At 33.7% G+C, this 72,089-nt stretch overlaps 1 protein-coding gene across 1 annotated transcript; it reads left to right on the top strand.

The window, feature by feature from the left end:
- The first annotated feature begins 18,727 nt into the window (after positions 1-18,727).
- On the top strand, positions 18,728-38,106 carry LOC129220565 (glutamate receptor ionotropic, NMDA 2B-like). Its single transcript, XM_054854996.1, has 4 exons — positions 18,728-18,871; positions 23,252-23,508; positions 36,632-36,799; positions 38,096-38,106. Exons 1-4 carry the CDS (start codon positions 18,750-18,752, stop codon positions 38,104-38,106), a joined length of 558 nt encoding a protein of 185 aa, XP_054710971.1. The 5' UTR covers positions 18,728-18,749.
- The last annotated feature ends 33,983 nt before the right edge of the window (positions 38,107-72,089 follow it).

Below are 72,089 nucleotides of genomic sequence, written 5' to 3'. Positions count from 1 at the left end.
TTCTATTTCAGAGAGGGTGCTATTTAAGTTGTGGTTTTAACAGAGTAGGGGAAGTAGTGTCCATGGATAGAAGTTTATGTGCAAAAAACAGAAGTAGCAATGGCATGGCGCGGTGAACATCGTCCTGTAATGTAGAGGAACACATCTGAATGATGTTTTTTCGCTTTTTACTTGGCAGGAATTGTGCTTTCGGCTCCAGTTTGATAGACACGATCCTGTTTCAGATAGAAACAAAAAAAATCATCACTCATTAGAGCCACATGTACTGCACTGAAAACAAAATTACCTGTACGATCTCAGAACCGTTACAGCGCGGAAAAAATGCTATGCATCATGTGAGATTGTCAATTCAAGAATCTCCAATTTGTTTAGCACATAAAAATGCAGCTGGTATAAACATGCAGCTGGTATAGAAATACAGCTGGCATAAACTTGCTTCTACCTAGTGGATTTCAAATAAAATTTGAGGAAAAATCCTGCACAGCGATCTTTACAACGTAAAGGTATTTTTCTAGCCAAAAATCATATCAACAAGTTGGAAATGAAAGCAGAAGTCTTACTGAATAGCAAAAACAAATAAACAAATAAATAAATATACACTTTCTCAACACATGGCGAATCTCACCGCACTATGTTGTTGCTGCTATAAATAGCACGCATAATTACATCCTTCGATAGCACTCCCATTACCATATCCCTACCACAACTCAAACGGAGCCCTCGTCAAATATGGGAGGTTGATAAGCCGTAATTTGTAATGCAAATTTATATGTGAGACCATTCAAAGCACAATCATTTAAATAGTTCTAAATAGAGTTGTTTGAAATAATTATTCAACAAACAACATCCCTATTAATCAACTACTACTTGTAATCACCAATTTGCGAAAATATCTATTCGACTTTTCACCTTTTATAGTCAAAATTAAGGGTTATTCTTTTAATAACCATACTTCTTGAAATATTATCCTTCATGATGAATCTGAGAAACATGTTTCAAGTATTTTCATGACACAGATTATTCTTGTAAAATAAACCTAAACCTTCCGGTCCATATGCAAATTTATATTACGATTCAGGAAATAAACATTTTCTTAGTTCAGCTTCCACTTAATCGCTTAAATTAATTTTCCCTTGAGCTTTAAAACTATTCGGCGATTGTCTCGTTTAATTGCCAAATATCACTCATACTATTTGATGTTTCTAAACTTATGTTTGAAATTAGTTAAGGACAATAATTCATACAATCTTTAATAAGAAAGTGCTTGAAAAAATGGTTTTATTATTATTAAATGACTGTCTTGTTTGAATGAAAATTTGCATTTACTCTATTCGACATTTCACCTTTTTGCATTCAAAACTATCGGTTATTACCTGGAACAGTACACTCTCTGAAAGACTATCAGTTTTTATAAATTTGAAAAAAAAAGTCAAATCTTTTCATGTCACAGAGAACTTCCTGCAGTTAATGAATTCAGGATTAAGTTCGTTATACACATTTATAGGAAGACTTAGTGATTACTCATTTACTCACATTAACTCTCTATCTATTCGCTGAAACTAATTCTCCATTGAACTCCAACACTATTCAATAGCTGTCTCATTTAATTGCTAAATACTAATTGATCTTTCCAAATTTGCATTCAAATACATCATTTAAATAGCTTAACAAGCATACCTCATGTAAACGTTTCGCTTGCAGTAAAGTTGTGAAGAAAAAAAAATATTTTATTACTTAGCTACTTCTCAAGTCACTCTATTGATTTTTCCGAAAGTAATGTCAATAAATAAATTCACCTTTCCTTGTTGCTCTGGAAGTAATAAATAAATCACTCCTTTGCAAAGCAAAAATATCCCCAAAGAAATAAAACTTTACCTAGAAAATAGGAACGCGCTTCCTTGAAAAAGTTATTTGACTGAGGATGAAAGAGTGTCTTGAAAGCATCGTCTTGAAATATTTATGTCTTTCATCTCAGACTAATTCATTCACTTTGATATTAGTAAAGGATTTTGTGCCTGAAATGTAAATAAATTTGTAATGCGTATTTTTTTTACTATATGAAGAGTTTTGTAAAGATAGGTACACATCGGAAATTAAGTAATGCACTTCTAAAGGCTGTCTTCTGTGCATGAAATGTTACTTTCTATATTTTTCTTGTGATATTCTCAGAAAATTAACAGAACCAATTTATAATTAACGCTTCAATACACGCATCATGTTCGCGAAAGACACGGAGTCTTTCAAACTCTTTTTTTTTTTAATATTTTCATATTTCACTATCATATTGCTTGTTTCATAGAAATGTTAAGTAACAGTCGGTGTACTTTCTTGTCTGCAAAACTTGCAATATTTTTAAACTAATTTATCATCAATTTACAAAATATCAGTCAAAATCTGAGGACGGGGGAATCGTAGAATTGTATAACTTATAATTGATAAATTTATAATAAATAATAACTATGTCGTCTTTTTGTTACTAGTGTGGAAAACGGACAGAATTATTGTATAATTCATGTTTTCATGCCCCATCCATATTTGCGGAATGCATACACACAAAACTTCTTAAAACTTTTCTGGAAATTTCAAGCTTCACTTCGAAATTGCTTCTTCACTAAACTTTTAATTGTCTTGGATTACTACTAAAGAGGAGTTTTGTCTACTTTTTAGCCGTAAAACATACCAATTATTTACGTAAAATTAGTTACCGTAAAATGGGTAAAACCGAAAAAATTTTCAGCTTTGACTATAAAAATCAGTAATAAAAGATTTTTTAGAGTTGGGTTTGAATTTTGATAGGTTAACACGTTTTGAGGCGTGCTGATTTCTTTTCAACAAAAGTCTGTCTGTCTGTATGTGCGTGACCTTTTTTTTCTTTTGAGGTTGCTCTAGAGCGAAATGTACAGCATGAAATCGAACGAAATTCGATTCACAGATGCACCCCTAAGCAAATGTTTGCCCAAAAACATCTTTAAGTGCCCTAAAGCAATTAATTTGTAGCACCAATTCCTCTTACAGGGGAAGGGGGTGAAGCAATCGAACGTTTTCTTTGTTATCAGGGAAGTAACGATTTTTTTTTAATCCTTACTTCTGACTACTATATCTCAAGACATAAAATAAGGATTCAGACCAAAGATTGGCCCCCTAAGTAAACCTCAGAAGGTAACAAAGTTGTTTGCATTTAGCGCCAACAAGAGTGTGCCATCGAACGTTCTTTTACGTCAATGGGACTTCTATGAATCCATGAGTAACGCTACGATTCGTATGAAATTTGGAATAAAAGTGAACCTGTGCAGAAACAGGTGTTGATTCAACAACTGTTTGTTTTTGTCACCGTTTGCGCGAGTAAAAAAAAGGTCAATGCAGCAATGTAAAAGGTAAATCACATTTAAATGTTTTCAAATACATTTACCTGAATAAGAGTTTAGAGCTAGAAATGTAACAAAATGGCAAAAAAATAAAAATAAAAAAATCACGAATTTCGTTAATTCCAGTTTTAACTACGTAGGGCCTTACTTACAGGAGAGATTAATTAATAGCCGAATCAGCATTATTTCGCGATTTTAAGGGTAAAAACGTACAAAAAAAATTATAAAGGCTAATAATAAAGGTATCAATTGAAAGAATATATATATTTTTTTTTTTGCTCGTGGCGTATTTAGTTTGGTACTTTCAAGTTATATAGAACTCGTGCTATGACATTTCTTAACATTTTTTTTTTTAATTCTAAGCCTTTCTATCAGTTTAATTATTTTAGACGATCGGAGAAATTCGAGAAATCTCAATGATTTAAAATGTTATCTTCTGTTGTTAACAGATAAGATATTAAAATTTAGTGCATAAGAATGGATTTCGGGTAAGGATTTTCATTTTTCCTCAGAATTTGCTATTGCGTCCAAATAATTATTATATGCAGGGACCGGAGAAACGTCTATGATTTAAAAAAATATTTCCGTTGCCATTCTTTTTGGAAAAAAATGTATGCTTGTCATTAAGTTACGCAAGGTTTTTAAAATTGTTTTCAAGTTCTTAGTTCATCTTTCGCCAACAGCAAAACTTAGTAATTAGCGAATTTTTAAGAGAGTCATGAATTCATAAAAAAATATGCTGAAGAAAGTTTTGTAATGGCCAAAATGTAATAGTTTTTCTTGTAAGGTGTTAAATGCTGCGCCTGTTCACACCTTTTTTTGTCCACAAATTTATCATTTATTCAGAGAAAAATCATTCATATAAAGAAACGTTTTGTACCAATCTATTCGAACACTTTATTAAAACTCATGAAACAAAAGATGTGAATAATCCCCGCAATCCTTCCATTCAAAAATGGTGCGTATTCTGCTTTTTCAAAGAAACAAAGAACATTCTGGAACACCTTCTCTTCGAAATCTAAAACATTCATTTACTCAAAGCATTTATTCTTACTACATATTTTCCGTCCATTTCACTTGATGAATCATCACAACCATTTCTTTTATAGTTCTTTTTCTGCCCTAACGGTCCCATTTCTCACATCTTAGCTTTCAGAAGCCGTTCCTTTCTAAAAGTGCTAACAACCTTGATTCCAGCGCCATCTATTCTCCATGACATTCTTGTCCTATCCTATTGAATTCCTTCTCTCGATGGTTTGCTATAGAACATTTCTCACTTATTGGCTTAGCCCTATTCATTGGAATTGGAATTCTTGAAATGAATCTATGCATTGCAAATGCAAACGTTTTTTGTATGATACCGATTTGTCTTGACGGAAACCCTATTTTAGTTTGCTAAAATTAAACATTAAATATTGAATTAAGTATGTATCGTCACATATTTCCTCTCCCCATTCTCCCGAATTGTGCGCAATGAGACGAAATTCTGAAATAATTTCTTCAAAAATAATTTTATGCATAGTTTTTATACAGCTAAAAAAATCATTTGCCATTTTAATAAAATAGAGATTTATCGTGCTGATTTATTTTTACTTTATTTTGTAACCCTTTCAATACACGCATATTTTTTTAATCGATATTTGGGAGAAATAACTGTGATTTTTATCGGTTATTATTGCATTATCAGGGGCTTATTTTATTAAAGGGAAAAGGGGAACATTTAGAAATAATCCTAAAATTAAGTTTTTACGCAAGTTCCTTTTTCTTTCCATCAAATGAAGGAATTAAAAGGGAAAACGTGTGTTGTAAATACATTCCATGAAAATATTTATCACTGTCAACAAATATAATGAACATATTACTTAAGCTACTTCTAACTTGTTACTCTGCATATACCTTTAGGCGAAATTTGGAAACGAAAAACTACTGTGGTCATTAAAAGTTACCTTGACTGCTGATGATTGTGATTTTTTTATTAGTATAACGAGAAGAAAATTATTCCCAAAAACAATTCGAAATGTTCGAAAGCTTCCATTTTTCAACATCATGTGCGTTGTTAAACCCTGCTTTACCTGGAAAATCATTACTATTTTCTCACATTTTATTAACAGTTTGCCTTATTAAGGAAATGTTTGTTTAGATTAAATTTCGAATAGTTCAGACATGAGATTCAACCTCAAATTCCATCCAGAGGGAAAGTTTTAAAACAACCCATTAAGGGAAAAATAACCATATTAAACGTAACATCTTTACGAAAAATATGCGACGGTACTTCAGTCTCCTTTTAACACAAGACACTATGGAATTGAAACCTTCATTACACCGGGGATAAGTTTGGGATAAGACTTTTTCAGTGACATATAACTCTGCTACCTAGCAATGGGGCAGGCGTGCGACGGTTGTCCACCCGCATTCTGCATATTCCACAAAACATCTCAAGCATAAGTTTTACTGTAAGCTGTTTGATCACCTGCTCCTATTATTTACTCCCGTTATTGTCCCCATCGGCTTCCACATGTTCTTGCCCCGCATACGAATACTCCTAAAGACTTTCCTCGCCTTTATCACAGTCCAGACAACTGTGATAAATTGACTTCATTTTCTTCTATTATAATGGACTAAAAACACTTATAGTATGACAAGTGTCGCAATTACGGAGGCTCTTCTGCAGTGAAGTAGCTGAAATACTGCAGTCACTTTTGCAATTAAACTTGTCTCTAAATAACTTTTGTTTCATTTTTATGAGCAGGAAATTTGTATCATACATTTGTTTGAAAATATTTAGTTTTAATATAACTCAGTGGTATATAAGCAAAAATAGTAATCTAACGCATTTTTTTCTTATTTTTTTTTCTCTTTTTAGGTTTTATTGTTATGCATTTCGACTCACGAAAATGAACTCAAAGGAAGAATTTTCTGACATCGGCAAAGCATAGATATTTTCTGACGATGGCTTGGCCCTTGAAAAGTGTACTTCTGGTGGCAATTGTTATGAGGCATGTCGGCATACTTAGTGGGAAAGGAAGCGTTTTCAGAGCCAATGAACAATACAGCTCAAATGAATATGAGGGTAAAAAAGTGGTACGGTTCGGAGCCATCCTGCCCAAAACATCTCTCATCACAGTTTCGAGGCAGTATAACAAGAAAATTACCGACTCTGTGGATGCATTAACAAAAGGTAACCTCAAAACACGGAAAAGGGGTTGGGGTGAAATCCCTGTTTTATATATTTATTTTTTTTATAACACTGTAATAACATATTTACCTAACTTAACAACTGAAAGTGGAAATAGCTATTGCAGAAAAAATTTGGTTGTCAATTTCCATAGCTATATTCAGTATACTCTAAAAACAATAATTTTAAAAGTGATGAAAAAGTACCGTATTACCCCGCATTAGCTGGCATGCCGCTAAATTCGGGGTTCACCAGGTTTTATTAACACTTTCCTGGTCCTTTCTGGAATGCTGGAAAAATTGAGGTTAGGAAAAAAAGTAATATTATAAAAAATATATGTTCAGCTCAGTTGGGAAATTGGCGATCTTCATCTGCTGATGTCTTTTTTTTTCTTTTTGTTTCCAATATGACAGCGCTAAAAATGTTTTTAATTTTCATACGTAAAAAACGAGTAGGGAAATAGATATTTGCATAGGAATATCACAAAGCAACATGGTATCCAAAATAAAATTATTCAAGCCAAGAATTTGACGACTACGCAATTTTTCAATTATCGAACTATCCTCATTCAAACTATTCATCCATTTATTTTTGAGAATAACATACAAAAAGCAAAATTGGAATAAATTATTACTGTTTGGAATCGTAAGTGCATGAAAAATCGTATGTTCCCAGATGTGCTGTAAACGAATGAATAAGAGTAGAGATAAAAATGTTGGAAATAGGGAAATATATAAAGTTTTCTCAAATATTCAGTTATGAATATGGTCGGGATTCGACCACTGGGCGAAAACTAGTCATACAATGAATAAAAAAAAAGTACCACACGAAACTTTTGATTAACTTCCTCGCATTTTTCAAGCATAAGAAGATGAGAAAATTATGTGAGTACAGTAACTTACCATGTAATAACATAATATAATTTTTCAAAATCAAATAAACTAAATAAACTATCACAGCAATAAACTAAAAAAATGATCTTATAGTAAAAAAGCATACACTTGCAGTAGCAAAGTATTTTGCTCGTTAAATTCTTAGAGCAGGAATTAGTAAATGGAGGGAGCTAGTTCAATCATTGGCTTAGCAAAAGTTTGGGCAAAGGTCTCAAGTCACGTGATTTAACAACGACGAATGGTAGACTCGTTTTGCGTGAAACTAGCGAAGGAAAGATGGTTTCTTACAATGCTTTTCTTTAAAATCTATCACGTGTGACTTGGGGTCTTTCCTTCCACCAATGAAGTCTTCTATCCCTCCATTTTATCTCTTCTCAATGGTGAAATTGGACACCATAATTTTTTTTAGCCGTTCATTATAACATATTGTTGACCTTTGGAGGAATATTCCACTTTTGGTTGTTTTGTGTTTTGCTGTAAAATATATAAAGAAAAGCATAATATTCTATTACATACATGAACAAGATGTCTCCAATTAATATTCTATTAGATATTAAAAGAAATAAGCTGTAGTAAGCTACTTTTAAAAAGAAATTAAAGGGAAGAAAGCTATTTTTTGTGTTATTTTGAAACTAAAGGATTTCTATAACAAACATCGCGTTGCAAAGTTTACCACTTCCGAAGTCGCTTTTTTGAAGATTCTTCTTGATGTATGGGATTATATATGTGCATTGGAGTATGAAAAATATACCATATGAAAAATACATGGAGTAGAAAAAATATTTTCGAATCACTGTTAGTTCGGAATGATTTCGTTTGGTAAAGACTTTAAAAAAAAATTTTTTAAGTCAAATTAGATTATAGGTCGCACAACGAATCTGAAAATTTTAAAAAGAAATGACCAAAGTTTTTTTTTTTTTTTTTTTTTTTTTTAAACCAGTAGAACAAATGAACAAATAATGAGGTACAATGAGTACAACTACACAAGAAAAGTAACTATAGCATTAGTTACTTTTCTTTTAATCCTCCACCCCCCACCCCCAGAGTGATAACACTCCCTTTAATTGTTGTAAAGCATCTCCTTCAATACGATTATAACTCCTATAAAAATTTCAGTCTGCGCAGCGTAGTCTGTGCCAAAAAGACTACGCTACGAACTGACAACTGCTGAAACATTACTAGCTGAAACATCATTTCAGTAACGTAGTATATGCCGTAAATCCTCTTTGTAGGCATACCTGATATAGCAAGAATTCTGAAGACTATTTTTATGTTTAAGAAATAGTGAAAAAAAATCCACTTTGTTTTAACCCTTAACTTTTAATACTTAGTTTGGTACATGAGAAGGTAACATTTTTGAGTCTCTATAGAGAAGAAAAGTTGCGATTACTGATTACTAAATTGATAAAAAAAAATAAATAAAATTATATAAGGCCTTCAGATGACGTAACGTACTTGAACATTTTCAGAAAATGTACAACTCCAACTTTTTCTGATTTTTTTAACCCCAAGTTTTTGCTGAAGTGGGTTTTTTTTCTTCCCTTTTTTATAATGCTGCACACAAAACTTTGCAAGCTACGTAAGGAAAAGAATATATTACAGGATTTAGTTCGGAGCAATATTGAGAGCTTAACTAGCAGTTACGCAAAACTTTCATTCTTTAATAATCAAGAGCCTCGTTCAGACGATTTTCGCTTGAAAGTAAGACATTAGTTTTTCAATGCATCATGGTTTTTATGGTTAATACGTATGTTAAACAAGTTCGGAATCATCAAGGGCCTCTTAACCAAGTTCTTCTGCAAAATTATAATTCATACTAATGACACATTCGATACTGTTATTGTTTATAACAGTTGATAAAATGTTGGTTAAAATTTAAGAAACTTTGTTTAAAACACATTTTTTGTTAATATTTAGGCGTTTGCGGAATTAAAAGGTTATTTTTAAAAAGATGAATTAAGTATTTTCCTTGTAAAGAAGAATCCGTTGCAACAATTTTGTCCTGTTGCATTTAAAGAAGAGAAACAAACACCTACTACGAATGGTAGCAAGGGTGTTGTGATCCTTTCGGGCAAACCTTGTAAATCACGTGGCGTGGGAGATGAAAGTACAATCGATGTAATCTTCTTTACAAATAATAAAGCTGAAAGTCTGGATCTCTGTCTGTATATTTGGATGTGTATGACGCGCATAGCGCCTAGACCGTTCGACCTATTTTTATGAAATTTGGCACACAATAATTCATTTTATAGGGCTGTGCACCTAAAAGCGATTTTTCGAAAATTCGATTTTGTTATTTTTTCTATTCCAATTTTAAGAACATTTTACAGAGCAAATTATCATAAAGTGGAATGTGGGCGAGCAAATTAATTGGACAAAAATTCCTCATCCATTATTTGTAAATATACAAGTTAACCAAATGATCTTTTAATTTTTTATTGCGGGGAAAACCGTGCGGGTACCGTTTTTTCTAACAAAAAAATATAAAAGAATCTTTAAAATGAATTTTAAAATGTTTTTTTTTCTGTTTTCTTTTTTCTTCTTCAACTTTTCAAAAAGTAAAGCTGTTCCTTCTCACACCCATATCTTCAAATTTAATGTCATAAAGCATCACTACGATGAGATGTTATTTTCCTCTCCTGCAGGTAGGAACGCAAGATTCAATTTCTCAAAGTACGGGATGAGTCTGAAGCCTTTGATCGTTCCACTGCCACTGGATCCCAGCCCAACTGTCGTGCTCAATGCCCTCTGCAATGAAATGCTCCCTGAAGACGTTATTGCCATTTTATACCTGACGAATGCCGAAGTTTATGGAAGCAACGCCGCATCCGCTCAATATCTTCTGCAATTGACTGGGTACTTGGGAATACCGGTTATAGCCTGGAATGCAGACAATATTGGCCTTGAAAAGGTGAGTTTAGTTGTTTTTTACCTGTCTTTGGCAGCCCTTGCTTATCATATTTAATATCAATAAGTTGTGGCGACGCTTCACTTCATGAGTTTATACAATTGGAGAATATACTTGCATGTTCTGTTCTTGTTTTTTGGAATTTTCAAGCAAGTTAAATAAACAATTTTGAGCTTTATTTAAAACTTTTCTTGTGATATTTCTTTATTTTTTGTACAGTATGTTTCCTAGTTTTACTCCAAGATAAGGGACACACCTGGGAAAATTTTGCAATCGTCAGAGTTCAATAGTGATATTTTTCATAAGTAGTCATTTTTTTTTCGATTGACAGCCTTTAAAAAAAAAAAAAAAAAAAAAAAAAAAAAAAAAAAAAAAAAAAAAAAAAAAAACTCTCAAAATGCAAAACAAGTTGTTTTGTTGACTAGTTAAGTTTCTGTTGTGCTAAATACGTTAATTAATGATGAGTAACACATTTATTTTTTAATGAACTTGATCATAAAATCTGCCTCTTGAATAACGTAGAAAAATACCAACCACGTAACGTCTTTTGAACACTTTAAAGTCACTATTTTGGTTTCTGAGGGCAAACTGACAGATGAATTTTCAATCCCCTTTTTTTCTTTAATTTAGTCCCCGCTTTATAGTGGCGACCGTGAATTATGCCCTTTACTACCATAATATTATCAATTTTGGTTTTCTACGTGTAAACACATACTTTGTTTACTCTTTGTGTTCTAAAAAGCGAGGAATATTCAAGCGAAGGCAAAAGACAACCACAAAGTAAAATTAATGAATCTCGTAATAAAAAAATGCTCCGATTCCGTTATACACTGCTACATATACTTTTAATTTTATGTATAAATATTCCTAGCAAAACGTTACCAAATGTTTACCAAAAAAAAAAAAAAAAGTGAACATATTTTGGTTCTTATTCAAAATTAGAAAATTTTACCGCACGCTTAATGAGAGGGAGGAGGGAAACGAGGTAAGGTATAAGAAATTTGTCACGAAGTTAGAAATGTTGTGTTGGTGTCGGTTTTAATGAGTTTAAAAGAAAAAATGTATTTTAAGCAATTTTAAGCAAGTATGCTGGTAAAAGTATATTTCAGTATCATTTTTCAAACCTTGCAAGACCTTTGCAAACCTTTTTGCAAACCTTTTTTCATGCGTCTTTCTGTGTATTTTCTTTCTATGGCATATAATTTTGGTTTATATTTTTCTTTTTCGCAGCATTGTATTATGTCGTTAAATATTCAGTAACGTTATCTATGATTCATTATTTATTCTAAAAATTTAAACCACCTTTACGATCGAGAAATCACTTTTTTCTTTTATTCACGTGAATATTCTTATTTTAGCATCAAACGTAACTGCTAACGATTTCAAAATAATAAAATCATACTTAGTAAAAAGCTAGTTAACTTAATAAAGTAGTTAAAACAGTTGTTTCCGTCAACGTTAGTAAAAACTGTTAACCATAGGTTTTACAAAATAGCTTTTTTTATTTTGCTTTAATCCTATAACTATAATCAAAACTTCATATTAGTCATATTTCAGTATAGCATGTTGAATTTCTATATAGATAAGTAAAAATAAACTTACTGGAGCTCTTTGATTAATTATTTACTTGTTACTACTTTCATCAAAGATTTTGAATGCGTGTTTTATAGTTGCCATGTAAAGTTGTGGAAAACATGTTTTGTGGTTTAAAATTGTCATTTCGAATTTATATTAAAAAAATATATTGTAAATATTACTGTATTTTTTTACCCAAATAAAATAAATTTGGCATTTTGGTTACCCACAATTTTTCGTTGGCAATATTTCAGTTCCAGTAGTAACAAAATAGCGAAATTCTCAACAGGAAACAAAAAACACGCATTTGCATACAGGCAAGACGGTTTACTAGAATATCTGTTAAAAGAATGTTAGTTAATACAAATAACCGATCCGATTCTTTTTTTTTTTTTCATTTTACATAGAACGCTGATAAAATATATTCTGATAACATTCTGATCGCGCTGCATAAACCTTCTTCATTATTTAAATTATACATATTTTACTATATCTATACTGTTAATGTTAAATGCCATAATAGTGCTGTAGTGTACATACTGTAAATACCATACTGCTTTATTTTAAGTTTCTCTCCCCCATTAATCATTGATTTTGTGCTAAATTACAAAATTTTATGTCAAATAATAACGCTTTTCTACAATACAGATAAAGTCGGTTCTTTATAAAAGATACTGCAATATATAGTTAATAAATGGTTTGAAACAATGTGAGAGGTGTTTACAAACGTCTGAAACAATTGGGTATGTTTATGAAAAATTATTAAACATACCTTGTTCCAAAACGCGAAATTCTGACTTACGCGAGGTGTCTTGGAACGCATCTCTCGCGTAAGTCGGAACTCGACTGTATACCGCTTATTGGAATGATTTTTCGCGGAAAATTGGCTGTTCTATTAAGCGGACTCGACTGTTTTTGTGTTCTTAACACTACCCCATAATTTACTATTCAACCCGAAGGTACTCAATTCACCGCTTCAGTTACAGTATGAGATGATTTTTTTTTTAAATCTTACGTGAGCACTATGCCATTTGTCAATGGTGAAGTGCAAACTACATGAAACGAAAGCAATTGTACGATAGTTTTACAGAGTGAAGAAAACAAACCGAAGGAAAGAAAAAAAAAAAACGAAACGAAACAATGGCAGAAAAACTTAAACATGCTTTGTGAACAGCTAAATATTGTTATAAATGCTCGACATAAGTTAATAACATCTCAAAAATTGCATTTCCGTATGGTTAAGCGCTTTGAAACAAGTTTCAAAGATGTTTTTTTTATTTTAATTCTCTGTTTTTTTTTTTTTTTCTTTTTTTATAGAACTTTGGTTTGCTAACCAAATCAGTTTAAATCCGGGCACTGCAAAAACAATAAATATCATAGAAGTAGTAGTAATGCATTTCTAGCCTAAGTATTTACTTATAAAGAAAAAAATGATTTATTTCCTTAAAAGTGAAATTGCTTTTAGCATTATTATATGAATAATTTTTATAAACTTCTTAAAGAAATATTTATAAACACAACACATGAATATTAATCTAGCAGTTCACGACCCCAAATCTTTAAAAAAGAAGACAGTGATACAAAACACTTGTTTTCTAAAATTTCGCATCTTATAAGTACTCCACTCAAAAGGAAATTTCAATTAGAGGTCAAAGCATTTTTTGTACAATTCTGGTATGGAATTTAAAACAAGGTCCAGTTGACAATAAAAATCTGGTTTAACATTTAAACCTCTTGGAACAATCAATGCAGAGCGATTAATGAATTTCTCATGTCAATCACTAGCAACACTCCATTTCCGAAAGATATACCACATGCTCCCACCTCATAGATTTAATAATATTAGATGAGCTGTCGTATTCCCATCACAGTGTCTGTGTTAATTTAATTGGTTTTCCAACCGGGGATCGATTTTGGGAAAATTATTTTAATTAATAAATGTTCCGAGGTGTATAAATTAGATTTCCTGTTTATACAGTTTGCAGAGTGATTTCATTAATTACAGAAACTATGCTGAACTCACTTGTATTACCATGTTTTGCATATTTTATTATAATAGTAGTGTTTTCAGATAAAAAGTAATAATTTTCAAATTTGTTTTATAAGTGAAAAAGAAACATGAAGAGAGAAAGTGTATATGAATCCCTGGTAGGCAAATAACAGTGGCTGCAGCTTTTGTTTTTAATATTCTTCCCCCCCCCCCGTGCATTTTTATCATCTATTTTACTTCAGTTGTTTTTACAAACATGCTTAGCTGGCTTCGTTTCTGTTTTTTCAGTGACCTAACTTTAAATTTTGATACTTGCTTAATGTTTGTAGGAAACTAAAAACCCGTTTGTTGAAATTTCTGTAAAACTCATCTTACTTTCTCACTGCAGTATAATGATCTCAATTTAAAATTTTTTTTAGCATTATAATGCTCTAATTTAAGTTTATCTAGAATTATCTTGCATATATTGGGGGGGGGGGGGGGTAATCTAAATAAACTTGGATATCCTTTCAATCGTAGGAGAAATCAAGACGTATACTTGAGTTCGGACGTATCCTAAGGTACACATCTTTTTCTTAGGAATACAGGATTTTCTCCGTTCCATATTTTTTGGAGCGATCCTACATTTTCATTTTTTTATTAGAAAAGGAGCAAATAATGTTCACTGATGCAATTCGATGAGTACGGTGCACGTCTGTTAGTGTCACAATACGTGATTTAACGCTTCGTTTTGCAAAGCAATTTCAAAAGTATACGACATGAGATTACGTTGATATTTTCTAAGAAAGTAATATATCTATGTAATAGTAAGAGAAATGGGAATTTGAGACCACGAGCTTTTAAATCCGTAGCCACTCAGAGCGCCAAAAACCGGACCAACTTTTGACGCAGTATAAACAGACAAAAATGTAATTCATATGGTACAAAATTGCACAATTTTCAGAGAAACACATGCATCGTCAAAATGTGTACCTATATATTTTTTGCTTCGTATACTTCCTTCATCGCCAAAAAACAATCATTAAAAATTAATCTATTGCTATCCGTTAATGTCTTAGTTACGAAGATTTGAGAGATTTGATATCGCAGTAAAAGACAATGAATAATATTTAAGCAAATTAAATAATAGATTTTTATTTTGAAAGTGTATTAAAAAAATGAGTCAGAGATTTTCTCAAAATTCATTACCAAAGATATTTTTTTAAAGAAAGTTGTCTTGATTTTTGAATAAAAATATTTACAACAGATTGAATCGTGCAACAAACCATGCAAATTGCCTGTTAGAGATACCAACAAGCAATTTAGATTACATAGATTCTGATCGAGGATAGTCTTCAATATTCAGATAAAAATACAATAGTCCAATCAAGTTTATTAAATTTGACAATATCGCACGAATAAATACGGATTTATCTGTACAATAATGGGAAACATAGTTTATTACTGCTTAGTGCTTTGAAAGTATCTTCTTTCTAATTTTTATGTCCAGCTATGAAAACAATTGCAGCACTGAAAGAAAATATTATTTTCTAATTTCACTTTTCTGTTTATTCGTTACATTACATTACATAAAGAGTAAACTATAACAAATTTTAGACCCCATATACTACCCTTTTTTAAAACAGAAAGCCAAATGATGTGAAATAATTTATCAAATTTGCTGCTCATTGTGTTAAAAATATTATAATCCGTGGATATTACAATATATTTATGATTCAGTGTTTGTTTAAAGATTTTACTTGACGAATAAAAGCATGTATTTTTTTCATTACATGCTTACCGTTGCTGTATTTGCAGAATCAGGTATAGTATTTTTCACGTATTCAATGATCAGCAATTATGTTCATAAAGTAAAATAATATTTTTTTAACGTCATTTTCCGTGAAAGAACTATTGACAAATATTATACAAATTGTGTTTTTCAATAAATTTACTATAAACAATTTGTAAAAATTGAGTATGATATGTAGTGAAATTACTGAATTTCCAATTGAACACATTTTTTTTTTCGTGAGATAATGTGATATAAAAGTGATATAAGAGCCAATTACTGGAGAAAATGTTTCGGATTTTCGAGGGTTCACGAAATGATTTTTAAAATTATATGTAACTAAAATGCAAGCAATAGTAAATAATGTTTACAAATTACACTTTTAATATTATTATATCTTATAACATTGCATTAAGAGCCTTTAACAAAGTTCCATAACTTAAATCACACTAAGTTTCTTAAGTTGTCTTGAGCGTAATTTTCTACCTTATTTCTTATTTACCCAACATTTTAACTTCAGCCACATGGACAACACGCGACCAATCAAAAGCTCTTTTCTTTATGATAAAAAAAAAATACTTACTTAAAAATAAACGCTTTAAGTTACGTCAAGATTTTCTTCTAATTATCAATCTAGCTTGTTGATTAGTCATAATATGTAACTAATAATGAATTTTAACGAAATAAATACTAAATTATAATAAAAAATATTTTATCATTGAGCCTCTTTAAGGCACCAAATGCAGATTTTTTTAAAGTCAACGATATATAGTAGACATAAAAGAATTCCAATGCAGGGGATAATACAAGTTATATTATTGAAAAAAAAATTACGTAATAGATGTAACTAAAAAATCAATAGCATCATTCGATGCATACGACTTCGCTTAAATTGATGCAGAAATTTTCCTTATTCTTCTTGCATGGAAGATACTTATTTACGTATATTTTTGCACAATATTTTCTCGGAGTTTTAATCGATAGCTTTTAATTGTTACATATTCGAATATACGGAATCATTATGTATAATAATATGAAGTATCAATGTTATATAAAATTGTTTGTATGTCAAAAATACGGGTGTGACCCAGCAGTGTAAATCTGCAGGCACATTTTGAGCATGTTTTGATTTTTTTTGAACGCGGACACGTGTCCCTTTTATAGAACAATTATGAAGCACACTTTTTGGAACATAGCTCAAAATACTTCTGTGACCTTTTCTCAGAACACTTACTTGGTTCCAGGCACTTTTAAAACCTTTTTGGAAGGCATTTTAAAACAATTTTCGAACAGTGATATATGTCCCTATGAACACGTTTCCGCACTTATGTAATACTCCTTTGATTCTACCAGTAGTTATTGCTGGTAGTTTTACAGAAATTTCGCTGTGTAACCGAAGGTGATCAAGGAAGGCCATCCTTTTTGGAAGCATTCGAGGGACCACCTAACAGCTATTCATTGCAATACGATTTCTAGTAAAACGATATTGAGAGATTCTATTGACTGGTAGCTAAAGGAAGAAGTTATGTTAGAATTATATTTGTACAATGATGTTACAAACTTACTCAATTTTGTTACCAATTTGTTTTCAAATATACCCGCAATCTGTTCTCAAAAGTTATCTCAAGCATAAATTCAAAAAAAAAAAAAAAAAACTTCAGTTCGGGGCACATTCAGAACAGTATCGAAGGATATTTCAGTACACTTTCGTTTTCACGAAATGCATTTGGAACACATTTAAGGGTACATTCAGGCAACCGGAACACTTTTTCTAAGTTAAAGTGTTCCAAAAGTATTCCCAATGCGTGTTGGGAATTTGAGGGTACTTTCACACCCACAAAATCTTACAAATCAGTATTTTTAAAACACAAGATAACTTTTTTAAAAAAGTTGATACATCATATTATGATAAATAAGGGTGTCTTATATTCAAAAATATTAAAATTCAGAACCAAAAACGGGCGGTTATCAGGAAGTGTACTGCTAGAAAAGTGAAGGAATCGACGAGCATCCTTTAAGTGAGAGTCGGGCATTAGACACATGCGCTTGCCATTTTCCTTCTGTTGAATTGAATCAACTTTTTAATTGATTCAACTCATTGGGACAATTGCAAGCGCTTGCTCTACACACGAGTAAACTAGTTAAATTGAGTTGGTTTAGTTGTGACAACGTTTTAAAGCAGCTGCTGAAATAAAATCGTCTTATTAGAAGAAAAGTTGATTGAACTATACGTTGCTTCTAGTGCAGACAACGGAAAAAGTCATTCAACTAGTTTTCAGGCAACTTTTTCGAAAATTAATTCAACTAAGTTGTATCGTGTGCAGTATTTCTATCAAACTTTTACGGCATTTCAATGAAGAAAGCAAAAAAAAAAGGAGTTTCTTGAATTTGATGATCAGTATATTCTGACTCGTCTTCTACAGCAAGAGCGTAAATTCATAACTCATTTGATTGATAACTGAGCGGTGGCATACAGCATTACTTTGCCCAAACTGATATACTCGTACGTGACAATACAAATACAGATATGACCATTGCATATCAGATGGTCATTTTACTCTATGAAACGGGGCGATTGCCACAGGTTCAAAGCTTGTAGACTTCCACTGGAAAACGAATCTACATTTTTCTTTCTCTTTTTTAATACAATCATTTCAGATGTTCAACCCTTACGTTGTTGTCAAGCTTCAGAAATAATTCAAACTAAAATTCAAAAAGTGGAAAAATCTCCGTATATGGCTAAGTCACCCCCGTATAGGGTAATATAGTTTGTAAATATTTTTGTATAGTAATATTATCGTACCTTCACCATTTCTTAAAGATTTAACTAATTCTTATATGAATAAATTTCGAAGTTTTTGATTAAAAAATAATTCATTTACAGGTCATGTAAATATGATACAATATTTCTAGCTTTAAAATACTTACTTATTCTGTGGATAACCTACGTTTTTGAGACTTAACAATGAAAACAACTTTGCTTTAAAATACTAAAGTTATTTCATATTCTAGAGGCTTCCTGAGTCTCAGGTCCTTCAGTTGGCGCCGTCCGTAGAACATCAGTCCTCCGCAATGCTTAGCATACTCAGACGATATTCCTGGCATAAGTTCGCTATTGTCACTAGTCAGATCGGTGGCCACGATGACTTTGTACGTGCTGTGAGAGATCAAGTGCTTGCTATTATTGACTTTAAGTGAGTATTAAATGCTTTTTATGTGTTTTACTACGACAACAATTTTCAGAGATTAAGTCAGTGACACTGATGCAAGTAACTACCGAACAACAAGGTTACTGGTAACAGAGACTATAACTTGTAATTTGTTCAATGATGCCCATTAGTCTGGAAGAGCCATGGAAGAGCTGCGTGTAATTAACAACTTATAGAATCTGAGTATATCTTCACACTGTCGTCTAAAAATATTTTAACTCACCAGCACGACGTCAGGGCTGATGAGCCTAAAAATACGTAAAACTGCAGTCTCTGAATGCTATATTTGAGCAGTTTAGCAGTACCTTGAAACTCTGTCTTAGGTTTAAAAAATGTTACGTTACTGACTTAAATGTTTTTTTAAAAAAAATACGAGTGTGATTATTTTTTAAACAATTACCTTTAGACGGAACTAGGAACAGAAATTTTAAATATTTTACATTTTTAAGTTAGTGAAATACCAAAATATTTACAGAGTAAAGTAGTTGCTATTATTTACCGCTTTCCCACTCTTATTGAAACTAATAGTGCACAATAATCCAAGTCAAAAGCCCGGTAGTAAAATTTGTTTCAGCAACTTGCAATGCTGTTGAAAAATCAAAAAAAAAATAAATAAAATAAAATAAAATAAATAAATAAATAAATAAATAAAAATAAAAATAATAATAATAATAATAATAATAATAATAATAATCTGCAAGACAGAACGACATTATATTAAACTTAAAACTTATATCGGCACTAAAAATTGCTTTAAAATAAAGTGCCAATGTGATCGGTCGCAGAAATTAGCGCAACGTGCAGCACAGATTCTATAGAAAATCCGCAGAATCTTAGTAAGGGTTAAAAAAAACCCTTATATATATATATATATATATATATATATATATATATATATATATATATATATATATATATATATATATATATATATATATATATATATATATATATATATATATATATATATATATATATATATATATATATATATATAATTCATAAATGGCATGCGCTTATGTTAGTATCTTATGTTACAGCATTTTTCGGTGGCGATGAAAGTTTTACGATAAATTTAATGTCGGTTTATTTCGCAGACTATTTTTGATTTTCAATCAGCTTCGCTGACTGCTGAAAACAAATTCTACTAAAGGTAATGTAGGTACCACGCTGCCAGTTGATTATTTTTCATCAGAAATTACGGTACAAATCTTCATGAGCATAAATTTAAAGCAGTCTGCAGAGTTTCTCAAAAATCTGTTTCTCAATTCTTAGTTATGCGCACGTTCTGCTACGGGGCCGAAGGTTTAAATGCAAAAATGCAGAAAAGTAATCTACCTTTTCTTCCTTCAGCTTCATTATTTTCATTGTAAATGAGTTTACTTATAACTCTGATACGCGAGTCTGTGTGTCTAGTTCATTCAACTATCATTATAGTACAGTAAAATTAGGCCAAAAAATGACCAAACCCAAACATCCAAAAAAAAAAGTGAAACCTGTTGCAAATTACTTCTTACCCTTCCAGCAAGAAGGGGTAAAAAGTCCCAGCACTTTGCGCGTCGGGTTTTGGGGGGAAGGGGGGGGGGAGATGAAATAATCCTCTATTTAAATAAAAATAATTTCTATTACTTAAAAAAAAATCTGAAACCTCGCAGAAATCACTCTATAATAATAAAACAATAAACTCTCACATAAAAAAAAATCTAATTAACAGGGGTGCCCAGGCGGGGGGGGGGGGGAATGGGGGGTGTCCATGGAGCAGCTTTGCGTCACTGGAATTTTTAAGGCGGTTTTTTCATGGGGTATTTCTTTCTTTATTGAGGACTTTTATTCTGGATGGGTACTCCGTCACACTTAAGGGGTGCGCCATCGCTTTGAGGGGGGAGGGAGGGACTCTGAATTTACATTTTAAAATCAACTATTGCAGTGAAGTTCACGAAAAAATTTTCCTGACTTAAACTTTTCCGAAGAACAAAATGCCTCACAATGATATGGTAATGTCAGAATGATAATTCTAAAAGATCTAAGCGAGCTCAGTAACCAAATTATTTGTGACTGGAGTTATTAAACTGTTTAGAGCGCTGGAAAACAAAATTCCTGTGCAGCATAAAAAAAGTCCAAATTGACCAAAGTTTCCCTACTTCTTCTTGATTAACTTACTTCAACTTTTCTACAATCTTTTGCCATCACCGTAAATGTGGGACAAACCGGAATTGCCAATAGTGAGACGGGCAATGCTGCAATTCTGCACCCTCTAAGTCGGTGGGGGTTCTCATTTGCAAACACCAAGCTACCTCTCTTTTACGCAGCTATTTATGTGAATTATGCTAAATATGCGGACATATACTTGCAACACTATCTGAAACTTTTGAGTACATTATGCGATAAAAAAATTTGATCTCATCAAACATCAGATAAAACATCAGCTATCCATCGATCTAACGCAGTGACAAATTCAGGTGGTCTAAAACCTGTAGTGATTCAACGATAGAACAAGTCTTGATGAGAGCAATGAGCAATACAACAATAGAATGCTAAATATTTTCACCTTTTTGTCTCTCAGTTTGGAAATCACAATCCGTTTCTAAAGCCCCAGAAGTTTCTTCCCTCTCAAGTTGGTATGGGTATTGCTCGCTGATGATAAGGTGAGTTGCGATGAGACCTTTAACGTTCGGGTAGTAACATCAAATCATATTGAAGGCAAACAATTTTGTAGCATTTCTTTGTAAAGGAGGTAAGCAGTTATGTCTTTAGCTTCTGTTACGAGAGTAGTTACTATCTGTAAAGATGTGTAAGCCCAAACCATCTTTTACACCGAATGGTATGAATAGTAAAGATGGAATAACAAATTGCTAAAAACTTCTGGTACGAGTTATGCGCTGATCCTCCATCAGTATTCGATGAATCTGGTTTCAGAAGGAAAGAAATCCTGTATCGTTAAAGTACTATTATCTGAAGCAAAAGGTTCATCCAAAATCACAGAACGAACAGCTGGTGTCATATATGAGGCAGTGAGAAGCAAAGGGATGTAAGTGGACATTTTCAAGTTTTGAATAAAACGCGTTTAAAGATAAGATCCTAGGTAGGCTTTCGTTGATTTTCTTTTCTAAATCATGCTGTATAGAAGCAACTACCAGGTCTACTAGTACCATTTCTTGCCCCAAGATAGAGGAGAGGTTCACCAACCATTTGTACTGGTTATCTCCAAATTTTTAATTTTGCCCTTTGCTTCTCACAGCCTCATGTGTAATAGATGGAAGATACCTCCTTGAACATATTGTTGGTAATGATATGTAAGCTTCAAGGAAATATGCCAGCAATGCAGTGTGTAGGTCACTTGTAAGTATGGGAAAGCTAGTGTCATTTTTGATGGGTGCAAAGAAAGCACCACAGAAATATAAATGAAGTCCTATTACAACAGCCGAGCCTTCTGCTCTAGAAGACTTTCTGCGTCTCAAATCTTGTGCTTGCTCTGAGGGGTTCATTAGATATAGTGAATGTTTGAAAAGTCTGAAAGTAGACTGAAGTGCTCAATTATATGCACAAACTGTGTTAGACATAGCTGCAACAATAACGATTTTGTTGAGGATCTAGATTCCAAAAAACATCTTGATAACGAAGACTTTTTGTTACAAGCTTAGGAGAAATCATTTGAAAGCAAAAAACAGTTCAGCGTTATTTTTCTGGCCATTTAATCAAATGTGCACCATCAGAGAGGAGGGGGGGGGGAGGATAATATTTTAGTATTTCGTTTTGGGACGTGAGCTACTGTTCTTATGGGGTGGACGGTCCTGATTCAATGCATTTTAGATTTGCATGAAATAATACTTCTACTTGAAATAAAAGGTGGGGGGGTGGGTGAGGATTTATTTTATTTGGCAGAGGGGAGGGGTGTTGTAGCTTTGAGTGGAGATGCACCATCGCTCTTGGAGGATGGACACACTTGATTTGTAACAATTTTCTTAGCATAAAATAAAGTTTCCATATAAAATGTATGGAGGGGGGTTCGGGGGTACTGCTTCGCTTTACGGGGATAGGGGGGCTCTGTAGCATTGGTGGGTTATGTCATCCCTCTTGGGGATCAAACACCTTTAATTTCATGCTTTTAAGTTTAGTATAACATGATATTCTCACTTTAAATTTATTCTAAAAATTCTGGAAAAATACCCAAAACAGCAATTTTTAGATGCCCCCCATTCCAAAACCCGACGCACAATGGGGTGGGACTTTTTTCCTGTTCTTATTGGGAGGGTAATAAACAATTTCGCCAGGTTTAGCTTTTTTTTTTGGATGTTTGGGTCCGACCCCTATTTTTACTGTACTATTAGTCGTCTGTCAGTTGAATGCACGTGCTTGCATTTTCAGATTTACAATAATGGATATCTACACCCTAAAAGCTCGACATGCTGACGAAGCACGTGCAGAAATTGAAGATCTGGCCAACAGTGAAGCTAGAGTATTTTTATTATATTGCAACAGGCAGGAAGCAATGTACATAATGAGGGCAGCGAACGAACTAGAGCTCACCGGGAAAAATTATGTTTGGATAGTCACGCAGTCTGCAGTAGGTCCAGCTTTCGACAACACTCCGCCTCCACCAGATTTTCCACCTGGACTATTAGGTAAGTTTCATTCTTGAAGTATTTTCAGGGGAAGTTTATGCATACTTCCACAAAAATAAATGTATTTTTTAAAGTTTTCAACAGTACATTGAAATGTAGATGGTTTGGATAACGTATCTTCTTTTGCTCAACATTCAAAGAAGAAAGCTTTGTGATGCAAAATTTCGAAATTTCAACTTCTTTACTTATAGTATTGCTGCCTCTAGTTACACAAAACTTAAAGGAAACTCTTACACTATTGTACAGTTATTCAAACTTAAGAAGGAATAATTACAAAATTATTAAACCCATTTCAAGTGTAGGAGTAACCTAATTTAAAGTTATCCTGCTAGCTTTGCCAATTTCGAAGCATTTGAATTTAAAAAATCTCTATTTTCATTTCACCGCATGCAAAAAAAATACCAACCAAGTACCAATACGTAACACCTATTAATTACATAAAAATGATTTTAGGGTTTTATAACTGGATTCAGCTCGATATTTTTCAAGTATGAACATAGTGGCAGGGGTATTTATGTTATCCTTATTAAGCACCAAGTCTTCCATTTTCAGACCGTACCATGTCTCCTAACCTAATAAGTATTCAAAAAATTTTTTAGCTACATATGATAAAAGATGTGTATTGAACCTCAAAGCATATGAAGTTATTTGTATTTTCAATTTGGTTCATATAGTGGCGTTTAATGGGATAAACGAATATAAGAAACGTTTCAGGCGTAGCCTCAAAAGGTTGGTAAAGTCTGTTTCCCATCAAGAGATCCTAATGTAATGTTCAGTGTATATTCTAAAGTGCCAAACAAGTTTCTAATCCGTTAACAAAATCGAATATGGTGGCTTCCCACCTGTTGCGCTAATGTGTCTTAGATGAAATTGTGCTTCATTTCAGCAGAGAGATTCTGAGTGTTCAAAATTCTTCGCAAAGGAAAATAATTGTGAAAATGAAATAAAAATACTGTAAAGTAGGATGCAAAAATAAATAAATAAATAAATAAACTATCGACTGCAAAGAAAAATCAAATTCATTAAAAAAAGACACCATTCAACGTTTGATTGAGTTTTCCGTTTTTCCGCTATCTATTTTTCTTGCTAATAACATATACTTGTATCAACGGTACAAAAGAGTAACAACTTAGTCAATACTACAACATATCTCTCTTGGGATATGCAATTTACGGATAAATGATACAGACTGCGTTGCATCTGAGAAAAGTAATCATCCCTCCTTTCCGGGAGGTACTTATTCGAAACGCAGAATAATTCATTCGCAGAAAACTATCGCTTGTGTCCGAGACGGTTTACGTGCGCAGCAAATTGCGTTAGACAGTATTTCGGAGGTTAGCTTCTTTGGTTTAATTTAGGTTTTTTTTTAGTTTGCATGTACATTAGAAAAAAAAATTGGTTTACTTTCATTGGTAAAAACTTAGTTTTGGTAGAATTATTCTACTGCTCAAATTTAGGCTTAGCTATAAACTACTAATTAACATGATCGTACTAATAGGGGCATAGGCATTTCGAGGAGAAAGTTTCAAAAAATTGTTTTTTTTTTTAAACACCAGAAACAGTTTTATATAACAAAAATTTACCCGTTTTTTCTTCCTTTTTCTCATTACTTTTCTCATTGTCGTCTGATTCCTCATGCATTTTGAGAATATTTAGCTTTGAATGCTCATCGAACATGTGTAACACGAGAAATACAGTATAATTGTGTCATTGAGCATTTCAGTTGATTGAAGTTTGGATAATAGGTCCTCAACTATACTTTAGATTAATAATATAAATCTTCCGCAATTGCCTTTAACTCTTGTTTAAAACAATGTGTATTTTTATTTCCGTACACTGTTCCTATTACTCTAAGCAGTGTCGACCTAAGGCTGTAGGCCATGTGTGACATGTGAAGTCGATCCATGTGGACTTTTGTTATGCTAAATGTTACGAGGCAAAAAATACTATCTGGAAGTTTTCAAAACATCTTCATTTCGGTATTAGGAATGATTCCAGCAAATTTTGAGCCACACAGTCAGAAATTGGTTTCAAAAAAGAGATGGGAACTTCCAATAGAATAAGATTGTAGTGATGAAAGAAACTAACTTTTCTACGCAATTTCCTTTTCTTTTCCACATTTGTCCATGATGTCTAAAAAAATTAAAAAAACATATTTTAATTTTATGTGTGTTCTGGCTCGCGATATTCATCTTAGTATGGGGTGCGACCTGCTGGTAAGAAAAAAAGGGGGCACAACTGTGATCTAAACCAATATAAAAAACTTCGAAATCATAATCCGCAGCATAAGAATGCGCGCGCGTGTTAATTAAGAGCAGATAATCTAGTACTAAGAAATCATAACTAACGCTATTTGAAAAAACCCATGGCTGCAGAGACGGAGTCGGGTTTATTTTGGGGCAGGGGCTGGAGTTGGAGTCGGGTGTCGAAGTTTTTAGTTTCCAAGAGCCGAAAGCCGAGTCGGTCAATTTCTCTCCAATCCGAATTTCTACCAGTGCTTAAGGAGTCGGAGTCGGACGGAATTTGGGGCAAAGAAGTTGGAGTCAGAGTAGAAGCATCTGAAAATCCCGGAGTCGGAGTCAGTTATTTTAACTCCGACTTTGAGCCCCGAAGCAAAAGACTGAATAAGAGTTCCATGATATGGTCCAGTACTCAATGTAAGAATTCTATGCACACTCCTAAAATTCAGAAACTTCTAAGGTAAATATTACTGTAGAATTAGTGTTTACATTACAGAAAAAATTTCGCTGTAAATAAAACCGAAAAAAAAAAAGAACAAAAAAAAAAAAAAAAAAAAACAATGACAGCACCAACCGATATACTTCATGACTTATGGGACGAAGCATTTGTTTTACTATTTCTGTTCCCCCAACGAGCCAAATTCATGCAGTGGATAAAGCTCCGTTGTCCGTACAAAGAAATTGCATGGCCGAGCCCCGCTGCTTGCGTCTTGTTCGTTTTGTTCAGCATAAAAAGTCACAGCGTTATTTCTTTTTTTACGGTAAAATTTTACATTGAAACCATATACCACTACTTTTGCTGTTTCATAGATACCTGTATTTTTTACTTTAAAATTTCATGAAAATTTTTAACATTGTAAATCAGTAGATCCCAACCTTCCTTTACCCGATTACCGCAACTCATACTAAAATGATACTTGCGGGCAAGAACACAAATAAAGCTTTAAATATTTAAAGATTTTTAAATGCCATGGGGAAACATTGACAGTGAAAAACAAGCAAACCAGGAATTGTTGTTATTTAAATTGATGCTTCTTTTATTAACTCTACTCCAAGTTTGTAGAACAGTGATTAATCGTGGTTTCCAATCGTCGTATTATATCCCTCTTTGCCCTCTTTTTTTTTAGAATACGAGGATCGCCCATATTCGTTTTACGATTAATCGAATTTTCTGATTATTTGTCTGCTTTGCAATAGTAAAAGAACTATTGAATCTACAGACTTCGTTTTTGGCTTAAATGAAAGTCAATTAAATGTAATGTATAAGTATGCCCAGTTTTTTTTCTTTTTTTTTTCAATTAGTGTGGGAATTTATGTCCATATTTGGCGTGGAATGTGATCGAAGCATTTTTTTTCTGCAAAAATGGCCAATTTTTGAAGTACGATATCTCTTAAACTATTGGTCATACAGAACTCCACTTGAGTTTACATTGTTCAAAATTTATTGTGCTTTAAAACGGGTATCAAAAGTTTATTTAAAATCAAAAGTTGGATATTTTAGGAGTTACAAAGGAAAAACTAAAAAAAGTCGGAAAATTTCGCAGTTTTTCGCAAATTACGCAGAGGGCACAAGTTTTTGAAAACTGCAAACTTAGATTTACACTACCCTTACTGACCCAAACAACATAATAAAAATCCAGAACTTTATCGTGCTTTGCGATTTTAGCCCCTTATTTTGTATAATATGACTGGACTACTTGGTTACATCTTCGTTCAGTTTTCTGCGCAAATGCATTCATTTTTTATTACTCAAATCCTACTCGAATAGAAGGAAAATATATTTCAAATGAAATAGTTCAACTAATTATTCGATTTTGCCTCAGGTTACTGAGCTTTTTTTATAATGAAGCAAACTTGAATAATTAAAAGAATAGTGTTATTACAATAGTAAATCAATTTACTTCATTTCCTCTTTATAAGATTATTGGTTTCGCCACTGACCTGTTTCACGAATCTAAATAAACCTACTAACATAAAATATGAAACTTTTTGTTAAAGACCTTCTTTTTAATAAGAAATTGAAAGGTTGAATGATTCATTTATCGATTTTTCTAAGATAACATCCATTCCATATGTTAGTTAATTCCAAAAGAAACTACTTAAGCATTTAAAATTTTAATTAGCTTAATTGAAATTTGGTTTGCGAATCCTATTCTATTAAATCCCTGAAAAATGTGTGTTTATGTTCACTGATTAAAGCTTGGATTCTGGTAGCTTCTAAGTTTTCCTGTAACTTTAGACAACACATTGTTCATATGTATTACATCCAAAAATGGAATGCTTTATTTTAAAAGATAATTAAGGTTCTGTCATGAATTATTCAGAAATTAAAGAAAAGAAGAAAAAAATGCTCTTTGTTCTGAGAGAGAACATTGTACAAGGATGTTCGGAAGAAGTTATTAAGGGTTTTGTTTTTTTAAATTCAGTACTGAGGAACGAATTTTTGAAAAGATTTAAACATGAAAAATAATAACATGCCTCAAAATTTTCATTTCAAATTATGTCATTCTGAGGTTTTTTCAAACATATTTAATTTTTTACAGTGGTTTTTAAAGGAATAATTATTAATTTGAAAAGAAAAATTTATAAATCACTAACACGATAGTGAGCCGTATTATGAGTTATTTCTATTTTATTAGTAAAATGACATATATTTAATTACAAACATACCCATTAATCATTTAAATGGTGACCAAATATTGCTTTACATTACATTTATTTTACTTGTTGACTTTTAACACTTTTGAACGAAGTTTTGCAGTATCTAGCGTTAAATCTCTTAGTATAGTTTAAACTATATTTGAGACTTACAGTTGCAGTGACTTTATGTCAAAAGATTATTTTCTTGTTAGGGTAAGGAATAGCGATTGATTCTCAAATATATTTCGGGCATTACATGTAAATATCTTTCCGCAAATCAAAACAGTAAATCAGTAAAATAGAAAATAATGAAATATACTAGCACAAAACGTGGATTACTAGAGACACGTGTTTAGGGGTTACAAATAGTGTTTTAATACAAAATAAGTGAGATTAAGGATGAAAAGAACCGAAAAAAGTCAGCTTTTGCTATCATACACTGCCATTCCTTATTTTACTTCTTAAGCAGAAAGGTATTTATTTAACTTTATTTACTTTAAAACAGTAAATGTTAAACGAAATCTTGTATTTTTCATTATAAATTACATGCTCTTGAAATAAAAAAACTAAGTTTTAGCTCAAATGAAAATGCATTTTTCAACTTTATAAACACACAACTTTTCAAAAAAAAAAAAAAAAAGTCTACATGCAGTTTGATGTTGAATGTCAGGAAATCATTGGATGTCATCAAGCTCATATATTTTGCATTTAAAAGGCGGTTCCTTGTAATCACAAAAACACGTGATTGAAAATTTTGAACTTTAGGATTTTATGAGGTTGTTTTTTTTATAACCCAAGACGATGTAACGGATTAAATGTACTCATATAACATATTTATTTTGTAGTATTTAATTGGTCAAATATATTTTTTGAATAAAATAAAGTTAAAAAAAAAAACTAAATAGTAAAATTCTGCTCTCAATTATTATTTCTTTGGAATAATTTCTTAAAAAATGGTTCAAAATAGACTGTTAAAAAAGAAGATGGGGAGTAGCAATGCCGTGACTTGAGTCAATTACACAGCTGGTATAACATAGTTAAGCAGGAAAGATAAAAGGCGAAAATGTATAGTAGGAGGAGACCTTTTCATCTTTTTTTGTTTCTTTTCTTCCCAACACAATGTTTTTTGTCACAGCTAATTCATGAAAAAAAGCTGAATTCTAGATTTCTTGAAAGCAAAAAAAAAAAAATATTTTTTAATGAAAATTTGTTTTTTAGTGAAAATATTTTATGAATGTGTCGTTTTCATGAAAAAACTCAATAACCTATGAATTTCACAAAAATGTTCGAAAAAGCCATGATATCTACTGAATTACCCAAGATTTTCGAAAAAATCCGAGCTTTGGTGGTTTTCAGTTTAGGTGCTGAAATAGAATATGCATTTAAATTTACTTATTTCATTTCACTCAAATTTAAATGTTCCGTGTCACAACTCTAAGTCGACTATAAAGAAAACTGAAACATCCATTTCGGCATTAAACTGGCCAAATAAATCTCCTGATTTCAATACCGTCTAGAATCTTTGGCATCGGCAAACCTAAAGAAAAATTTTTCGCCAACAAAATCGAACTCATTGCTGCCCTGAAGAAAGTGAAACACTTGGAATCTATGTCTGAAAAGATTACAAATACGATTCTAGCAAAAAGTGACGTGACGAAGAATTGATATTGTGTCGTTTGAAAATATGTTTGCCCATTAGTTTTAAAATTCTATTTTTTCAATCGATAGAAATCAGCTTCACTATAAACTTTTTGATCATTCTTTTTAAGATCATTTTTCATTAAGTATGTATGAAATGTTGAGTTCACTTTATAGTAAAGGAAGTGCGACATGCTCATTTCAATGCTTTCTTTTTACTTACAGTATGTTAGAATAAGCTTTTTCCTGAAGAATGAAAAGTAGTCTATTATTTTGCATTTAGATTGAACGTTTTTTTTTTAATTTGGACACACAAAACTTACTGAAATTTATCAGGGACGAAACGTTTAAAGTAGGCCTTAAATGTATTAATGTTTTTTAACATCTTTTAGTATATGAAGTTTTCACTCAGTCTGTTGTTTGAAACAGGTACAGACGTTTCAATTAAACCCTTTGCGAGAAACAATTTAAAATATTGGAAGAGACAGTACGTATGAATTGCAAGTGTATTGGAGGACATATGACGGTCAAGGGCGCTCGACCATTTGCGTTTTCGGCACTAACTTGAAGAGACGAAATTGGAAAGCAATATTTCAAAAAAACCTTCCTAAAAACTCCAGATAGGCGGAAAATACTTCGAACCAAAGAGTTAAATCCATTATTCAACGTTTAAGTAAGTTGGAAAACTGTCTGAAAACTTCAAAGTAAGCGGAAAACGTGATAAACGAACTTGAGTTATCAATACTTGACTGCATTTTTTGAGAAAAAAGTTCAATTAGATAAATCAAGAAAAAAAAATGCGATTTAATATATTTTTTGCATTGTTTATTATGTCTGATGGTTAAAAACTTTTGAAGTACAGAAAAAATATGTAATGCCGAATACATTGTCTTGAATAATTACATATAGCTACCTTTCATAAAGCAGACAAAAGTAATAATAATATATATGCTTTTAATGAGTGGAATTTTGCTTTTGAATTACAAAAAAAAAAAAAAAAAATCCTAAAACACCGATACTGATTGCAAATTGTTCATCAAATATTCACCTTCTATCATTCTAATTAAAGCATTCGTTTGCATAAAAACATAAGAGAATACCTGCTTCACCTTAAGTTCATTTGTCTCATAAATTTACTTTCAATCAAAATTTCCTTCTGCTATGGATATTTAATTCTGGGTTCTCTTATTCCTGGTGAGAATTGAAGTCATGTATTGCGGATTCTTTTAACAAATATATTTTTTAATTCCCTACATCAGAACATTGCTAAATGAATTTGAAATTCTGTGACTCAATTGGACGACACGATGAGAAATTGCACTGAGTTGTTTTTCCATACAAGGTAAGATGTCATAAACCGACTTTATGATGTCGTACATAGTTTTTATTTCACGTTTAAAATAATTCTAAACTACACATAACACACATTTCATAAAGGAAGGGGTTAACTAAACACAATTACTTTAAATATGAAAATTAAATTTTAATAAAGTATTTATAACTGAGTTGCGAAATTTCAAATTAAGAATAATTAACTCTAAACGAGGGAACATGCGTTTCGTAAAGTGTACAAAGAAAATGGCAGAAAAATGTGCAAAAGGATAATTATACGGGGCCGTCGTTTATATGAATCACGTTTGTCTTGAACAGTTTTGATTCTATAAAGCGACGTACTCATTAAAGCGGATGATTTATTTAACCACTGATTCAATTAACCGGCGTCTACTGTATTATATGCTACAATTAGTTAACAGGCTTCGCAAGTGCTTTTTCTTTTCGTTTGGTTCGTGATTTAGTACAGTATTGGCGTATTCACTGATGACATATACTCAATCGTGTCTTCAACTTCATCCTTTTGACAAAGATTGCAACGCCGGGCATTCTGTGATGTTTCTGGCTTCCTTTTACGCGACTGTTTATGTTCTGTAATCACTTATACGAACCAAAGTTTTAAGAAAAATATGTATTAAAGCATTTTTCAAATACATCGACATCGATTGTCGCGGCACCACTATAGCAAACAATCCGCTGAATCAATCGGACAGAAAGTTTAAATATGGTTTTTGAAGATATCCGCTGGAGATAGCTATCATTTTGGACAACGTCCAGGTGCTCGGTTAAAATGAGAAAACTGCAAAGTTTTTTGAATGGTGACGCCCATTTTTTCCGTGCTCCAATCAATCAGCATATTAAAAAACCACAAATGGTGTTAGAACGATTGGCGTAGAACGTAGGTTTCTCGTTTGCACATTCCGACACTCACCTAAAAGGAAACTCTTTCAACACTGCTTACCCACACGGCACGTGCTTCTACTACTGGCTTTTACTGAAAATTATGCAAACGTGAGTTAAGCTCCTCCTGTCTCGTGTTATTAACAATTCTTAATGCACTTCATTGAAATTGAATTGCGCCGGTAATCCGCGTCGCATGCCGCTCGTTCCAGCACCATTTATGGTATTCAATACGCTGATCAGTTTGCGCAAGGAAATTGTGTGCATTTGCCGTTTGAATTTTTCGAACTTTTCTCACTGTCTCCGTAACCATAAACACTACTGTTTTAAACTATCGTAATCTCTGGCGTATAGCTTAAAACAACTGTGTTTATTTTTATTTATTAATATTTTTTTGCCAGATTGGTTCTGCGAATAGGCAGCTAAGATTCTATACATACGGGCAGTTTCTTTTTTTTGTCCCTTTTCCTACCTTCCTTTACTTCAGTGATTTCTTATTAATGTGAATGCCGCTCCTGCACTGTTTTTACATGCGTGTTTGTATGTTATTGAATGCATAAGCTAGATATGTTTTTGAGATTATAAAGCGTAATACATAAAGTGTTTGTGATATTTCGAGAGAAATACAAATCTCTCTGATGTTTTTTCGCTCGATTTGTTCTGCGAATAGGCCTCTAAGATTTCATATAAACGGGAAGTTTTTTTTTTTTTTTTTTTTTGGACCACCGTCCCTTCTTTGCAGTGCTTTCTTAGTGGTATGGATGCCCTTCCCCACTTTGTTTTTATGTTTGTGCCTGAATGTTATTAAATACATAAGCTAATTATGTTTTTTTTTTGGGGGGGGGGGGGTGATATATACAAATAGAGCTTGTGATATTTCAAGAAAAATGTAAATCTCTAGCTTTAATCCACTACTTAAATTAAAATATAATTCCAGGAAATAAAAAAAGAGGTTAATATGATTTAAAAAAAATGCTAATCCAGATGTCAATAAGGGCACCATGTCTTAAATAAAGCAAGCTCATTTTTTTAAAAAATAAATGCTAATAAGATTTTTCTCAGTTCATTTTAAAGCAACTGTTTATTCCCGATTTTTTAATCTTATTTACAGTAATTATAAATTACTTACTTTGACATCAAAGTACAAATTTTGAAAACATGTTTTCTTACTGTCAAAATATAGAAAAGATATCGTACCAAAGGCGCAACAAAAAAAGCAACAAATACTTAATTAATAAAACAAATATTTCACTTTTCTGCTTCAAATTCCCGGGATTTGACAAAAACCCCGGTCTTTCGGAGCTTGTCGCGACAGCCAATAAAGAAGCAGCAAAGCGTATCATGTGACACTGCTCATTCTGCTTCCGTTTTCATTGGCTAGTCTGCACTGTACGTAGGATTTAGGAAACAAGCTAGACGACTGACATTAAAATTGCATGAACGAGGGTGGAAAAATTGCATTTTTTAAAAATATACATACTGTTTGAATTTCCCAGGCATCCGGCAGAATTTTAAATCCCTGGAAAATTGCAGTCGTGTTTTTTGCCCTAACTAAAGGAATTATTATTGCTTTATTTTTTCAAAAAAAAAAAAAAAATGAAAAACTTTTTTGAGGAATCTTCAGGTTTTATTAATATTATTAGGTGGCATTAATTATTTTATCATACTTTTACCCGCATCTGACTTCATTCGATTTAATATGGTAAGAAAAACTCAGGGAATTAACTGCCAACTGAAAATCAACTTATTTTTTTCTTTATATATGTTTTAATACCCAGGGATATATATGTTTGTATAAATGGTTCCATATATGTTTGAGAGAGAGAATAAACTGTACACTTATAATTCTCAAAATAACAAAGTTTTTTATTGTGAATTATAAGTTTCATTTTTACCGAGTTTAACGCATTTTAAATTATGTTAAGATATCACGTTACACACAAATATATTCATTATTTATGCTTTACTTGATTAATAAACTGAAAAAAAAGGTTAAAATAATTACAGATAGATAAATTTAGAAGCAGAATTGAAAATGTCATTATAGTTTAAATTATCATGGGCACAAAAATATGAGACTATAAGTGCAGTTTAAATCATTAAGGAAGAGGATATGTAAAAACAAAATTTAAGATGTAAAAATTGTTTTAAGTGGAACAAACAGCGCACAGATATCTGCCTCGTTTGATATAAAAGTGTAACCCAGAGTAGAATGAAACATGTTAATAGCATACAGTATACAATGCAACCATAGCATGAAGGTGTTATGCAACCAATTGACGTTGCAGAACGTTTCATGCCGTTGCATGAAAAAAAATATATATATATATTTGTGAAACATAAGTTATGCCAACGAAATACCACCTTGACATTCATTGAAGGTTTTAAGGTGCTCAAAATGAAATTTACGGAGATTAATCTATATATATATAAATGGAGTTTGGTAAATTCGTTCCCTAAGATCTCAGAAACTACCCGGTAGATTTGGCTGAAACTTTCACCGTTTGTTCAGTTTGGTACTGGGAAGGTTTATAGACCAGTTCGAAAAAAAATCCGATTGATAGTTCTCTTTTTATTCCAATTTTAGTCCCAATTTTCACATAAATGCCCCAATATGGGGGTGAAAAAAAACATGCACATATTAACATTATATGTCCATCGAAAGCGCCAATTTTTCTGCTGAAGATAGCATCTGTTCGAAGTTTCTAAGTTGTATAAAAAACGAGTTATGAGCTTTTTTGTTCCCTGTTCGAAGGCTTTCATCAACCCAAGTCATTATTTAGTGTGTCATCTCAACACCCAAGAATTGTTGTGTTGTTGAATATTTTTGTGTTTCGTCTGACTTTTTGAGGCTTTTCTCAAGTCAAATCTTAAAGTAACGTTTTTCCACAAGATTGGCTAAAAATAAATGGATTTGGCTGATTATTTTACTTTTAAACGGAACTTATGTAATTAATGGTTTATTATTATTATTTATGCTGATTGGACACTTGCTCACTATATCCAACCAACCAGCAGAAATATCGCCAGAATTTTTTCAGAAAGATTTCAGTAGCTGATGCATTTGGCAGTTTTATCCACTGTCGCTGTTTTTGAGCCCAAAGACTTCGTAATAATGTTTCTCAGCTTTCACCATATAAACAAAATATCGCCAATCGAAGATACTTTAAAAAAAATACTGTGTAAAATGATTCAACAATTAAATTAGGCAAATCCATAAACCGCACAAAAACTTCCATTAATTTTTCTTTTTGCACGATTTCAAACAATCACCAAATTTTACTACTTATTTTAGAAACATTTCGGATGAAACCGTTTAGCGCCATTTCATTTTGACCAAAAGTATCTCAGCATCTCGCAAAAATATTTCTATAATAAAAATTAGTAAGGAGGGGGAGTATTATCGAAAGTGTCCCAAAATGATTCTCGCAAATTTGGTAAGATTTTAAACCGCACCAAGCGCCCACAAAAATTGAAATTTCCCAAAATAATTAAAGCAAATGTAAGGGGAACACGGGCGGCTACATTTTTTAAAACAGTTCGTACATCAATAGCCATACAGAGAAGGTTTTAGATTAAAAAAAAAGTACTAACAGATAAATCTTTTTAAACATGTAAAGTTTAATTTCATGTTTCGGAAACTCTTCAAATTTGTATATGCTTAAATGTCGTGCTTTCATTTCTAATTGCATACTATTTTGTTCTTTATACTTATTGCTATTTTAGTTTAATGAGTAAGGAAGAAGCTTGATTTTTAATCACGTCAAAAAGGTTTGTTTTAAATTCTTTCGCTTAAAACAGAAAACAAGGGCAAGTAACGATTGTTTCTCATAATTATTACTGACCCAGGCAACGCCGGGTATTTTTGCTAGTGGTTATATAAAGGAGATTAGGCATGCTTAAATCTGAAAGAACTTTTCAATTTTTACAAGTGGTCGACTGAGTGGCATAGCGTTAGCCTTTTGCACTGTGTCTCGGTTTCCGACCCGCAATGGCCAATTTAGTGGATTATGGAGATACAGAAAATCGTTAGCGCCCATGTCGTGTGATTATGCGCCATGTAAAAGACACCTAGGACACTTGTTTGGCTTTGAATATCATCGACAAAATAAAATCTCTAGTGCAGTTTCGCGTCGATGATCCCCCAGGTGCCTCCATCATGTGGGAAGCTGGGCATCAAAATTATCTGCGCCATTGATATCTGTACCTGAATGGTTGCAGATAAAAAACTGGATGCCGTGTCGAAGGATCGCACTAGGTCTGAAAAAGGCCAGATAACCAAACTCAGCCTCCTTAAAAAGCGAGATTTTTTTTTTTTTTTACAAGGGTGAAAAAAAGTTTACAACAGTTTTTATTTCACCCTTTTTTTCCAGGTATCCATTTTAATACCACGATGACTCGATTAATGGAAGAGATTGAACGATCAGTGAAAATATTCGTTTATGGATTGGAACTTTTTTTGAAGGATCCCCAGAACCACAATATGACTTTGGCTCCTCGATTGAACTGCAGTGCAAACAGCGAAATCAGATGGAGTCAAGGTGAACATTTTTTTAAGTAAGTACTTTTTTGTTGAAATATTTTAGATTTTACAGAGTTCTATACTTTCGTAATTTATTTTGTCAAGACTACTGATTAATCAGGATCCGATAAATCTGTGAAGGTACGTGAAGCTCCAACGCATTTTCGGGCACTTTGTTGAAGAACGAGGGCGATATTTTTATATTCTACACAAATTGAAACAAATATCTTTATTGCTATTAATATTATTTCTAAAAGAGCCCCAGCAGAATTCATATTTGAGTCAATACCCTCCCCTCCTCCTCTATCATTAATAAATTATATACATTTTATGTCAGTGGTATATATACGATTCAATTTTGGAGGGAACCAATATGACAAAGCTTGTAAACTTCCCCCTCACTTTATCCTTATTTTTGATAGCATAAGTTATTAAAGGGGGAGGCACCAGAGCCAGATGAGAGGGCGGCAGTTTCAAGTTCCCGAGATAGATCAAACTTCCGCCCTATTCATTTTCCTTCAAGTTTCTATATTAAGTTGTATAATTTTGATTAAAGGCAGAAAGGGAGGAATTCATGAAACGTATGATAAGTTGAGTTCTAAGATTTTTTTTTAATATTCAGTTTTTTGCTTCTAAGAAGAATTGACTACGGAAAGATTATTCAGTAATATTTATTTATGTCTGACTTGCGTCAATATTAAGTCTACGAGAGATAATATTCAAATTTTTATTAATATGTATATTTTTTTATTTTTTCTTGAAACTAAAAAACTAGGAATATATATTTAAAATCTGCACATTTTTCACCATGTTTTGGCACTTTCTTCCATAGGCGTCAATATTAAAAACTTTTGAATTGTTAAAAAAATTGCCCTCAAAACAGCTAAATCAAAAAAATAATAATAAATAAATAAATAAATATTCTTTTCTATACATCTTCTTCATCATTCTTTTGCAAAAAAATTCGTTTAAAGCGAATCTGAATTAAATTTAGGGATCTATGTATCTTTCAATTTCCACCAAAGACACTAATTTTTTCTTCTTTTTTTTTTTTTTTTTTTTTTTTTGCGATTTAAAACTGAACGAAACATATGTCAATCAAAAATGGAAATGTGGAAATGAGGTGCCTTTGCAGAGGTCTTTCAAACTAAAAAATGTTTGCATTGGACTATTCCGTTTAAAGTTGCTAGAAGGGAAGGGACAGACAGACCGACAAGTACACATTTTCCCCATCCAAAAACCATACTTTCCATGTTTTTGTTTTTTCGATATTTATTTAATTATTTTATTCATTTTGTCTCTCTTTTGTTTTTAGTCACATTTTAAAGGTGCACATTAAACCTTCTTTCACGTTTTATTCTTCAATCCTCTGCTTTTACAGAAAAGTATGCTAAACAAAATATATTTTGATTTTTAGAAACTAAAAGCACTGGCAGCCGACATTTTCACATTGCTTACTAATATACTAAACTCGAACTACGATATACTAAAAAGCAATTTCCAGTATTTTGGATCCCATTTTTTATATAAACCTTTGCCACGAATAACCAAAATAAAACGAAATAAAACCAGATTTGGATTAGGCTAGTTTAGAAACCGCGCTTTTTAAGTTCAAACTTAATGCAAATAACTTTATTTAAACACATATTATAAATGAAAAGTATATCGATGAATATCAACCATAAATATCATAAATAAATCTCATTAAATTTAAATTTCTGCAGCACTTGATCAATGACTAAAAAGAGGATTGCATTGAAAACGTTGGCCAGCACGTGCCAATTTTCCCTCCGAAAAAATATTTATTTTCGTCTTACCGAAGGAACTCATAGTTTGAAAAGCTGGTCCTTCGAGTGTCATCTGCAGCATGTTTAAATCCCGTTACCATGGTAATAGAAGCGGCGTAGAAGATCGTCTGCAGCAGATCAACAAGTGACTGCGTTTAATAATAAGCGATCTTCTACGATTCTTCAGTGAATTTAATAAAAGAATATTCAAAGAATTCTACAAATTTTTGTGCCGAATTTTGTTTAGAATTGTTTTTTCAAAAATGGCAGTAAAATGGCACATTTACATCTGAGTTTTTCATATAATTGGGAATCCTGTGTCTTGAAGAAATTAAACATTTGTATTTCTTGAAGCCCATTTATTTTATCTTATATATCAATTGATGCATGAGTATTAAATGAAAATAATTTTTTTTAATGAAAACGTAGGAACCATTTTTTATTTATTGGTTTATTTTTTAGGTTTTGGAACGTTCCAATTTTTTTTTTACAACAAATATGTTTTTGTTTCAAGTGAAATAATCAAAACTAAATAACGTTAAAAAATATTTTATACTGGAAGCTTTAAATATGCTTTTGTTAAAATTTTAGTTCATATTTATACAACTGCATACTCTCTATTCGTCAGTACGAAAATACTATTTGTGTCTTTAAAAAAAGTCGAATGTTTTAATGATCTCTTATGGATATTTTAGTTCACACTATTTATTTATTATTTCCACTAGCGCAGCCAGAAAAACCTTCTGGAGGGGACTCTTTTGATCAGAAACTCTTTCTGGGAGGGAGAGGTTGATCCAAACAGTCCTTTCATATGTTTAAACAACTGTTTTAGAATACACATTTATGTCAAAATCAGTGCCTCTGTGGGATGTTTTTAACACCATTTTCGCTGCGCTTCTGATCAGCACATCGTTATCGGTATTTCTTTTTTTTTTATTACTTTCTTCTATATCAAATATATAGAAGAAAGTATTGGATTCGTGCAAATTTTCGAATTTCGAATTTTGACGGATTCGAATGTTTTTAGGTGTGCTGAGTCCATTTCGACTATTTTTGGAAAATGTCTGTCTGTCTGTGTGTGTGTCACGTCTGTGTGTGACCAGTTTTTTGTGGCCGCTCTACAGCAAAAACTACCGCATGAAATCAAACGAAATTTGGTACACATATGTGCCCCTATGTGAACTTGTGCCCATTGGTTTTTGGCGCGAATTCCTCCAAGGGGGGTGGAGCAATGGGACGTTTTTTGAGTTACGCGTGATTGCTATTCCTCAGGAAGTCACTGGCGGAATCAAACAAAATTTGGTCCATATGTTGCCAGTAACAGGAACAGGTGCTCATTCAATTTTGGTGTCAATAACTCAAACGGGGGTTGAGCTATAGAACGTTTTTTGTCGTCAATTGTGACTGCTGTATCTCAAGAAATAATGAACGAGTGAAAGAAAAATTTATCGGCAAGTAGCCCTTAAAGGGTATAAAAGCTGATTTTATTTTGGTGTCAATAGCTAACTAGTATGTTGTGGCCATCACGAAACTTTCTTCTATATTTTTCCTTTTTCTGATCCCTCCCCATGCTTGACGAGGAAGCAATATTCCTAACAAAAACAAAATTACACATGCAAAAACTTGACGACCATCCCAATGTCTGAATTATTGTAAAAACAAAACAAAGAGCGAAAATTGAAAGTTACTTTAAAAGCCTTACTTGAATTAAATACAAATATTTTATTTATTAACAAACATAAGATGGCAACAGTTAAAAATTTTAAATCATTGAGATAATATTTCCGATCATTTCCATACAATTAAAATCACGAGAAATACGCTGACGACAATCTATTACGATTTATCTTTCTTATTGTTGCATTAATAAAACTATTTTTATTCGCAAAAAAAAAAAAAAAATCAACACCTCTTGGAGCGATTGGAGTCAAAATTGAACCAAAGCCTGTTTACGTACGGATTCACATATATTCCAAATTTCAACTAGAACGTAGCATTACTTCTCGAGATAAGGCACTCACAATGGAAAAAAAGAACGGGCGATTGCGCTACCCCCTTTTTAGCTGTTGACACCAAAATAAAATCAGCTCTTATACCCACTAAGGGCTACTTGTCAAAAAAATTTTGTTTGATTCCGTTCGTTATTTCTTGAGATACAGCAGTCACAATTGACGACAAAAAACGTTCTATAACTCAACCCCTGTTTGAGCTATTGACACCAAAATTGAATCAGCACCTGATCCTGTTAGGGGCAACATATGGACCAAATTTTGTTTGATTCCGCCAGTTACTTCCTGAGGAATAGCAAGCACGCGTAACGCAAAAAATGTCCCATTGCTCCACCCCCCTTGGAGGAATTCGCGCCAAAAACCAATGGGCACAAGTTCACATAGGGGCACATATGTGTACCAAATTTCGTTCCATTTCATGCGGTAGTTTTTGCTGTAGAGCGGCCACAAAAAACTGGTCACACACAGACGTGACACACACACACACACACACATACACACCACTGTGTGCAAATGGTGCAAAGCGAGGACCCTACTTTTTCACCGTCACACCGAGGACCTACTGAAGGCGTTGTGTCAGAAGAACACTTATTAGATTTTTGTGCTTAAAATCATTTGATTAGTGCGTAACAACCTCGATTTTTTAATTTTTCAAAAAATTTCAAACATGTTTTTTTCAATGTAACCGAGGACCTCATACACAAATGTGTGCGGATGGTGCAAAGCGAGGACCCTACGTTTTCGCACGTCATACCGACTGAAGGCGTTGTGTTAGAAGAACAATTTTTACATTTTTGTACTTAAAATCATTTAATTAGTGCGTATGAACCTAAATTTTTTAATTTAAAAAAAAATTCAAACATGTTTTTTTTTAATGTAAACGAGGACCTCATACACAAATGTGCGTTTGTACCTGAGAGCGAGGACTTTGCTCTCCTTTCATTATTCTCTTGGGATTTCTAGTGTTACTCAACTAATAAACTCTAACAAATAGTAGAATTCCAGTTATCCGATTTCCGATTATCCGAATCACTTTCGGAAATTTAGGAAAAAATTAAAAAACAAGACGGAAACGTACAGCGATTCGCAAAATAATGAATCTGTCTGCGCACTTTATTGCTGTATTTTAAGCGCACCACGAATATTTGAGATGATAAGCCACTGCCTCAGAGTGCAGTTCTTTATTGACTTCTAAAGTACAGCACTTATTAAGAACGTTTAATATATAAAAGTGATGGCTTTTTATTTAATTGAACGCTCATGTTTTTTTAATTAGGAGGACCTACTGAAGACGTTGTGTCAGAAGAACATCGTTTTGATTTTTATGCTTAAAATCATTTGATTAGTGCGTAAGAACCTCGATTTTTTAATTTTTTTAGAAATTCCAAGCATGATTTTTATTTCAATGTAAACGAGGACCTCCTACACAAATGTGCGTTTGTACCTGAGAACGAGGACCTCATACACAAATGTGCGTTTGTACCTGAGAACGAGGACCTCATACACAAAGTGCGTTTGTACCTGAGAACGAGGACCTCGTACACAAATGTGCGTTTGTACCTGAGAACGAGGACCTCATACACAAATTTGCGTTTGCACCTGAGAACGAGGACCTCATACACAAATTTGCGTTTGTACCTGAGAACGAGGACCTCATACACAAATGTGCGTTTGTACCTGAGAACGAGGACTTTGCTCTCCTTTCATTATTCTCTCGGGTTTTCTTGTGTTACTCAGCTAATAAACTCTAACAAGTAGTAGAATTCCAGTTATCCGAACTCTGATTATCCGAATCACTTTCGGAAATTCGAAAAAAAATTTAAAAAGTAAAACAGAACCGTACAGCGATTCGCAAAATAATGAATCTGTCTAAGCGCTTTATTGCTGTATTTTAAGCGCACCACGAATATTTTTGAGATAAGCCACTGCCTCAGAGTGCAGTTCTTTATTGACTTCTAATATACAGCACTTATAAAGAACGTTTAATATATAAAAGTGATGGCTTTTTATTTATTTAATTGAACGCTCATGTTTTTTAATTACGAGGACCTACTGAAGACGTTATGTCAGAAGAACATCGTTTTGATTTTTATGCTTAAAATCATTTGATTAGTGCGTAAGAACTTCAATTTTTCAAAAAATTTCAAACATGTTTTTTTTTTTTTTTTTCAATGTAAACGAGGACCTCATACACAAATGTGCGTTTTTACCGCAGAACGAGGACTTAACTTAATCCATCTGTTATTCTCTCCAAATTTCTTGTAAAACTCAGCAAATGAACTCTAACAAATAAATGTTTAGCCATTTTAATTCTTGTCCCATAAAAGTTGACCAAAAAAAGAAAAGAAAAAAAAATTGAATACAAGTATCGTTCTTATTGGTATGTAAAAGTTTCATTTTTAAAGCAAAAAAAAAATATATGAGTAAAATTTTATTGAATTTTTCTTAGTGCGTTAGTAGAAGTTTAAGTTTAGTAGAAGAATCGACACATGTTGTAACTTTAGTATTCTTTAGCATTGAGTACTAAACATTGGGTGTCCTGCGGCTTCCAAATCAAGGCGCATTTTTGGTTACATGAAACGTATTTCCAAAACGACATAGCTGGGAACAGTCATTTTATTAGAGCAAATGAAGTGGGAATTCAATTACAAATTTTGGGAAAAAATACATAAAATATTAGATAATAAAGGATTAAAATTTTGCAAATTAAAATTTTTAAACTCGCTTATTATTCCTGGCAGCAATATATGATGGTTATTTTTAGAGATGCACAGAATGCCATATTTTCCTGAATTCCGGATACCAAATATTCGGTTAAAATTCAAACCGAATATTCAGAAGAATACTTGCTTAAAATTTTTTACTGCAAGATTTTAATTTTACACCAATTTAAAATAGATTTTTTTTTTCGGAAAAGTAAATACATTTGCATTTAACAACATAAACTTATCTATATTAAGTATAATTCTTAATTTAAAATAAAACATTCCAAAAGAAAAAACAAATATAGCGAAAGGCTAATGTGGTATATGTTTATCTGAAACTCTGCAAAAATGTATAATTAATTTCTTTCCTATATATGATTCGATAACTGATAAGTACGATAACATTTTGTGTAATAAATAAAGAATCTGGTGTTTCTTCCATAGAAAAAGAAACCCGAGTTGCTTAACATATCATTACAAATTACGATTTATTCATGTGAGTTTCTAAAATGTTAATCTCTTCGGAAACTGATTGATGAATGAAATTTAAAACTGCCACGCATTTTACATTTTTTCTTTTTATTGCAAAGGATTATCAAACTTTGATTACAACGATTAATTTTAATTAGGTTGTTTTTAAACAATATTTACTCTATCATTTGATGTAAAACTTCAGAAATTAAATTACTGCTAAATTTAATATCAGGTGATTTTCCATTTTTTAACTACGTATTTTACATGAAAAATTAGCAGTTAATGTTAGGTAACAATAAATGGACTTTATATATTTAATATTACTTAAGATAATGATTTTTTTTCTGGTTACTGTGTCATATTTAAATGAGTTTGTAATATGACGGCTAACGTGCTCTCATAAGATTTAAGAAAATTTGAAAAGCAAAATTATTTAGATCAACTTCGAATCTGATAAAATTAGAAAGTAACAATTTGAACAAATTTTATACTCTGGTACAATGTTATAAGTTTTATTCAATGCATAAAAAATGTGTTTGTTCTCTAATTATGGATCATTTAAACTTGTTTACTATTCCACTGCAGAATATTGAAGTATTTGGATACGCCGAACATTCGATTTTTTCAGTTGCGGATCTAGAACTCAAGCAAGAGGGGTGGGGGGCTAACCTCGGTCCAAGTAAGGAGTCACCGTTTTAAAGGGCCGTTTTCGTCGTTTTTGCGGATACTCTCAATATCGGTGGGGGGGGGGGGGGTAGAGAGACACACACCCTTATTTAAACAATATGAAATTTTTTTCTACAATGGATAACTCTCCCGTAAAAGTTAGGACTTTAAATACGGTTTTTTACTTGAAATAAACTTATATAGTATACTGAAGAATATGAATAATTTCGCGAACATATTAAAGGTCTGAAAACTCTGTATGCACCTCAGTTGGATATAAAGCTACAAATTACCGCCCCATGGCTAGAACTAAGACGAAATTGCAAGCAAACACCGAAAATGTCAGTTACAGCATACAGAGATAGCAACTACGTTCTAACTTTATGCTCATGAGTCTGGATACTAGCCAAAACCATGCTCAGGCAAAAACTTCTTATAAAGCTGAGTAAATTATCACATTGGTAGATAAAAATGCATTCGCAGAACAGAAAGAGGCGTGCAAACATGGTATGGCTCCCTATCGAAAAAACGTAGATAAAAGCTAGAGTATAAACATTATACCCCACTTATTGCTAGAGAAAGGTAGTAAAAAGAAGCGGATGCGTGAAGGGGGTCAGGACTCTCCCGTAGAAATTTGAAAAATTGATGTCAAAACTGTAATTTTTGAAAAGTTTTGGAGATTTGGTAGTACAGGTAGGTGAGATTGGGTTGAGGTTCCTTCCCGGAGTATTTTCCCTTACTATAGTCAATTTCAAGCTTTCTTAAACGATTTTAGGGAATCGAATGCTCTTTCCAGAAATTTGAAGAAAAAGAAGATTAAAAACGCAATTTTATGCTATCTGTGATGGTCCAGCGTAGGCCCGGATCTACGTACCAGCGGACCCTGCGATGTGCGGGGGGGGGCGCACGTCCCAAAGGAGCCCAACGGCCTAAGAAATTGAATGAAGAAAATTGAAAAAAACTAGCATTAAGACTTATTAACATTGCAAATATACACTGCTGGCCTCTGGGAAGGGGCCCTAGAGATTTTAATGCAAGGGAGCCCAAGATTTGTAGATCCGGGCGTGGTCCAGGGGCTCTCTCTGAAAGTTTTTTCCTGCAGAACTCGAGAAATCATGATTATAGATTATGTGTGTTGGGGATGTTAGGAGAGGAAATTTTTGATGATTTACTTCGAAAAATTTTCAAAATCGGAATTTTTAAGAATGAGTTTTACTTAACTTCTGGTGAATTTAAGTTACTAGGTGGCTCTTCTCCGGAAATCTTTCGAGATTAAACACTCCAATTTAGGCTATAACTTGTGAAGTTTAGGAAATGAAGAGGGTTCGGAGACCCTCTCTGGAAAAGTTTCGCCAGTGAAGTCTGAAAGACGCAATTTTAGTCAATGATTGGTTATGTTTAGAAAATGGGAATTTTTGGAGTCTCTCTATGAAAACTCTCCGGAAATTCATAAAAGTTGCAGTCTTAGAAGAACAAATTTTGGCTCTGTTTAAAGACGTTAAGCGCGAATCAAACACACAACACTCCAAACGTATTACACATCTGTTTCGTTTCAAATGTGCATATTTGATGCGTCTGTTCTTGGTTATGCAGAAGTAAAGTTTCAAATTTTACTTCATATCTTTAGTTCTCATCCGCCAGGCGTTGGAAACATTAACACGAGAAGAAAAGCATTACAATTAACGTTTGTTATTTAATGGGTTAAAACTTTAAATGTTCAAAATTACTTAAAAACTAATTTCAAATTGGTTTATTTCAGTACAAACCAAATTCATGGCATTAAGAATTTTATTGACTTGGAAATATTTTCCGATATCTTTTTCCTGTAGGGGAGTCAGGAGAAATGGGACAACTCTGCGTTCATGCAGCAATACAATGAAAAATAATTTCCTGCTGGTCCAGTATAGGTGCAGCACTTTAGACTCTCGCTGCTATATTTATTGGGCAAGCTAGAAAAGCTTTTTCATATTCTGTTTCGGAATTAGTGTAGCACTGTCGCATTTTCCCGACTCTCCTCTACCCATCTAACTTTTTTTATTTGAGTCTTATTCCCCTTATTCTGCTCGATTAAGGATATCTGTTTTGGGATCGTGCCGAGGCGCAAGGTCCCGGAACTTGGAGCCTACTGCTACCCTTAATTTCTAACGAAACAAAGTACAAAATTGTAAGGATTTTTTAAAATGTTACATAAAGGAGCATATTCAACCCTAACAGAATTCGGTCGTATCGAATACGATCAATCATACCTACCAATAGTTGAAATTTTAACAAAGTACAAAATTACTGTACCTACCAATAACGCAGCCAGAAATTTTTTTTACCATACTTGGAAGTAAATTTCGCGCTACCCTATTAGTATTTAGGATTCAATCAAATCGAACACAATCGAGTTGAATATGTCTGTAAGATAGAATACAGGAACTGAATTACACGATGATAAGTGTTTTAAGGGCTGATATTGCAATTGTCCTAATATGTGTGAAAATCAGAAACTTACAGAATGTAAACAGATAAGAAATTTTCACTGTGTAATAAAATATACCTAATTATTATTACTTTGTTGGTTTATTGAGTTTAAAGTTGACCAGTTGCCGCTGGTCAAAATTCGTATGCTCCAGAGCCACTTTTGGCCCCCGGGCCATGGTTTGGAGACTCCTGCTCTAAAGGCCAGTGACGGATTTAATAGAGGGCGGTGTGGCCATACAAACAAAATGTGAAATTGCTCTTTGCTACAAGCTAGCTATTGAAAGTCAAAGTATCCTGCTAACAGAGACAAAAGTCTTAGTTTTTGCATTGATGATACATTTTTAACTTCAAATAATAAAAAAAATTTGAAAAAAAAAAAAAAAAAAAATAGAACCGACTTCAAAAGTGCTCTAAAAAGTGAAAAATAATTTTATTCTTTAAACACCATCGATAATACTTTTAAACATAATTTTTGAAGTTGGCGCAAAAACAAAAAGTAAAATCCAGTGTAACATGCTTCGTTCATATTTTTTTCAGAAAATCAAAAATTAGGAACGAAACAGTTATATCGTTACTCAAATATGCTGTCATCAATGCATAATGTAAGTGGTAGTGAAGAACTGGGTCTGGTTAATTTTTTATAGTTATAGTTGAGTTATGGTTCTGAATGATCTTATCTATCGTTTTTGCGCCAACTTCAAAAATTATGTTTAAAAGTATTATCGATGGTGTTTAAAGAATAAAATTATTTTTCACGTTTTAGAGCACTTTTGAAGTCGGTTCTATTTTTTTTTTCAAAATGTTTTTATTTTATTCTTTTTAGTGTAAATGTATTTCAGAAATAGTAAGAAGTTACTATCACGAAACTTCACCTTATTTTTTTCATAAAAATGCCCTATACTAAAAAAAAAAAAAAAAAACTATAAACACGCCTTAAACTTTAAGCGATTGGCACTAAAGACTTATCTTTGCTCCTTTCTGGAATTCATTTGCGTGTTAATTTAATTATAACCATTTAAATAATACGTTTTCCCAAACTAATTTACATTTCACAGCATACAAGACGCTTGTAATGCAATCCTGTATCTCCTTACTTAGCCCCGATCATCTGCTATTGGCATAGATGATAACGATAAAGTACTACTAAAGTTGAGGCAAACGTAACCTGGTAGCATTGTGAAGGCTAAGCAGATCCTAATCACTGTATTACCTCGCTTCCACGTTAGGTTTACTCCCACTTTTGAGCTTGATGCTTGCTTCAGAGAAGCCTTCACTCAAAATCATAGGCGTCGGAACGGGGGGAGCTGAGGGAGCTTGAGCTTCCCCTGGAGTATTTCAGATCGGCTTAGCTCCCCCGGAAAATTCTTTCACTGCTGTTTTTTGCCGTACATTGTTTACCTCAAACCTGATTTCAAAAATGTGATCTGCCTTTTTTGGGAATTTCGGAATTTCTACCCAATGAGCAACAAAAGCAATGAGCAGACGGAGTGGTCAGTGCACTTGAATTCACCTTCACCTTTTTTTTCACTGTTTAAACATTCTTGATTACCGAAGTGCGGGAAAGTGGACTCTACTCCGCGGCCTGCGAAAATCAGTACCAGTCAGAGGCGTAGCATAACCAAACATTTTTTTGGTGGGGGGGGCACCAGAGCCATCACCAAGAAGGGTTTTGCTACCCCCCCCCCCCCAGTTTTTCAGAAATGGCGTCACCATTTTCATATTAGTAATGAAAAAAAAAGCAGAAAGGAAACCTTTACGATTTTAAGAACATGTAATAGAAATGATAAGTGAACAAATAGAATAAAAGTGTCGAAAAGAGTTTTTTCTGCAAAATTTGAAAGCAAATGCAATCTCTGAATATTATTTAGGAACATCCCAGCAAGGTTATGCATTATGATTTACCTCTGAGGAGCGCTGAAACGAACGTTTCGAACATTTTTTAACGAAAAGAAAGTATTCAGTGTTTAGTACAAATCTATGACAAGCGTCAGTCAAGTAAAAAATAAATACGTAAATAAACATAACTACATAGGGGCTGCTGGCATTTTTAAATTTCTTTTTTTCTTTTTCTTTTTTTTTTTTTTTTTTTGTAAAAATATCATCATGAAAATAATGATTAAGTAGAGAAAAATATATGTGCCACCAAAATACATTTTAATTAGAGAAAAAGTTGAAACAGAGTAAGGCGAGATTTAAAAATGTCATGACTAGTCACACCACTGTTAGTGTGCTAGTTCTAAGTGTTTAAATACAAAAGGTGAAATTAAACGAAAATTTTATCGCGATGTTCTGGAGACATGACATTTAAAACAAAAGAAAGTGTAAAAACTAAGATAAGTCTGAACTACCAAAAAATTCAAAATGTTTTTTTTTTTTATTGACGGGGGCCGCAAACGCTTGTATTTCAAATAAATAAAAATATAAGGCTAGAAATTGAAAATTTCATTATGGAGAAACCAAACCACTCAAATAATTTTGGAAATGAATAGCAGAATTTTAATCCAAGTTTCCACTAATATGCAAAATTATAAGCTGTATATCTGTTGTTGTTAAAATCAGGAAACAAAACATTGATTTTATGAGGGTAAATCGAAGTTTGACTTTGCAGAAGGATAAATTTCAATTTATTTTGCTGCTTTACTACGCATTGCTTTGGTCTATAGCATCTCGAGGTTGCATTGAAATCAGAAAATTCTTCCTTTGAACGCGAATGCTTCGCGCGGGTCAACTAGTCATCTAAAATTGCGTTTCTGAAATTTCACTATCGGAAAATTGCTGAAGACGGATCCCGAACCGCTCCTCCCAGTAACATAGCCAACTATAATCTAAAACTACGTTAGTTTTGACAACTAACTTCGAAAATTTTATTAATGAGCTTCAGCCCCTATACCTCCACCAATATAATTTAAAATAATCTTAAATTTCGTTTAAGGTCTTACCTTTCAAATAATTACTGGGGTAAAGCACCCGAAAACTCACCCCTAACGTCATTAAAAGTCAAATAAAATTGTTTTTGCAGCTCCAATTTGGAAAAATTTCCAGTCTTCATAAAGATATGAAAGATGGCACACAGCTGCGTTTCTTAGATTGTTCATTTTCGACAAATTTCTGGGAGGGGGGCCCTGGATTTCTCCTCTAATTAACATCTCCGAATAATGTCTAAAACTGCGTTTTCAGAACAACAATTTTGAAAAATTTCCAAGAAGAACCCTAAAATACCAACCTCCTTAACGTAATTAGAGGAAAAATATAAAATTTTTCAAGTTTCAATTTCGAAAAATGCCGAGGAAAACGCTTCCAGGCCACTTTTCCACCCTATCATTAACAAAGATCATCTAGAATACATTTTTAAGACCACACAAATTAGAAAAAACATCCTATTTTTGATTTTTGGGCTAATTTCTCTATAATTCTGGAACAAAAGATTAAGTGTCTAGCAAGCTGGGGGTGATGAGCCAGTTTGGCATTTAAATATGAATAGCATGGGTGCTCCAGACATAACTAAAAAAGATTGCTAAGGTTGTTTGTACTTGTTCAAATAATTTCAACTTTCCAAAAACTTATCACATTTTAAGTTATCTGACCCCTCAGATTATAATTTTTTGAAGTTACAATTATTCTTGTTTTTTTGCTTTCTAAATTACGGTTTTTTCGTCACTTACAGATATATTTTCTTTACAAAACTGTTACTTTTCATCTACTATTGCAGAAAAAACCCCCAACAATATTATTATATTAATATTTCATTGTTTCTATCAAAGACTTTTACAAAAACTTATCTGAACAATATAATATATAACGAACACTTCATTTTAACACATTTCCAACGTTCTGTTTCTCCGCCCTCCTGTTTCATCTATTCGCCTTTTTCTAGTTCTCAGAAAATAAGAAATTCTTCTAAATGCTACGCCGTTCCTCCAAAATTATTACAGAGCACCTCAAATTTTGTTTTCAAGGCTCCGATTCCCTGAAAATTACCGGAAGAGAGTCCCTGGATATCTTGCCATCCAACAACATGGGAGATTATGTAATGTTCCGTTTTTGGGACTTCAATTTAAAAAAAATTGCTGGGCCCCTAACGCCAACAAATATGATCCACAGTCGCGTGTTTTAGCGATTACAATTTCGAAAAAATTAACGAGAAGGAACCTCTGAACCTTTTCTGATAACACCATAGAAAAACGCTCTCTAGTAGGACTTCAAGTTTAAAAGTTTCCAAAGTAGAGCCCTAGTACAGTCTTTTCCTCTGACATCATTGAAGGTTGTCTACAATTACGTTTAAGACTTCAAGATCGAAATATTGGGCGGGAGATGTAAATCGATTCGAAAAATCGATCGAGGACAATCCTTCGAGTCGTATTTTCACTAAAGTCAACAAATATGGTATACAATCGCGTTTTTAAGACATTAATTTCTAAAAATTTTCAAGGAACGTATTCAAAACTTTTCTCCCCTTAACATTACCGAAGATCGCCTAAAAATTCGTTTTAAGAACAAGAATTCTGAAAAATTTCCGCGGGAGGATCCCCGAAACTCCTCTATCTCTACGTGCTCATCATCGAGTACTGACTGACCTTCTTTCAAAACCAGAAGTTTTATCACCTCATTCTCTCCACAAACAATTGATACAAGATAAAAAAGAGATGGAAGCTTCGAAGCTAATTTCATGTGTAGAAAAAAAAATTAAAGTCCCCCCCCCACCTATTATTTTAAGGGGCCACTGCTTCTGCCCCTTACATACCAGACACTTCTCATCATATGCCCCAGCTCCCCCTACTTCTACAAAGTTCCTACGCCTCTGCTCAAAATTATCATTACAATTACTATTAATATCACTGTTGTATGACACCAAACTTTTGTAACATCGGGTTTTATAGGTTAAGGGTCGGGTTAATCATTTAATAGGGAAAATGCGTGAAATTTACTGTTTTTTTACTTATAATTTTTTTTCTAAAGAACAAATATGGTCAAACGAAGTAATCGGACCTAAGTTGAGCCATCCCCTATCCATTAAAAAAATAATCATTAAAATCGGTTCACTAGGTGAGACGCTGTGAGTGGACAAACAAACAAAAAAAAAAACATACATACGGTATGAACTGATAACCGCCTCCTTTTTGAAGTCGGTTAAAAAGTAAAGTCGATGTTTTCGATAGTCGATAGATAGATAAAGTCAATAGTATAATAATGTTTAAAAACTTTGAAATTTATACGATAATTGTAAATGCATTTTGTTAAGTTTCGTGAAATCGTAATTTTTGGTTCATTTTCAAAGTTTGAGGCCATTAATTTACCTCTAAATAATTTAGTAATTACTCAAACTGACCTGCAAAAAACAGAAGAAAAAAAATTCATGGCTTTTAAGAACCACTTCAATGTACTGCTGAAAAATCGCTTCCAACAATGTAATTTGATTTTAAAAAATTATAATTTTTAGTACATTTGAAAAGCGTGAACGGAATGTTTGTTATAATAAATATTAATAATTTTGTGAAACAAAAAATGTGAATAGATGCTTTCATATTGTGACTGTATTTTCATATATTGAATGAATTTTAATAATTTTCCAATGAAGATTTCCCAAATTTTGGCTAGTGCAAATTTTGTTCTTGTGGTAGCTTTATTATTTCTAAATAATTCATCTTTGTATTTTTTATAAAATATTTTTTTAAAAATCCTTAGGAAGTTTTAAACAGAATAAATTAAAATACGGCATTAACAAAATCATATTCAGCGAGTGATAGTTCTAAAAGTGTCTTAATTTGTTACAAGAACAATATGCACCCCACAAAATTAATTTTTTAGTACGCCACTGCGGGACAGAGTTAAATGTTTCAAGTACTTCTCAATAACAACTTAGAAACAATATTAACTGATAAAGAACATGTGATTATATTTACAACAAACCAAAAAACAGGATTAATAAAATTTAAGAATTTTTGGACAGATTCAAGTATAATAGCTCATTGCGACCATCGAAAGATGAATGTTTGTGGAGAACAACTGAGCGTGTCAGTCGAGAATGTGAAAAAGTTTTGGAAATAAAACACAAAAATATAATGGTACTCATGTTCACAAGCGTTATGGAAAAAATTTCGAATTACAGTGAAACCTGTGTAAGTTGACCACTCACGGTGCAGTACTTTGGCGGTCAACTTAGACAGGTGGTCAACTTATAAAGGGTGGTAATGTTTTTTTTTTGTCATTTCTTGCAACATGTATTCATTTTTTGAGGAATTCACCCTTACTCTTTCTGTTCAGATCCACTTTCATTGTTTAACATTATGGAAAGTGAAACAATAATTAAAAATACTATTCAATACTTTTGTTATTTTTGCCTTGTTTTTAACTATATTAGACACTGTAGTTTTAGAAATTCCATATATGCCAGTTAATTTTCTCTCGCTTTCTCCATTTTCAATTACTTTTAATATTTCATACTTTTTATTAATCTCAAGTTCCACTAACTTGCTTTTTGAAGCTTTTTTATGTAAAATTTATAGCACAAAGAGCAACTGGCTCGACTCTCCCAGTTCATAAAGGCAAAATTAAAATGTCCTATCTCTTGATCCCTTGCACCAGAAACATGTAACTTTACTCATTACTCATTAGCAGACCCAGATCTGCGTACCCTCAGTGCGAGGGGCCCGCGTCCTTAAAGGGGCTGACGACCCTAGAAATTGATGAAAAAATAGAGAAAAAAAAACTAGCACTAAGGCCTATCGCTTTTCAAATAGACACTGCTGGCCACTAGGGAGAGGCCCTACATATTTTGTTGCAGGGGGCCCAAAATGTATAGATCCGGGCCTGCTCTTTTTAGCAGAATTCCTGTGTTGTCACAACGTATTGCAACTGAAAGAAAAGACTTTGAACTTTTCTACTGACAGCTATTTTCATTGAACAGAGTACAAAAAGCTATCTCAAATAGAACAACAAATGAAAAACAAGTTTGGAGAATAAAAAGCAGCATAAACTTTATACTGCTGTTCAGTTAGTAAAATGCAAGTATGTCATCAAAGCATTAAAAACATTCTTTGAAAGCTATCAAAAAATATATATATATATATATATATTATAAATAAATAAATAATAAAATAAAATAATATGCTGAAGAAAGTTTAAAAAATAAACCAAGTGGTCAACTTACAAAGGGATTTTTACAATACTCCAGACCAAATTTGGCGTACATTAGTGGTCAAGATAGACAGGTGGTCAAGAAGTAGAGGTGGTCAAGTTACAGAGGTTTTCCTTCATTATATGAGATAGGGGTAATTCCGTTCCTGACAAAAGCGGTCAACATAGACAGGTGGTCAACTTACAAGGGTGGTCAACTTTACAGATTTTACTACTATGTTTTTCTAAATCTAAATGAGCATATGTTGGAAACAGAAGCAGCTGATAATCATGTTAACAAGTTTATAAAATTAATCGGTTTTAAATATTTAAGCATGAGAATGTATAACTCACTTAATTCATACAGTGAAATTAATTCAAAGACCAATACGTGGGAGACTAACGAAATTAATACTGTATAAGGGACAATAATCACTAGTTTTCTGCAAACTTGATTTTAAATTGTCAGAACTATCATTTTGTGGAACAAAAAAAAAAAAAAAAAAAAAGAATTGGGGGAAGAAGGGGAGGGAGGAGCCAAACGACCATTCATGTAATTTATAATTGGACTGAAAAGTAACAAATTAATTTATTTTCTGAGCACTTAAAAAAAAAAAAAAAAAAAAAAAAAAAAACTCAAGTTGACTAGAAATCACGAATAAACCAAAGTTAGTGTTTGATTAATATATTACTGGAGTGTAACGCATGCAAATACTGTTTAATTAAAATTAACTGATATTCAATTCTATTTACATTTGTATTTCTAATTGATTTAGGGTTTTACATATGGTTTTATGAAAAATAGTTACACTGGCTTCAAAAGTTGTTGAAAAAAAAAACGCATTGAATCTATTTATCTGTATTTGAAAATTTTGATTTAAATAAAATAAAATTTAGAAGGTTAATTTTTGTTGAAGATTTTTTTTTTTTATATTTAACATTGAAGTCGTCTATTTGAACTCAGTATTTAAGGCATGGCCTGATTACTTAATAGGCCAACTAGGCCTTGGCCTAGGGCCCCCGCTCTTTAGGGGCCCCCAAATTGCTAAAATTGCTTTACCTAACGAAAAAAACGGTAATGTTTGATTACAGGGGCCCCTGAAAAAGGGTTTGGCCTAGGGCCCCTCGACGTCTTAATCGGGCCCTGATTTAAGGCACTTGAAAAAAAGTTTAAATAGCTTCTGCGTCTGTACAAAAGTTATGATGGGAAGATATCTAATAGATCATTCCATGAAAAAGCTGGCATTTGGTCCAGCATTTCATTAAAAAGTGATAATTTGAAAAGGTAATGAACAATATTTTTTGCTAAGGTACGCGCATACATTTGTGATTTCTTAAGCAAAAAAATTTTGTTCATTCCACCTTTTAATTATTACTTTTAATGAAACATATGAGATGTGTCATGTGCGGACAAAGTGTCAACATTTTCCGGAATTGCGTTTTATTTCCCTTAATTGTGCAAATGATGGCTGCGAAAAGCGATTCTCTTCGATAAGGGAAAGTTTCTTGTGAGGGTTGTCCCATGATCACGTGATGTCCAACCGGGGGATGTTGACAAAGGCAGGGAGAAGGCACATCCCTGAGGCACATCTACTCTATTTTAAGATAAATGCTGAGACCGGTTTATGGTGATTTGTTTAGGAGAAAAAAGGGTGGCAAGGGGGGATGGTGCTTTTTGGCGGTCGCCGCAAGCCTGTCAAAACAGCTACATATTACCATTTGTGGCAAGTACTTCCATATGGCTATCGCAATGTTCTTTCCCCTCAACTTCTTTTTCAGGATACAGACAAACCTTTCAAATAAAACCAATACTGAACATAAAGAAAAATAGTTGAAAATTTATTGAAACAAGTTTGCTTAATTCATTGATTGTCACTTGATGTAATCGGAAATTTTGCATTTTTTTTCGCTTTCCGCTAACCAAATTTTTGGTTAAGAGTTTAAACTTGGTTTTTAAAATATTTAAATAAACAGCATGATTTATTATTTCATCAAAAAATTCCAAACTACCAAGTCCTGATGCTGATATGCATCCTCACACAAGAACACCTTCACCGTCCTGATTAACTAGTCCAACTAAGTTCTTCATATTAAGTTCCTAATTTTTTCTTCTATTTACAATTATACTAATTTAACCAAAAATGTTGAATTCATTTTTATCTGTAAGACATAATTCTAAAACGTTTTGAGCTTATTTATCATTGATTTTGCGACTAATAGCGTAAGCTTTCTGTTTTTCGAAAGGTTAAGAACATCTCTGCGGAAAGAGATCCCATTTAATCCAGCTAATCAGAGAACTTGGCGAACAATTTTAAGTGAAAATAAAATGTAAATTTTTTTATTTAACTCTGCAGAAACTTTTACAGCACTCAAATGTGTATTTTTCACAAAATTTTTAACTGTAAATCTCCGATCACGCTTTGTCAACTTAGCCGGTTGACTTTTTCTTACCTTTTTTTCGGTCCACTTCTTTTCTTCAAAGCATTTAATCAAGCACTTTACTATAGAATAGAATAAATTTACTAACTTAGAGACATTTCAAACCAATTTACCGCTACTGTGAAGAAAAAATTCAAATTTTGAATGGTGTTTGTGCTTTTTTACGAATACCAGCCATTTTAAAGTAATAAGCACAATGTTAGGGAATAAGTAATAAAAACAATTAAAGCTAAATGACTTTAAAGGCTCAACACAACGCAAAAATAATAATAAAAAAAAAAGACATATGATAATTTTAATTATGAATTTATTCGAAAAAATTCGAGTGTACGATAATTTTTGCGGCGTGTTATTTCTCTGTCTCTTCGTTCTTTGACCCATTCTAAAAAGAAGATCCGTCAATATTTTGAAAAAAAAAAAACCTAGGGTTTTGTTTAGAATGGCATAGGAATGATGTGAAAAAATATTGGACTTCATGTTCGAATTCAGTTTCGCGTTATTTTGGTTTTACTAAAAAATTTCGAAGTGTACGAACACTTTTGGGAGCCACTATTCGTTACTGGGATTCAATTGTGTTTTTTTACAAAACTTGTGGGCCGCACAATCAAAAAGGTTGCGAACCGCTGGTCTAGAGGGACATCAGGGGCAGAGTAGCAAGAAAAATTTACCCTGGCATCATAAGCACCCCCCCCCCCCACCGCTCTTTCACTACCAAATCAGATTAATGCATAGGCACATGGGGTACCAAATCTGCAGCTAATGTTTTAAAATATTAAGTAATTTCATATCGCAATACAGAAAGGCGTAAATATCAAGATGAGTAAAAGAATCTTAAAATTTTGAACTCTAACAAATTCTAAAGTTACTCCAAGCTGAACAGTATGCTTCCATGGTTATTACATTTGAAATGATAGATACTTTTGATATTCACGTTTTATATTAATCATGCAAAATTTGACGACATCTTATTTTATGATACATATTTATCACAAGTATATGAGGTAGCGAGAAGCAAAGGGATGAAAATGTCTCTTATAAAGTTTTGAGTAAACCGCCTGCAAAGTTTAAACAGTGAGTAGCATAATATTGTAACGGATTCGGTGCGACTTCCACTTTCTTGAAATGAAGACACAGTTCTTGATAAAAACACAGGAAATTTATTTACACTATGTACAGGAAAGATCTTCAACAACTGCTAAATTATTCATCAGCAATTAAGCAATTATCACACAACACCGTAAACTCAACGTTTACACACGCATTTACTTCCAAATGCGAAAACAACACAGCGAAATGCCTCGCTATAAACAGAGCAAAAAATGCACTCAGTTCGAAAATCTCAATCGAAACTAACTGTTTATCCATCGCTAACGGCTTAAATACACCGAAAAGAATTTTCTCAAATATTCCACACGCTTCTCGAAATGCGTTGACCGTTATCAATGAAAAGAAAGAAAATAGGGGTCGTATAATTAAGCCGAATGAAAAAGGGGTTGTATATTCATTACGGGAAACTATTTACAGGTTACGTTCCTACAATAATTACTATTTGCAGGATTTGTAACATTGCCCCCTTCCTAAGGACTGCACGTCCCGGGCAGTACAATCCCCAGAAAGGGTGCCAAACTTCTATCACAAGTTTACAAATATACACATTAATTAATAACTAACAGATACAGAAAACACAATAATAACAAGAAATATTACTAAACATTAAAAGCAAAAATTATCTGCAACTTTTATGTGATCAACCATGGTTGCTTACGTAATACTCATGAACTATGGCCATAGTATGGGGCTAACCGATCATAATGTACAACCCTAGGTTTTGCATTAGGTGATTTTTGGATCCTCACTACGACGTCATTTAGTCGGTTAAGGACTTTGTAGGGTCCATCCCAATGCGACTGCAATTTGGGTGACAGACCTTTCCGTCGGATGGGATTCCATAACCAAACCTTGTCGCCTTCGTTGAATTCATGTCCAGTAGACCTTGTGTCGTATCGGGTCTTCATCTTCTCCGCCGCGATGTTGATTCGCTCTCGTGCGAAGTTATGAACGTCTTCCAACCGGGCCTGGAGATCCTGGATGTACTCCTCAGGCGATGAAGGCGCATCCGGAGGACGACCGAAGACGAGATCACAAGGTAGCCGAAGCTCTCGTCCGAAGAGCATCTGAGATGGGGCATATCCGGTAGTCTCGTGGACAGCACTGCGGTAGGCCAGCAGGAACAAAGGTAGCTTCTTGTCCCAATCCTGTTGATTTCTGGAAACCATAAGCGAGAGATTATTCAGGATTGTGCGGTTAAATCTCTCCACCATGCCGTCCGATTGTGGGTGTAGTGGTGTTGTCCTAGTTTTCTCAATTCCGAAAATTTGACATAGGCCCTTAAACACAGCAGAGATGAAATTCCTCCCTTGATCGGAATGAATCTGCAAAGGTGTTCCATATCTCGAGATCCAATGTTGGACTAGAGTCTCTGCTACGGTGGTAGCCTCTTGATCTGGAATGGGATATGCTTCCGGCCATTTGGTGAAGTAGTCGATGGAAACAAGAATGTATTTGTTCCCATCAGCAGTTCTTGGTAGAGGACCCAGGATGTCGATCCCAATTCGTTCGAAAGGAGCTCCAACGTTGTACAGATGTAGCTTCCCTCTGCTTCTCTTCTTCGGTCCTTTACGAGCAGCACAGGCGTCACAAGAATGGCACCACTTCTCCACGTCAACCTTCGCCTTGCTCCAGAAGAAGCGCTCCCGAACTTTATTGAGGGTTTTCAAGACACCAAAATGTCCTCCAGTCGCACTACTATGTATTTCTTTCAGAACATCTGAAATCCTTGATCGGGGAAGTAGTAACTGCCACCTAGATGTTTTGCCGTCGTCAGATTCCCATTTCCGGTGTAGCACGCCGTTCCGTAAATGGAGTGAGTTCCATAAAGCCCAGTATCTTTTTGTTGCAGGACTGAAGATGGAAACGTCCTGCCAGTTAGGGCGTCGACTGTCACTTTCCATGAACTCTAAAATTGGCTTTATGTCGGGGTCTTCAAGTTGATCTTTTCGAACTTGGTCATCACTCCATGGATCAGGTTCTGATGATGTTGGAGTCACTGTCACCTGATAGGCGGTAGGGCTAGTCGTTCCATACTGTTTCTCGATTCGGGAACAATAGTGGCAGTTCTCAGGACAGGGTCTCCTTGATAAAGCGTCAGCATTACCGTGAGATAACCCTTTTCGATGCTTGATCTCCATGTCATATTCCTGGAGCCGCTGTATCCATCTGGCTATCTGGCCTTCCGGATTCCTGAAGTTCAAAAGCCAAGTTAACGAGGCATGATCTGTCCGAAGCAGAAATTTTCGGCCGTAGAGGTAATGATGGAAGTGTTCTACAGCTTTCACTATGGCCAGTAACTCCTTTCTGGTGACGCAGTAATTTCGCTCCGACTTTGATAAGCATTTGCTCCAGTAAGCGATGACATGTTCATTTCCGTCAATTTCTTGGGATAAAACAGCTCCGATGCCCTCGTTGCTCGCATCAGTGTCCAGGATGAAGGGTTTTTCAGGCTGAGGATAGGCGAGGATAGGCGTTGATGTTAAAGCCTCCTTCAGTCGTAGAAATGCAGCTTCGCATTCTTTGGACCATTCAAACTTTTGCTTGCTCTCCGTCAGCTTATGCAAAGGTCGTGCGACGTTGGAAAAACCCTTTACAAACTTCCTGTAGTACGTGCAGAGCCCCAGGAAACTTCGCAGCTGATGGATGTTTTCGGGACGACTCCAACTCTTGACCGCAGATACCTTCTCTGGATCGGTTTGCACACCCTCAGAAGAGATGATGTGACCAAGATAGTTCACTTCCCGGCGGAACAAATTACATTTGGACGGACTTAACTTCAGATTGGCTTCCTTAAGCCTTTGCAGCACCTTCCTAAGATTTGCCAGATGTTCTTCAAAGCTGCGTCCCACGATGATGATATCGTCTAAGTAGACCAGACAGGATTCGTAAGAGAGTCCTCTTAACACTGTCTCCATAAGACGCTCGAACGTAGCTGGTGCATTGCAGAGACCGAAGGGCATCACTTTAAACTGCCATAAGCCTTGTCCAGTTGTAAACGCTGTCTTCTCTCGGTCATCAGGGTGTATTTCAACCTGCCAGTAGCCGCTCTTCAAGTCCAGGGTAGAAAACCACTTGTGTCCGGAAAGAGTGTCCAAGGTGTCGTCTATCCGTGGAAGAGGGTAACTGTCTTTCTTGGTGATTTCATTCAGCCGTCGGTAATCGACACAAAATCTGGTGGAGCCATCTTTCTTTCGGACTAAGACGATGGGAGAGGCCCAAGGACTGGATGAAGGTTCGATTACATCATTCTCCTTCATCTCTTTCAGGAGGGTCTCAACCTCTTCCTTCTTGGCGAACGGTAGTCGTCTTGAATGCTGTTTAATAGGGGGGTGTTCTCCAGTATAGATCCTATGCTGCGTTAAATTCGTCCGACCCACATCCTCCGATGTAGATGAAAACAGATGCTTGAAGTCGTCCACCAATTGTTCCGCAGCAGTTCTTTGATCCTTCGATAAGGGTGCACTCCCAATTAACTTCGATGTCAAGGACTCAGAAGACACAGTCTCGGGGGAATTGATTCTTCTAATGATGCAGTTTACGGGAGTACAAGTTGCTAACACTTCGCCTTTCCGGATATTCCTTGGCCTTTCACTCACGTTGGCGACTCTCACAGGAATTACATCCTTAGAAAGGTCCACAAGCGTAGATGCTACCAGCACTCCTTTTGGGTTATTGCTTAAGTTGGGGTATTCAATGAGTCCAAATCTAAAACTATTGCTTTCTTCAATGGAGCCGGGTATTAATGATTCTGACCTTGAGGGAATCGATAAATCTGTTTGGGCAATTATTTGATGAGCGGATTTTACATCACTTTCTGCGGGAAAGACTGCTATGTCTTCTCTCGTCGAGTGCAGCTCGTTAGTCTTGAAGTCGAGGTTGAAGTCATACTTCTTTAAAAAGTCCAATCCGAGAATGAAGGGGTCTATGATAGCAGCAACGAATGCGGTATGATGGTAAATGGCATTTCCAAACACAATTTCTAAGTTCACTTTACCTTCAATCTCGATCTTGTCACCTGTCACAGTTTGGAGGGTAACGCAGGGCGGCGTCCACAGAATGTTGAGTCCAAATTGACGAGCCACATCTGTTCTAATGATCGTAACATTGGCTCCAGTGTCAATAATCAGTTCGCAGGGAAACCCGTTTACATATGCGTAAACAAACAGTCCATTACTGCCGCCACTCGTCGATGAAATCTGGAAAACTTTAAGATGGGGCTCATTCCAATTTGGCGACCTCCGCCCCGCGAGATTGCCATGGCTTAGTTTTCCTGGACCTGCGAGGGAGAGGTGCTCTTCCCTCTGGTTCCTTGACGAGCTTCACAGTTTCTTCGTAAGTGACCCTCGCCACCACATTTCCAGCACTTAAGTGATTGTCCATTATGGTCCTTGGGAGCCGAAGTCCTTTTGAGGATTCCTGCAATTTCTTTTATTTGCTTTTCCAGTTCAGCAAAACGTGACGAAACCGGATCAGGCTCATCAGTTTTCACGCCGCGGATTGAATGGCGATCCTTGCGGGTTGCTTGCTGGGCGGCCTCCAACTTCATCGCATACACAACAGCAGAACTCAGGTCTTTGACATCCGCCATCCGTAGAGCTTTCTGGATTTCCGGATCTCGAACCCCGTCGATGTAGTAGTTGAGTGCCAGGTTGTCTCGAACATCCGCAGGACAGTCACAAAAAGCAAGATGAGACAATCTCTCGACGTCCGCCGCTAGCTCTTGCAGGGTTTCCCCGGTTTTCTGGAAACGGGACTTCAACTGGAGTCGGCTGAAATCTTTCTGGCACTTCTCACCGAAGCGAAGCTCCAACGCAGATGTGAGGGCGGCGAAATCCAGGCGCTGGCTGTCCGGAAGGGTCTGGAGAATGTCCGCTGCGTCACCTCTCAGGGATGCTGCAAGATGGCAGGCCTTGGTAGCAGAGTCCCATCCGTTCGCTTCCGCCACTATCATGAATTGGGTCTTGTATACCTGCCACGAACTTTTCCCATCAAATGTGGCCAGTTTAATGGACGGTCGAGCAACAGATGTGGGAGCGCCAAACTGTACAGAGCTGCTTTCCGCGGTCGCCAATCTCCGTTCCATGTCTTTAATTATTTCTTCCTTAAATGAAGTAAATTTCTTGTCTTCTTCTTCCAACTTATTTTCCACACTGGCGATACGCTCTTCCACAGTATCAAATTTTTCTTCCAGAGCATCAACTTTATCTCCCATGGCGGTTAGTTGATTCTCCATCATGGTTTTCATCGACGTTAGGTCACTTTTTATTTCATTTTGACTTGTAGTAATTTTAGCAGTTAAATCACTATTTAACTGTTCCTGGTTAGTCGCCAATTCATTTTTTAATTGCTCTTGATTAGCTGCCATATCATTTTTTAATTGTTCTTGATTAGCTGCCATATCATTTTTTAATTGTTCTTGATTAGCTGTAAAACTTGCAGTCAAGTCACTTTTTAATTGTTCTTGATTAGCCGCCATATCACTCTTCACAGAGTTGATTGCATCAAGCAGTTGTTTTAATTGTTCATCCATTGCGCGAGTAATCACCATAAAAATAAAGTCCAAATTTAAAAAGTCTTTATGAAAAAATGTCCAAAGTCACACTTACTGCAAGAAAGTCCTGAAGTAGCCCCACGTTGGGCGCCAAGTTGTAACGGATTCGGTGCGACTTCCACTTTCTTGAAATGAAGACACAGTTCTTGATAAAAACACAGGAAATTTATTTACACTATGTACAGGAAAGATCTTCAACAACTGCTAAATTATTCATCAGCAATTAAGCAATTATCACACAACACCGTAAACTCAACGTTTACACACGCATTTACTTCCAAATGCGAAAACAACACAGCGAAATGCCTCGCTATAAACAGAGCAAAAAATGCACTCAGTTCGAAAATCTCAATCGAAACTAACTGTTTATCCATCGCTAACGGCTTAAATACACCGAAAAGAATTTTCTCAAATATTCCACACGCTTCTCGAAATGCGTTGACCGTTATCAATGAAAAGAAAGAAAATAGGGGTCGTATAATTAAGCCGAATGAAAAAGGGGTTGTATATTCATTACGGGAAACTATTTACAGGTTACGTTCCTACAATAATTACTATTTGCAGGATTTGTAACAATATGGTAACTTCAAAAAAAATTCCGGCTGATCATCCAAGTCCAAACGGCAGCTAAGATGGCTTGAAATTGCAATTGAAGGGCTTGATGCGAAAAGGAGGAAGCTCCAAATTTCAATTTTCATAAAGTCCGCATTAAAACTTAAAGCGCCATGTCAGTTTTATTTTTTCAAAATTTTTGGATGACTCCTCATGTATAAATCCTGAGAATCATATAAGGGGAGTTATTAAGATATGAAAATGAAAAAAGTGGATTGATATTTAAGCTCACTTTTATGGTAGTGAATCCGGGAGGAAAAATATTTTCCGTGATTTAATGAGACTAAGATTTAGTTTTGATCATTAGAATTATAATAAACATTTTCAGTTGTAAAGAAATTGGTGATACCTTTATTGGCGCTGTATTTATTCATTTGTTTAAAAATTTAGGGTTGGTTGAGGTAAGTGGGTCAACCCCCTAAAACTGAAATATTTTGTTCACACTGACCATGTCACATTTCATCAGTGATTGATTTTACGCATATTTAGGCTTCATGGAACTTTTCCCTAAGTCATAAAACTTATGTACGAAAAAACGTTTCCTAAAAATATATTTTTTAGGGAGTTTAAGCAACATTTTTCAAAGAAATGTTTATATGTTGCTTTTGTAATTTTTTTTAAATCCTTAATCTTTTATGTACCTATTTTTTATATACCTATTGTGCAATAATTCTAAATGCACATAACACTGCCCCTAAAAAGAGTAAAAAGGAGTAAAAATATTTGTTTTCGGAGCTCAGCAGTTGCGTAGGTTCTAGAAAACGGCCAGACAGTCGCAGAAAATATCGTTGCCCCCCCCCCTCCCCTTTCCAAAGCCCTGTTGTAATTACGACAGATAAATCGCCCCTATATAACGTTATCAAATTTTCAATACATGAAAGATATTGTGTACCAACCATTCAGGCTCTGTGCCTCCCTTTGAACACTGATGCTAGGTAGCACCCGCCACCCTCTCCATGCACACACCACTACAGTGTATGGTTAATAAAATCGGAATTCAAAATTAAAGCTAGATACTAAATGAAAATATAGAGAAGTTCGTGCATAAAATTTGAATGCGCATAACTTGAAAACTTTTAATTGTAATATTATTATTAGAGCAGCTGAAATCACATAACCAAAGAAGAGTAAGTGCTAGTCAATTAGGATCTAGGTGAAGTTGGCTTGTAGTACCAATATTTTTCACAACATCTGCATATGTGAGTAATTATCTTTGGTAATACTGCCAATTCGTCCTTCACAATTTTTTAAACATTAGATTATAACTGTTACAAAGCCCTCTTAAAATTCAATTTCAATGTCCAGTCTCGTCGGGTATTTTAACTTTAAGTATGCAAATATGTTCGGAAAATCCGGATTTACAGAATATGATGATAAACAATGTAAAACCTTAAAAAAAAAAAAAAAAAACAGGTAATATCGAAAATATTCACATGTCACCACAACATCTTATATATTTTATCTCTACATTGTTTTTGTGTCAGTCTGCGCAGTTGCGAGACCAGAAGAATTTTTTGGGAGGGATTTTCCAAATAGAAAAATACTGTTTTTTCCTTATTAGTTTCTAGTGGGAAAATATAATTCAATATATTTGAGCAAACAATTTCTATGCCCCAATGATTATTCATGATATCACTTGCTTTAAAAGATAAGTAATTGATGTATTCGTATTGATATCAAAATGACTTTAAAAAGAAAAGGGTCAGGGCTAGTCGAGCTAATTGTAACTAGAGTTACTTTTTCATTGTATTTTTTAAATCTCTCACGCACCCCTGATTGAGAATCCTTGTTCAGATAAATGTTTCTGAACAATTTTTAAAAAAGATTTTTGTTAAATTCATTCATGTTTGTTCGATTGCGCATCATAGTTTTCTGTTTCTCTTTTTCTCTCTCCACCCCCATTCCATTCTAAACTCTGATTGGGAATTGAAAAAGTGTTGGTGAAAAAATTGGACCACCAAAACTTTGGACGTATAACTTGCACAAGTTAATTATCTCTTCAGATGACAATACCTTTGGGCACTTAAAGTACTTTTTAAAACATTCTAATGTGGTTAACAATACCTTTGAGAACCACTCTCACCATTTTTTTAATATACTATTGCTGGAGCAAACCTAACCTGGCAGCATTGTGAAGGCAACGCATTTCCTAATCACAACATTACGTTGCCAGGTTAAGTTTGCACCAACTGTAAGTTTTCTAAGTTCTAGTTCATCATGTTTTTTAACTTATTAATTCACTGATTTGAGTCATTTACTGGACCATCATCATGTAAGGTTTACATACGTTTGAGAAACGTTTGGATATCTAATATTGCTCAAAACTTTAGGCGCTCACCTCAAACACTCTCTGCATAAACAAAGTGCTTTTGCGTGAATCTCGCTTGCAAATCTCAGAACCATAAATTCTTCCATTGATTTTTGATTGTACAAATGATTTGTAAATGATTGTATTTAATATTAATTTAGGCCTGAAAATTCAAATAAAAGAATTGTAAGGCATTTGTTTTTCTTGGACCTCAATGAAATTTTTCAAAAGTATCCGAATCTGAATTAAAATTACTTGCCGACCCCTGTTATAAAGGAATTCAAAAATCTTTTGTGAGATAGTTCAATTAAGATATCCCTTTGTGTTTAAATCAAATCACCAGTAATTTTACACTGATCAAAAGATTGTGTTGATTTTGTTTTACTAAAATTTACAGCCAGACCATTATTTGTTAAGTAACCTAACATTACTTTTATTAATTTCTCAGGAGCTCGAATTCAAATAAGTTCAGTTGCATTCGATCCGAAAATAACGTGGCGGCAGTAACCAAGAGAGACGTTTACTGGTACATATAAGATTCTCCGTTAAATGATCGTTAAAGCTTGACCACGGAGAGATGGCGGAAGACCTTGAAGCGAAAACATCATCATTAGTAATAAGTAGAATCGGTTGAAATGAGGAGTGACATGTATGTAGGGACGTATAGGAGTAAACGATATGAAAGGGGCCCGTAAAAATCTACATTGATGGGCCCCAAACTTCCTGTGCAAGCCCCTGGGAATAGGAACTTTGTTTAGTTTAACAAAATGTCGTCAAGATGTGCTGATTTTACAGCCGACACTCTTCATGCAAGACATTGAAAACTAATGTCTTTTGTTCCAGTTCGAAAATCTTTAATTCATTTTAAAGTGTGTACAATAAAGTAGTCCCAAAAAATCAATTTTCGAATTTCTTTCGCTGCACCCCCCCCCCCCTTTAAAATGTGCCACACAATTAGCAATGTTTCAGTTTAATCCGATAATATTAACACGCGCGCGTGCCGCAAAGAGGTTAAGTTACGAAAAACAGCGATTTTTAGCGAAAAATCGTAGTTTGACCTCTTTAAAACTAAAACTTTTCATTCTAGAAACTATGTTCTGGTCTTATTTTATAGGAAATTTTGTTCTCGTAAAGAGACATCTTCAGGTTTCCTTAGGAAAATATCATCAATAAGAAATTTTCATGCAAAGATCTAAAAGCATTACAATATTCAATTACATTTACTTGCTCTTTGTTAATTTTCATTTATCCATTAAAAAGGCTTGATTTGGAGGTATTTTAAAAATTAAATGCAACTAATTGCTGGTTAAACGAAGCATTAAAAGTGAACTATTAGTAAAATTATGAATTCAGTCTATTTTACAACAGGGTGTTTAAGGACACATTATTAGCATATACATTTCAACTCCGTACTCTCATCTATAGATATCTTTGATTATGAAATGCAGTAGCGTACATAGACTTAGGTGTTAGGATTGCTGAAATTAATATCCAACAAAGGGCTAAGTGTCATAAAAGAAATATTTTTCATTTGAAGTTGTATTTAAACTTCCTTGTCTTCAAAATCAGTTTTCAACTTGGAGACATTTTGTAAAATGATGATTTTTTACTTCATATAGGTACAAAATTTTAAATGAAAGGAACTTTAGACAGCTGCCAAATGTTGTAAGAGTATAGGGCATTGCGGCTACAGTTTTCGTGAATAAACTCAAAATTGATAAAATACATGAATTTCGTTACCAAAGGAATCTTTTTGTGTTTTAATGAACCTGACAGCAGAACTGCCGAATGAGCGTATTTTATCAAAAATACTTATTCATGTAAAGTCAGACCAAACAACGTAAGTAGAAGCACAAATTTGTAAATTACAGCAGACACGTGTTTCGGCGTTATAGGGAACGCCTTTTTCAATGCAAAAAATAATGAGCTTATGGATGAAAAGACATCAGACAAATCCTTTTGTCGGATGTCTTTTCATCCATAAGCTCATTATTTTTTGCATTGAAAAAGGCGTTTCCTATAACGCCGAAACACGTGTCTGCTGTAATTTACAAATTTGTGCTTCTACTTACGTTGTTTGGTCTGACTTTACTATTCAGCACAAAGGTATTTATTTATCTTACTTATTCATGGTTAAAGCAAATTTCTTCAAATTTTTTGTCAGACTTCAAATGCAATTGAGAATAAGGCGGGAAAGATGGTCCTTTCAATTTTAAGCTCAGTTTGTTCTTTTAGTCCTACTGACACAGGGCCGTTTCCAAGGGGAGGGCTTTATGAGTTAAACCCCTCCGACTGGGAAAAAAAATATGTATCAAATGAAGAAAATGATTGACTTAAATTAACTTTAATATGAAAGTCTGCGTTCAGCGTTTTTTTTTTTTTTTTTTTTTTTTCTCTCTCTCTCTGAAGTTATTCTGTAATTTAACTCAGTAATTCTGTAATTTATTTCTCTAATTCAATTCAGTTGGATCTAAACACTTGCATTTATTTCTTCTTTTTTAACTTAAAAAGTTTTACATAACATTCAAATGTTATGTAATTTACAATTGTTAAAGCTTTATCGACTGAAATAGTATTTTGGAAAAACTGTGGTGGTAGAATCGCTGAATGACCTACCAATAGAAAGCATTAATATTGCTTATTGTAAGGAGGTAATGATGAATTTGGCATGTGTTGCAGCTATGAAGATGGGTTAGTGATTGTGCTACATGATGATTATTAAATGAAATAAAGGCGCAATTAATAGAACTTGAATATCATAGAAAGTCATCCAACAGAGAAACTCAGTGAAACTCAGGCCCGTGTCCAGATTTTCATAAAGGGAGGGGTTTTAATCTTACCAGTAGGGGGGGGGGAGAATTCAACCCCCTTACAGCTTTTAGTTTTACGGCAAATTACCGATCCCAGTATGGCGTTTATTCACATGTAAGGAGTGCTGTATTCTTGAAGGATACCTCTAGCTGTACAAGTTACCAAAGTATTCCTTCGTTTCACAGATTCGCTTTAATCAAACTTTGCTTGCTTCTTTTTAATTAAATCTGTTTACTATTTAGTATATTGCAATGAGTATTAAAAACTCTTCACAAATTCTTTTATAATGTAGAATGTATATTAGGTTGTTATGTTCTGAAATAATACTTAATAAACTAAACAAGAAAGAGCTCTTTGCAGATGCAAATTACATAGCCAAGCACAATCATTAATGCAACTTATGTAACATATGCCAAATTCACCATAAGCTCCTTACAATAAGCAATATTCTTTCTTTGCGTTGGTAGATCATTCATCGGTTCGTCCGCCATACTTTTTCCGAAATATTACATCAGTTTGTAAGGCTTTAGCAGTTGTAAATCGCAAAAAACTTCAGAGAGAAAATTAAAGTAAAATAAAAACGCCGAACGCAAACTTTCTCATTAAAGTAAATTTAAGTCAAATATACATTTTCTTCATTTTGCTTATTTTTTCCCCAGGGGAGGGGTTTAACCCCTAAAACCCTCCCCTTGGACACGGCGCTGTAGTATAAAATCTACATACAAGTAGAAAAAACTGGCTATCCGTGTGCAAATTGACGTTTCGGCAGTACGTGACTTTTTGTTGTTTATATAAATGTAAAATTAGCAACTAAAGATGGAATTAACGATTACTTACGATTTATTTTAAATTGTAAAACTAATAGTAAAATTGAAAAGTACAGACATTTTTCAGTCTCAAAATAAGATTCCTTTTAATTTTATGTGAAAAAAATATTTCACTGTGCCAGGACTATTTTTCGTGGAATCACACAGCTACTCCATGTTATCTGTCTTGGAGAGTTTCAGTGAATTTTGGCCAGGTTGAGGGGGCAGCGGTTTGACCTTCGTGAAGGTCAAAGCAACAAGTTGTGGAGTGACGCGTTCGTCAGAGAGAAAAAAACATGTGTTTTTTATTCTCTGAAAGTCGCTGTGCGACTTTTTCCTTGTTTACGGATTTGGAAACCTTGCCGTCGAGATTCTAAGCTAAATTCCATATTTTATGATAAAAATCTACATTTTTCATTACAATATTGAGTCATGTTTTTGTGAAATGAATATTTTTTGAAGCTTCAAAAATGTCTACTGTTGTAAGCACTTGCATACAATTTAAAAGTTCATGCTATAAAAGGGGTCATATAAAATACTTTACATAATTGAATGATTCCACACACCTCCGAATTGTTATTTTAGTAACGCAACAAACATTCGAGAAGGTTAAACAATTCCAAACATCGTGCTAATTGGTAATGCATAGTGCTAATTTGTAATTGGGTAATGCAACAATTTTTAATCCTTGCTTTTTTGATATCAAACATTACTATTTTTTTAAACGAAAAATACTTATTTTTGTTCTTGTTCTACATTTAAAACTAATTTATGTTATAATAAACAATAAATATATATTTGCCTTAGTCCATAATATTACTGTAACTCTTAAGTTGTTATCCCCCCAGTGAGAGTTTAAAAGGTGCAAGATGTTAGTCAGCAGAGCAAGAATGGTAAATAGCGATCAAAATACAATTTTTTTTCTTTGCTCTTTCTTCATTTTATCAATTTATATTATTCAATATTTTGTTATTCGCTCCTTGAATAGTACTCCTCCCAGAGTGGTAGTTTGAGGAGTTCATATTCTTAGTTTTACCTCAGGAGGTACAATAACAAGGCAAAAACCAGTGACACAGAAAAGGAAGGTATTAAACACCCCCTGAGGCCGGTAACGTAGCCACCGGGTCCTTTCCAAAATGTTCGTTACTGTTGCAGTAAAACTTATCCATAAAAAAAATATATATATATATATATATTTTTTTTCTTTCTTCCACTTTATTTCAAAAATTGTATTAAAAAAAATCTCGAGAAATAATAGTTTTTGAAAGTAACTATTTTCACCAAGCACAGCTAAGTACATTTTTACGCGTTGAATTTCGAAAAATGTTCGAGGAAGAGCAACCACTCCCTGCATTATCGTCTCAAGATGTAGCCTAAAGCTGCTTTTTAAACAATATCAAAAAAAGTCTGTAAATATTCCCTGAATTCTGACCATTTTCCAAATGTCATCAAAGATTGCCTGAAAGTCATTTCCAGGTCATCGATTTCAATAAATTTCCGGAGAAATAACTCTTTACTCCTTTCTTTCAGGGCCGTTCAAAGAAATTTTAGAGCCCTTCACGAATGACTTTTTTAAGGCCCTACTCCATAGCTTGCCCCTACATATATTTCTCCGTTCCCATATTCCCATAACTCAATTAGCATACCCCTTCTGTCTTCAAATAGTTTTACGAAGAACTTTTTAAAAACCTAAACCAACATTTTTAAAAATTCGTCGGTCGTCGCTTTTGGAAAATAAGTGCTGTATCTGGGCGCATTCGGGGTCCTTGGATCCTCTCATACCTTTAAAAATGCAATTTCCGGTCATTTTTAACCGACTTCAAAAAGGAGGAGGTTATTAGTTAATACCACATGTATGTTTTTCTTCTTTCTTTCTTTCTTTTCTTTTCTTTTTTTTTTTTTTGTTTGTCCACTTACAGCCTCTCACCTAGTGAACCGATTTTGATGATTCTTTTTTTAATGGATAGGCGATGGGTCAACTTAGGTCCCATTACTTTGTTTGACCATATTTCTTCTTTAGAAAACAGTTATGTGCAAAAAACAGTAAATTTAATGCAATTTCCCTATTATATGATTAAAATTATATGAAACCCATTGTTATAAAAGTTTGGTGCCATATAACAATAACATTAATAGTAATTGTAATGATAACTTTGAATTAAGGCTTCTCTGAAGCAAGCATCTTCATCAGTGTCATTGCTCCATAGTGGTGGCAAAGCTAACCTGGAAACGAGGTGATGCAGTGTTCAGGATCTGCTTAGCCTTCACAATACTAACAGGTTATGTTTGCCTCAACTATACAGAAATGCAAATAGTTAGGGATATTTAAATGTTTATAATTAAATTAAACCACAAATGAATTCCAGAAAGGAACAAAGATAAATTTTTAGTGCCAATCGCTTACAGTTTAAAGCGTGCTTATGTTTTTTTTAATATGGAGCATTTTTATGAA

This window comes from Uloborus diversus, chromosome 4 (genome assembly GCF_026930045.1).
Source record: "Uloborus diversus isolate 005 chromosome 4, Udiv.v.3.1, whole genome shotgun sequence".
Taxonomy (NCBI): domain Eukaryota; kingdom Metazoa; phylum Arthropoda; class Arachnida; order Araneae; family Uloboridae; genus Uloborus; species Uloborus diversus.
Note: the sequence above shows the minus strand (reverse complement) of the source record. Positions and strands in the feature narration are given on the sequence as shown.

Coding starts and splice junctions, on each gene's coding strand:
- LOC129220565 (XM_054854996.1), top strand. CDS start 18,750: ATGCTTAGCATACTCAGACGATATTCCTGGCATAAGTTCGCTATTGTC. Junction 18,872..23,251: donor CTTGCTATTATTGACTTTAA/GTGAGTATTAAA, acceptor TTGCATTTTCAG/ATTTACAATAATGGATATCT. Junction 23,509..36,631: donor TTTTCCACCTGGACTATTAG/GTAAGTTTCATT, acceptor CTTTTTTTCCAG/GTATCCATTTTAATACCACG.